Source organism: Echeneis naucrates, chromosome 17 (assembly GCF_900963305.1).
Source record: "Echeneis naucrates chromosome 17, fEcheNa1.1, whole genome shotgun sequence".
Taxonomy (NCBI): domain Eukaryota; kingdom Metazoa; phylum Chordata; class Actinopteri; order Carangiformes; family Echeneidae; genus Echeneis; species Echeneis naucrates.
This window is the reverse complement of record NC_042527.1, coordinates 10725805-10797893: the sequence shown is the minus strand read 5'-3', so window position 1 is coordinate 10797893 and position 72089 is coordinate 10725805. Positions and strand designations below refer to the sequence as shown.

The 72089-nt window shown below is 41.8% G+C and overlaps 3 protein-coding genes across 4 annotated transcripts; 2 read left to right on the top strand and 1 right to left on the bottom strand.

The window, feature by feature from the left end:
* Positions 1-15086: 15086 nt before the first annotated feature.
* LOC115057613 (uncharacterized) lies at positions 15087-27777 on the top strand. Its single transcript, XM_029524782.1, has 24 exons — positions 15087-15155; positions 15274-15373; positions 16017-16414; positions 17034-17595; positions 17687-17883; positions 17973-18362; positions 18719-19011; positions 19389-19654; positions 20042-20110; positions 20336-20473; positions 20553-20809; positions 20921-21005; positions 21414-21548; positions 21657-21913; positions 22049-22133; positions 22215-22249; positions 22347-24409; positions 24597-24739; positions 25005-25469; positions 25803-26011; positions 26126-26282; positions 26377-26717; positions 27354-27483; positions 27635-27777. Exons 1-24 carry the CDS (start codon positions 15087-15089, stop codon positions 27775-27777), a joined length of 6987 nt encoding a protein of 2328 aa, XP_029380642.1.
* An 892-nt stretch (positions 27778-28669) lies between these two features.
* On the top strand, positions 28670-31838 carry LOC115057612 (cell wall protein DAN4-like). The gene is made up of 7 exons (XM_029524781.1): positions 28670-28787; positions 29470-29496; positions 29875-30003; positions 30128-30406; positions 31320-31451; positions 31533-31621; positions 31704-31838. The coding sequence occupies exons 1-7, from the start codon at positions 28670-28672 to the stop codon at positions 31776-31778; spliced, it is 849 nt and encodes a 282-aa protein (XP_029380641.1). The 3' UTR covers positions 31779-31838.
* Positions 31839-44367: 12529 nt separating this feature from the next.
* On the bottom strand, positions 44368-61019 carry pax3a (paired box 3a). Of its 2 annotated transcripts, XM_029524140.1 has the most exons (9): positions 60935-61019; positions 60001-60236; positions 59483-59612; positions 59056-59199; positions 50078-50277; positions 49394-49559; positions 49063-49283; positions 45427-45690; positions 44368-44385 (listed from the first exon to the last, which is right to left on the bottom strand). In XM_029524140.1, the coding sequence occupies exons 1-9, from the start codon at positions 61017-61019 to the stop codon at positions 44368-44370; spliced, it is 1464 nt and encodes a 487-aa protein (XP_029380000.1). The 2 variants fall into 2 exon arrangements, with proteins under 2 accessions (XP_029380000.1, XP_029380001.1); XM_029524141.1 differs by lacking the exon at positions 45427-45690 and having other exon boundaries at positions 59050-59199.
* Between the last annotated feature and the right edge of the window lie 11070 nt (positions 61020-72089).

Here is a 72089-nt window from a genome sequence, read left to right as displayed (position 1 = left end):
TCATCCCCCATCAGCAGGCTCCCCTCTTGGACGCTGCACCTGGATTCTGCTGGATGAGGTGAGACAGATTGTGCGTGCGTGTGTGTGTGTGTGTGTGTGTGTGTGTGTGTGTGTGTGTGTGTGTGTGTGTGTGTGTGTGTGTGTGTGTGAAATCATTGCAAGCCTTTCTAAATATGTGAGCAGTAAGATTAAAGGAAAGCACATTCAAATCAACAACTTGTTAAGAAAACAGAATCAAAAAGATTACTACAACATAACTGATGGCACAATTTGAAATTTCACAGCATTTCACTGAATAAATATTCAAATGATATTTGGTAAAGCGTGGCCCCAACTAAATGCATTCAATTTGCTCAGTGCTCCACCACAGGATATGAACACCGAGCAGCCATGGACCATATTCAAAGTAATATCCATTGCAGATCATGTTTAGCATCTGCTGATTACATCTCCAAAGTTGAACACTTAGGTGGTTATTTAGCATTCTGCAACACTGGATATCAAGGTGTTAAATTATTTATTTGTGGGTAATTTATAATACAGCTGCTCTTGCTTCATTTGTTTTTGTTGATTTTTTTTTTCCCCATCTGTAATAATTAAGAAACATTAAGGACAATATGGAAGAAAGCGTGCTTCATTTTTATATTGTGATGGAATGTACAATTGATTCTCCACAGTACAACTGCCAACCTCCCCATGCTGATTCCACATATGCCATGCAGTGACATTTTCCATATTTCCATCCAGGATCATTTTGATATTTCATTTGTGTTTTATCTAATTGCATCTAATACAGGGAGCAGCCCAAAGAAAATTTCTGCCTCTGCCTACACTGCAGCAGCATCTTTTAGACTAGTCTGAAAAAGATATGGATTTAGTTTTATGTATAAATGAAAAGCTCAATCCCAGCCTTAAAAAAAAGAATAAAGGGCCCAGCTGTGCCGATGCATTTATGAGGATTTAGCTTGATAGGAAGGCTGCTCATAACATTTCCCTGGGAAAGAAGATAAAGACTGCTTTGACATTCAGCAGACTGATGCCCGACCAACTTTGATTATCATCATTTGTGGTCTCGGATAGCCAAGCACAAAAACAGGCAGAACTGATCTGCTTTCTCAGGTACATTTCAGTGTCTGCTGGCCAAAATGTAGCTCTATGAAACCAGCCAGGTAAGGTGCAGTCCCAATAAGGCGATGTGGAATACAACCACCTTTGGGAACAAAGCAAAACAAAGCAAAGCACCACATAGCACTTGGGCTACCACGATGTAGCCAAATGGCAGCTGGTTCTATTTTGAGCTATAAATCTAAGTAGTAAATAGGAAAAACATGTAATAGGGACCTACTGGAACATTAGGTAAGCATGTTACATAAGCTCTTCTTAGTCACAAGCAAAGTGCACAAAGAGCAGCTGCTGCTCAGGCTGGTAATGCTGCAGCTCAACTGTCATGTTGTCAATGTTTGCCTTAATATCTGGTTAGTATGCTTGAAGCTCCTTCCTGTTATCACAGGCTTTACCTTTTTTTATGACATTTGCTCAACGATGCACTCACTTTTCTCACATTATGATGTTTCAGGTGTAAGTGCCCTGAATTGTGTATGGGTAGCTATAATTTCAGTCACACTATGATCTCTATCCTTTTTACAGTCAAAGCCATGAGTCAAACTATCCTTGGGGATGTCACCAGGCCAGACAAGAATGGCTGTGACCTTTGTCACCATATGCCTCTCAAAAGTATTAGTGATCTGTATTCATTTAGTGTAATTTTCCATATGGCATCAACAGCAGGCAGACAGAACGTTGCAGGCCTCTGACTACCTGCTCACCTTTTCTATTTATTTTTCCTCCATGGCTTACTATGTTCTTCAGAACTAGAATTGGCTACTTGGTCCCTGACCTTGGCCTCATGCCTGTCCAAAGTGTCTAATAACGCTTGAGCCACAGATTGGCTACATTCTCTCTCTCCATTTCACCTTCGCTCCCTTGATTTTGGTCATTTTATACCTGAACACAGTCATTAATCTGATTATTACTGTGTCTGGGTCCAGTTCATTAGTCTGGCCCAGCTGTAATATGGGCAGATGCCTGCTGGGTCATAAGGATTCATCACCGAGCCATTGAGGCCTGAAGAACACACCACATAGGACAGAATGCCTCATAGACGGATAGACAAACACAGGTAGAGGTTTTCTGTTTTTTTCTCCAGACGCTGGCAATGCAAGAGAGTTACATTAACAATAGTAACTACGAGTCAAAGACTAAAGGTTTCTGCTTGAAGGTCTTTTGGTTCATACTTGCAGTTGCTCTGCACATACATAATTTCACACACACAAGTTCTTGAGTGGAGAAAAAAAGTGTTGGTATCAGTCTGCATTGGTCAGGGTCAGCAAAACGTCATTAAATTCAAAGTTTTTACTCTGAATAAAAGATATTAAGAGATATTGTTGGCTTCGGATCTCCAATTGAGTTACTGCATATCTATTAGAGGAGGTACGTGGCAGTCTCATTCTATCAAACTGGTACTGCATACACACACACACACATACACACACACGCACACACAACAGACAGAAACAAATAGATAGCAGAGAGATTTAGCCAAAAAGAATTTCAAAGAGCAGTTTGAATATATTGCCACCCAACGGCTATATATTCATTCTAAAGAGATACTGCATAAAATTTTTCAAGAGGTGAACATGTAAACCATATGATGCACTATGGGTAAAGAGTAAAATAAATAAATACCTGTACAGCGTACCAGTCCACTAAAAGCACTTCTACATAGCTGCTTTGGAGAGTTCTCTCTACTGAAGTTGAATTAGCTAAGATATAAATTTTCCTAATGACCCGTGAGTGTTACACTGTTAGATGGACCTTGCTTTCTCTGGCTTCTACTGGCAGTTCTGAGCGTTGTGATGCTTCTGAAATACACTCTCTACTGTTTATTCTTCCAGACTCTGTAACAAACAAAAATATCTTGCGCCTTAAATATTTCCGTGCCTCTGCGAGGGGAAATGGACTTACCACTAGAATATTCCATCAGTGTCCCCTTATCAGAAAGCATGTCCTCTGAGGTTAAAAGCTCTCCAGAAAGTTCCTTCCATCTTCCAACTATAGTCTCTCCGAATGGGATTTGTATTGCGAAAATGTTATTTGGTACATTTGCATGTCAGTGATCTGTCAACATCAACATGTCAAGGATCTGGACAGCATGTGTAATATGATCTACTTTACTCCTCCAATAAATTACAGGGAGGTCATATCATTCCTGCCAGGTTTTATATGTCTTGATACAAAATAGTTTGCATTACAAATTATTTTTACATTGATCTGCCTGGCACAGTTTCCCAATGATGTGACAAGAATCCTATCTGCCTGCCTCTCCTTTTGATAAGGCTGGTACAGAGAAGGAAGAACCGTTTCTAACTAACCAGGGTAAGGGGCAGTGGATATGATAAAGATGTTCCTTGAAAATAAAATAATTGTCCAATAATTTATTTTAATCTCCATTAATTTTTTTTTTTTTCCCTTGCATTCAGTGGCCAAGTTCATGGGCTGTGAATTTAATAACATGACGGCTGGAAGCTCAATGAAAACTAATGAAAGGTGGGATTGTGGATGGACTTTAAGGCTTCAAGGGGTGATATTTCATGATCTAGAGCCATCTTACTCAATGTTGGTATATCATGACGTTGATCTTTCTGCACCAATATAGTTTGTTCACTGACTGGCCTCACCCAGATATATATATATATATATATATATATATATATATATATATATATATATATATATATATATCTTACTACAAACTGTAAAAGAAAAAAACTGATCGACGTTCACTGCAGGGCGCTGCTGTGAGTTCATTGAATTCAAGCCTCCTACATCTGTGCATCATAACGTACACCACATCAGCACTCAGGAGTACTAGGCTCAACTCTGACAAACTTCCATAAGTCATAATAAATTAGACAAAAGATTTGATAAGAGGAAAGAGTAATTCGGTGGTGTGGAAGAGTTTCGGATAAACTTCAGGTTTCAGTGTGCTGCTAAATGTTCCGCAGAGGAGCTCGGCGGCAGCAGCTCAGCTCAGATCATAAGATCATATAGATGTTTGAGCCAGTCTGTCCCTAAAACAGCATCATCCCCATCTCACATGTGTTTTTATTGCTGTGCACTGTATTTTTTTGTTTTGGATTCTGCAGCAAACCTGAACACTTTTCGCGTTATTTATTATGGCAGAAGAGTTTTTGTTACAAGCTATTCACACAAGAATAAGAAAATAAGCCTGTTTTGTAGTTTAAAGATATTGACAAATCAACAGATTTTGTTTGACAGTGATGTCATCTTACTTTTTTGTATATCAAGGCTGAATACAAATAAAAAGTGGACAGTGATATAACATTGTAACATTTTTATATCTAAAATAATATATAGATTTTATTGGAGAATGTTTCATAGACTTGGCAGGCTCATGTTTTCTGAAGTTTGTAGGTACATAAATCTGTTGGGGACATTTTTGGAGGTTTTTCTGTGACTTTTATAATGTCAATATTAGTTATATTTCATCGACCAGAAGTCAATTTTGCCCATATCGTCCACCTTGTCTAGCTATCAATTCAGATAGTTAACTTACAATTTCTTATCCAAGCACTATAACATAATGCATACCTGTCAACGTCTAAGAGCTGTCCTCATCTCATTATGCTGTAGAAAGATACTATAGGGTTCAAACAATATGGGGCCAAAAAACATGGTGAGGGAACACAGGGAAAGGTTTGTGGTAAAAGACCATACTTGAAGGGTGTAAGAAGTGGGATGAGGGAAGCAGAGCAGAGTTAGAAAATGAGAGATGATCAGAGCAATGGCGGTTGAAGGAATTGAAGAAAGCTACCAAAGCAATGAAAAGGCCCGGCCTGATCAGACGGGGTGGTTTCTCTTGGCCCAGCTCCAAAGGAGGAGACATATTAAATCTGATTGAATTCACACTCATGTGGTCTTCCAAGGAAGTAGCCACTGTATCTATGATGAAAAGACACTGTTGTCCTTTTGTCTTTCAGTCTGTATTATTCGGATGTTTACGAGTTTCCATTTCTGTTCACTTTAATCTGTCCTGTCTGCATCACTTATTTACATTGCTATTTTTGACTTCTCGTGACGTCTGTCGATGGAGATTAACTCTGAGGTTTTGTGCTAAATAAGAAACTCAAGCATTTCTTCTAAGTGCCTCTCAGGCTCAATTTTCCGTTTGAAAATGTTGTTTTTCTCATTTCCCCTACTGCTTTTTACACGTCAGCAATGACTTGTTCATTTTATGTGCTTTTCTGCAATTTCCTAAATAGTTGCAGGTTGAACTCCAACGCTCTGATCCGATTTGTAGAGAGTCCATAAATTGGCTGTAGTGGTCAAATGATGAGCCCATTTCGAATCAAAAGAACGCTGCTCCCTGGCAATAGCTTTTTCATTTGACATTTTCAAAGAACGTGTTTGCTGGGTGGGCAATAGAATGGTGGCTATTGTTCCTTTGTGATGCTCAGATTGTTTATCGACTAGGTGAGTGTGCACCGTATCCTCCTGTCAGCGTCGGACCTCTCTGGAGACGACCACAAACTCCTGCTCATCAGTGCACTGGTATACAAGTTACATTAGAAGAGTGAGGGTCAAGGCAATGTTGGTTTAGTACTGCAGACACATACATGGGGCAAGCTCATCAAGTGCAAAAAAAAAAAAAAACACGCAGACACACAAATACACTTCAGCAGAAGGTATCAGACCTCCAAGGATGGAACAAGATTTCTATGCCCGTGTAACCAATCTGATGCAAGTATAGAGCAAACTACTGTAACAGCTATGAATGCTTTTCCTCAGTTATATGATTAGATTCTGTTGGTTGACTGGTCAAAGAAACATTCGTTCACTGAATTCATTGTCGTTCTCACTCAGTTTTTAATGGCAAGTCGAACTCCAAATCAGTAGTGATTGAGCCTGTGCTTGGCTTTTTTTGTGTTGTAGCATCTCATCCTATCTGTAATCTCCAGCTAGCTCATTAGCATGGGTAGCTATATACGGTTGCTGTTAGTTATACACCGAGGAGATGATTTAAAAAGACTCCAAACATGCACCCACTCAGATAATTACAAATTACCCAGTATTTGCATAAATAAAGCAGTGCATCGATTATTAAAATATACCTCCTACCATGTCTATTCTTTATGCATCTCTTATGAATTGCTTTCATTTTGCATTCAGTTCATCGTTAGGCAACTTCAAATTAATGCCATTCAGTTCCCATGTCTAATCCTCAATATCATGATTAAAATTCCCTTGGCTTTGATTCGCCTTATCACAGTTGCTCCATGTTGAGATAATGTGCATTTATACGACACTGCCAAAGTTGCTGTGCCATTTGTAGCTTCTCTGATATTTGACAGTTGACATTCAAATGCGGTCCTTTCTACCTGGTTGTGGCTGCTCACTGTTATCTTTTACAGCTAGGTTGAGCAAAAAGGGGCATAGGTTGGGTGCTGCAGGCGAAGACGGATCTTCAAAACATAATGAGGGTTTGCTAGAACGCCTCCATGCCTCGTCCCTTTACAAAAAAAGAAAAATACTTGTATTTCTCCTGTTATGGCGTACATCCTCTAGCTTGGGTTGTTGTTTGATTACATGCAGATCACTCAGTAATTAGAATACCAAACGTTTCCTTGTTCATTGTTTTGCTTATACCTCCGGTTTTAAAAATAAAAATGAAAAAAAAAAAAAAAATGAAGGCGCCTTTTCTTTTAGCCCTCCTGCTTGACCATCACAAACCACAGCCAGGTGTTTTATGTAATGAGGGAAAAAAAAAGACACAGCAAGGAACTAAGACAAAACTAAGAAGCTGTACAAAAAATGTGTTTGCGTGTACGTGTGTGTTTGAAGGCTTTGATTGTTTTTATATGCTCGACTGCACAGGATTTTGGGCAGGCAACCTTGAAGCTCCAAGACTTTTTTCCTCATCTCTCTCTCGCTTTCCCCTTTCTCTGCCTATTTGTCAGTCCTTTTTCTTTACTCATCTTTCTCTCTGTGCAATAGCTGGATGCTTCAGCGAAGGTGAAACAGCACGGACGTGGTTTCTATAGCTTTGTTGGAGACCAGCACCTCATCACAAACTGGTCTCGGCTGGTTGGGTGAGCGAATCAAATCGTGGATAGCACGACGAAAACGATTTCAGTTTAGGACTGCAGACCGTGCCTCACATCTCAGTCATCGGAGCACATTCAATTGGATGCATTCTATTCAATTCAGCTCATATATTGGCAGGAGAGAGGCGAGGTAACAAAAACAAACGTCTAAGAAACAGGCATGGAAGCACTCAGAATTTAGGCTTGGGCATCCTCGCCGTTTTTCAACGTCTACAAGTCATTGATCGCCCACACATATTCTATATGTTACCAACAACAGAGATGGATAGGCCATTAGAATGCACTGAGCATCCAGACATTAGTAGTTGGCAGAGAGCAAAATATAGCATATTTATATAACAGGCCAGTGATTATGGATTTAGATTTAGGACAAGAATGCAAAAAACACGTGTCTGCGCATGAGTAAACAGGCGACTTTTAAGTTGTGATTGCTGTTTCTTTCTGTTGCCCCCGACTTGCTATACAAACTCTATTCTAATTAACTATTTCAAAACACTTTGAAACACAACAGTTCTCAAATGAAGTATATCTACAAGCTAATTCAAGCTTCTTTTTTACTTCAGTGTTTTCCATTTAAAAAAAAAATTGGTGGTTTATTTTGATCATGTTTGCATGATGCATCTGCAGTTTGCAAATTGCATGTGACTGAACTCAACAAACCTCTTTTACTTCAAACTTTTCCAATTTATGCGTGTTTTTGTATCTCAAGAGTCCATCGGGGTATTGTTTATCAGAGAAAATGCATTGTTTCTTCAGTCTGGAGTACCTAACATTGCACAGAGCGCAATAGAAGTACTTCCAAAGTCTAGCAGAGCATGACTGATGATTTGTTGTGCTTGGAGGACAGAGAGCGGGGTCACACTGACATTGGCCTGTTAGCTCAGTATACAGCTCCTCTCTGTATGTGTCTGTGTCTATGTTGACCTTTTGCTGATTGTGAATTAAGTGTTGGTGAGTGCTTCAGCTTCCTGCCATTTGACAGCCTACCTCCCCAGCTCTGTTCACCACTGAACCAATAAAACAGCACCAGGACTGTCTCACCCTCACCACCTCCTCCCCCCGCGACCTCCTGTATCCTTCTATCTTTCCGAACATGAGATACTGTCACACCCACTCCCTAGGAGATGGAGGGAAGCTGAAAATATAAAGAAAAACAATTAGTAGCGCTGATGGGCATGCGTGAGGTAATGAAATTGCATGTCTCATTGTAGCGTGTAATGGAGAGCAGTTTGAAGTTAATTGAGGGGAGATAGGACACTGGGCCACTGTCTGCCCAAGTATTGTAGCTGAGCGAGGGGTTTATCAGTGAGAGAATCACTGAACCCAGAAAAAAAAAAAAAAAGACAATTCCTTATCAGCCTTCACAAATGAGAATTATCTTGTTTTAACAGTTGAGATAGCAAGATGAATCGTTACTGTAATTAAATTCATATTCTGTTGTTTTTTTTTTTACCTTTCTGGGTCACATTCATGTGCATGAAATATCTGGAGAAGTCCAATTCATATTTAACATTTCAGCTTATCCAAGTCCAAATAATACTTTATTATTACTTACATATGCACTTGAGCACCTTTACTGCAATGTAAAATTGATATTCAGTTCAACATTATGCATACATTTTTACCATCTGTGGAAGAAAATCTAAGGTGTGGTTTTCATAAAATGGTCTGACTAGGAAATCTTTAGAACACACAGCCTTGAACCTTGGGCAGCTTTCAGAAGGAGATAGAGTGCCACCCTCTGGCGAAGAGAATGAAAGATGTTAAAGTTTCTCTCCACTGGCTTGCAGTGGGTTCATCATGAACATGCCTCATAGACACTAAGCGTAGCATTGAAAAGTGCTTCAGGATGGATGAGATGGCTCAAAAAAAAGAAAAAAAAAGAAAAGAAAATACAAATTAGTGATTTAATTATTGATTCTAAAAGCCAGAATTGCAAAGAAAAATTTGCTGCATTAAAAAGGTAGCCTCATGCTTGATGTATAATGTCAGAGCAAACTGTGACTATATAGTACTCAATTGCCAAAATAACTGATTTCATTTCTGATGCTTTCTTCCCGTTAGCCCTTGCATACAAATTTTTGACCATTTATGTCCAATGTTGTTTTGTTTCCTCCCAATCATAAAAAAAGCATTGCATTTTCCCCGCTATCTGAGAGTTGGTTGATGAGACAAGCCACATCTATCATAACACAAGATGAAGAATTGGGCAGATATCGGGGGTGGGGAACGTTCCTCTCCCCTCCTCACAGTGTTGACAAAAGACAATTAAACGCAGCTTGCCTACAGTATTGATCATGTCTCCCTGATAGGCAGAGCAGAACGCGGCACCTGTATTCATTAAACAACCTGTTTAGCAACCATGCGGCGGAAAGAGAAGTCAGGCTCTGTTTGTGAAACGAAGTGCCACAGGCCAAGAAACACCTGCAAGATTGCACGGAAACTTTCCAATGGAGCGTGACGGAAGGAAAGACAGGAAAGGAGGGAAGGAGGGAAGGACAGCTCATGACCTTGTTTTTGGGAGGGGGGGGGGGGATAAAAAAAGAGAGAGAGCGAGGGGAACAAGGGAAAGAAAGAAAGACACAGACCGGTAAAGGGAAAGCATAGTCAAAATTCAACAAATATTAAATTGGGTGTGCTGACTGAAACAATAATTGGAATATGACAGAGGATATTTATTGCTTTATTGCTTTATAAACACTTGTTCACTGTTAAGGCTTGAGGGTGAAATGTTAAGTTTGACTTGTCCCTGTGAAATTATGAAATGCTTTGGCAAGTAAAATGATTCAATGAATATTAAGCAGAAGCCACATATTGAGTTTTAATTTGTCTTGATAGACTTGTTTTATTTCTGAAGAATTAAGAGATTGCTTTAACCTATAGCACACCTATTTTACATTCTGCAGAGCTGTTTTCCTTCACCCTTCAGTGGGAACCTCTCATTCTAAAAACCTCATTGAAAATAGGTCATTTTCCAGCAGACAGACTATAAATGACAGCTCCCGTAAAAATGTGCCCATAAATACACAAGGGATTTAAAATACAATGTTATAGACCCACTTAAGCAGTTAGGTATGTCCTCAACATTCATGTACCATAGTACTATACTGTAATTTACTGCTAAAAATGTCAATGTAGTGCACCAGCACTCAGTATTCTGCAGTATTTTGAAGGCCATACATTTTTTCCCCTTCTACAAACGTAGATAAGGAATGAGATTTTAAAAATGGCAAAATCTCTGCAAATTTCATGGCAGCCAAAAACACTATAATTCTTCCTTAGACTTTAATAGGGTATTAGAAGGAAAGCTCAAAAATTTTATTTCAAATCTGAGACATGAAAAAAAGCCTGTTATGTGGCCTGTTAACTTACTGGTCATCTCTGTTGACCTTGACCCGAGACGTAATTACCAGACAGACAGCAGCATCACTTGTCCTTGTGTAATTCACACATTTAAGGGAAGGGAGACAGTGTGTAAATGAGAGCTTAATAAAAGTTTTGGTACTTAAGCTCTGACTTTAGGGCGAGCTCAGAGCCTGCCGAGTGTCATCTGTCAACCCTGACTCTGAGCCACTGCTGCAGCTGAGAATACCTCCAGGGAGTGCCGACAGCAAAGACACAAGCAAACTGGAAAGAAGGCAGAGAAGATTTTCATAGGCCATCAAGTGACCTATTCATAGATGAAAGACTGCATTGCAGATTGATTTTCTTTTTTCAGCAGAGGTGACCTTTGAGTGCAGGCTTGGTATAAACTGAACTCTGATAAAAGGGTCAGAGGGGTGTTCAAAGTATACTTCGCAAGAGAGGGACAGTTTTCCAAGATGAAGTGCCAAAAGTTTTCAGAGGGACAAACAAATGTAGAAATAATGCTGTTCTTCTGAGGGCTGCATGTGAAAGTCCTGCTCAGAAAATGTGTGAAGACCAGATTATGCCTGAAAAAGCATGTTGACTATTTCAGAAGGCTAAGCAGCAACACAGCATCCTGGGGTACTTTGAAATAACGATGGTCTGTGTCATAAAACAATTCTGCAGCAATGCACAAATAGGTATAAACATATTTTCTTTTCATTATGCAGCTGAGTAGGACCGGTGCCAAGGTAATTAATGGAAAAGACTGAACCAAAATAAAAATTTGTCGAAAATTTTAATGCAGCAAAAAAATGGGAACGGTATAGTAGCAATGAGCTCACAATGTGATTTTTAACCACATTGCATTCACATTGCACTCTAGTGCACTCAGCACTAGAGTGGCTGCGCAGGGCTTCAGAGCAACATCTCCAAACTTTCATTTCTTGTGTGGGATTGGTGATTCATGGTTTTACAAACACCGTGGCATGCTTTCTCCTTTACTCCCACCCACGAACAATTTAGTATCCAAAATAAAAATGCCCTTAGCAAGTGGAAAAATAACTGGTGTGCTATTTCGGTCCATTTGCTCATTGAGTTCTATAACTAGACACTTGTTAGGTAATATCTGTAAGTAATATTTAATGGTACACCTGCTCTCCTAAACAGAACACTCTGTAAGGAAACATGTCATGCTGCCTACTTGAGATCTGTGAAAAGTACACTAACTTGGCACTTGGCACCCCACCAAAGGAACATTCTTTTGCTTCCGGTGTTTTATTTTTCCAATGACACAGCTGACCTAGCAAAGAGGAGATACAAATAGCAAACGTAGTCCTATTAACTGTTAGTCATGGATCAAGGCATCTGCAGCCCACAATGATTCTTGAAAAGGTCCACAGTATATTGCCTTCCACTTGGTCTTTGTCATGTTCGTTCTCCTGCTTCCTGTGGGAAAGGTTGATTATTAATGGTCATTATTTGCTGGCTGAAGACGTTCAGCAGATATGAGGACAGGTATGGGTTTATGGATTTATAGGTACGCGATGGAACAGAATTTTCTGATTGAGTATGTAATATCTTAGCATGATAACAAGTATAGCGATAGCGTTTCCACCAAAGCATTTTGCCGGGCTAAGTAGGCAGAGAGGTTGTGTTGGTGTCAGTTACCAATAAGAAGCATCATGATGGCTAACTCAGAGATGAGTTTGTACCTTATAAGGTGACTTCAATGTAACTGACCTGTGGATAAACCTTATCAAAGACAGACAGACGGGCTGTTAAAGCCTTTTATTTCCATTATTAGTCATCTGCCTATTTGGGTAACTGTACCTGTCCCCACTTAGCTAAGTGAGGGTTAGTATGTGCATAATAAAAGGAAATAAGTAACTGAGTATGACCAAATATTAACTGAATGAAGTCCACCACGTTTATTGGGAGAGCTGTGTGGGGTGGTGCGTTGGAGTAAATACAGACTTGTAACTAGACTTTGCGGAGCCTGGTGTGTCCACTTTAAAATATCAGTGGGCACTTTGTTCACGCTCGTCTACAGCTTAGTTTATAAGTAACTCTTTTGCTGCAGCATCCATCCTGACACTTGATATAAAAGCTTGATTATCTGTTATGAAAACGGGCCAACATATGTACGATAAGAATAGATTATATCTGTAGTTCAGATAGTGGTAATGTCATCTCTAGCACCAAAAAAAATTAAAGAAAATTTTCTTTTTGTACTTTGGACATACCGTCGTGTTAGATACTTTACATTCCTGGACAGCACCTTCTTTGGAGACATCTAATATTTGTTTTGGGCCACCCTCTCTGTTGACATTTACCGACAGTGCTTCAAAAATGTTACAATAGGTGGGCCACACTGCACCTCTAACACAAAGGGTCTTTCTTATCACCGCTTTAAAGTGCGTCCTGCTTTCTAGCTGACATACACTCAATATACTCCATGACACACTACCTCAACTGTTTGTTTTTTTTAAATCATGATCAGGTCACAATGCACATATGCATGGACACATATGTGTCGAGAATACTGATTGCACAAGTTAACATTTTTAATGGCCCATCTTTCAGGCTTATCTGTGCTTTGGCATGTAATGGTGTTAAAGGATGAGCACAGGATTAGCACAGACATATAAAAGAATTATCTTTTTGCCCTTTTACGGCATGTGGGATCATCAGCTTTGATATTCTGAACAGAATACAGTATCAAATGCCTTTGTATTAAAAGTCGTGTCTTTGGATAAACATTTTGGAAGCTCAGACTTGATCTGTGATTTCATTTTCTCCGAGGGTATAATGTCACTGCTGTTTCAATAAGCCTGCCACCTTCTGTTCATGAAGGTGGCTTTTGAATTTTCATCATTATATATATTCATCATTCATATTCATCAATAGCCTGGATGTGTACAGAAATTAAACACCACAAGATTGTAAGAAAGGTTAGAGGAGGGAGAGGTGAGTGTCAAGACTCCTGTTGCTTTTATGTAGGATTATATGAGTTTTAGCCAAGACTATTAGCAGCAAAATATGCTATGTTTGGGTTATGGTGCGTTTTTGTGCGCTGTCAAAGATTTAATTGTGTCATTGATCTGTCAGTGCCTCTCTCGACTAAGCAGCAATCAACCCTGACCTTGTGTATCACTGTTTACTGAGTTAGCCACTGATGTCAGTTTTGCATCCACACAACAGACTCAGTCCAACCCCTTTTATGTTTTCCTGCCCTTCGGCTTTCTCTCTCCACCCACTTCTGAGGTTACCTGGTCAGGTGTGCGTGTGTGCGTGCGTGGCCAGGGGATAAATGTTCAAAACCCTCCACTGGGCTCTGAGAGGGACACCAGAGGGCCAAGACTTCTGCGTTGGCACCTATAGGGCCATATACTGTGCACTGAGTTTGCTCAGAGGCGCTCAAACAACAGCTCCTGCTCATCTTTCATTCTTCAACACATCAAAGACTGAGAGGATTATCGACGAGAGAAACTAGTTGAGAGGCTGCCGTTAAGGGATCAGCCATGCTTGGAGGCATCCACACTGATTTGTTGGTCACAGTGACTTTGCTCTTCCTTTCTCAGACAGTGACTCAGTGCAGGTGCGTCTCAAGAACAACAGTAGTAACAGTAAAATTTTTTGCTGATATGTCATCTTGAATATTGTGACATCAGTCAATTTATGATTCATTAAAAAAAAGAAGCAATCATTGTCATCCATTTCCCTTTTCAGAGCTGAAAATGGCTTTACATTAGTTCCTCTAACAGAGTGGAGGACAAATGCAGGTATGAGGGATTATAAATTCTGGGCTTGGACTCAATAATCAGCAGAATTGTTTGATTAAAATTGTTGTGATGAAAACACTGAATGAAATGAATGGAAACACATCAAAGAAAGAAAAATCAAAACTAACACCATATTTAACACCATTTTCTTTCACAGAATATGTTACACAGTGTTTCTACAACAGACAGAACACGCTGATATGTGACTGGACCAGCAGCCAACAAAGAACAGGTACCGTAGAAACCATTTACTGCACAAAAACCTCTAGAGATGAATTCACCAATTACTCTAAGTTAATGTATAAAGCCAAATGTATTGTAAAGTGGCCACGTCACGTTTAGTACTGAGTTCACCCTGGTGCAGAGAAATTAAGTGGCTGAAGTAACCTTTAATTTTGCCCCTCCCTTATTGGAGAGGATTTGGAACATCAGTCCACAGTTCTGATTTGATCTGCAGACAGATTGTGACGGTGACTGTGCCTCGCTGCATATCGCTAATTGATCTGAAGCAGGCTAATAATCTTTTATAGCCTGGTGTTCTCCCAGGGGCAATCAAAGCAAAGAGTCTGCACCTGAGGTTAGAATTCAGTACAAAACACTCTAAACAGCTATTTTGCATTTAATGATAATTGTGCCACAACAGATGTACTTCTTGTTTTATTACAATAACAAATGCAAGAAATGGTGAGGAATTATGGCCCAGCATAAGCGCCCATTTCCAACCTGTTTGTACTTTAGACGCACAACACATCCATAACTGTGCATGGTCAATATGTATGAAGGCTCTAAGTGCATCCAGCACATACTCCTACTGTCCTTTATGCCATCATCACAGAGAATGGTATGGTGGAGATTTTAGAAAGTGGTCCACTGGGGCTGAACGGCGAGGCCTGCCTTGAATTTTGGTACCAGAACCCAGTTTCAGCTAATGTGTCTCAACTCCACGCTCTCCTGAGAAGCAGCGCTGGTCTGGCAGAAATCTGGGCTTCTCCTGCCCCTCCAAGCAATACATGGAGACAAGTGTTTGTCCCACTGACAATCAACAACTCAATGAGTCAGGTAAAATGACCAGATATTTTTTAGTTGAACTATGTTGCTAATATATACACACACACACACACACACGCACACAAACGTGTATATTTACAGCAATAGATCGATAGTAGATAATCTGCTTTTTCTTTCATTAGGTTGTACTTGAAGCAGTATCCATAGAGGGACAGATCACATTTAACCAGATAGGTGTAAGAAGAGGCTCATGTGGTAAGTTTTCTTTTACTCTCTTTTTTTCTTCTTCTTTGTCTTAAGAGCAACCGAATTTTAGTCACATCAATGAAGTTTTGGTTCTTTTTTGTTAGTTTATACAGTATATATATATATGCAGCAATAACATTTGTTTGTGAAACTTACTGTCACAGCACCTGTCTGAAAAGGTACAGGTATTTAAAATATATTTTATTTCTTAATTCAGAACTGTAGCAAGGCAGAAAGAATTAAACTACCACTTGCTTTAATAATAATAATAATAATAATAATAATAATAATAATAATAATATGCTGATAGCTAAGATGATTAGAAAAAGACATTGGAGGTTGATACAATATTAACATTTAGCATGATTATTCATTCACATCAATTATTCCAAGCCAGCTGGTGTTATATTTTCTAAGTGATTGTTTACTCAGTCATATGCCCCCACAGGAGCCCAGTGTGAATCAAACACAGAGATTTGGACAGATGAGTCCACCCGCTGTTTCTGTACTGCTGGCCAGCTCTCCTGCTCCCCCTCTCAGTGCCCTAAGGGCCAAATCTGTGGTCCTCACAGAGGGGGCTCCCATGGGTTACACACCTCTGGGATGTGCACGATACACAGTCACACAGACTGCAGCACTTTTGACGGAGTGCTGTTCCGCATCATGGGCACTTGCACCTACGTATTGGCTAAGACCTGCTCACCCGCTGAGGCCCTCCCCGTGTTCAGCGTGGAAGTAGTCAATGAGCAGAAAAGGAACTCATCTGTGCCAACTGTCCAGCAAGTCACTGTGGATACGGGGAACTTCAGAGTGTCACTACTGAAATGGAAAACACACCAGGTTGTGGTGAGTTATTTGAAAGCGAGAGAGAAATTTTGGAGAGGGGCGTTACAATGCATTCTGCATTAGAAAGCAGAGGCCAGTTTTGTCGGACTTCTATGAGACAATTTTTGAACCAAACAATCAAATCTTTCAGTTTTTTATATATTTTTTGTCATTACTTTACAGAAGACAACTACACAGACATAAAATTACTTATTGTCGTGTTTACTCAGCTAATCTCTTTAACAATGGGGCATCACACATCTGACGGACGATCTGAGTATTTCTCCTTGTTCATGACTGAAAGAAACCCTGCAAGCATTTATTTATCATTTGTATGCTAGAAGCCCTTTACCCTTAAAATTATAATGCACTCCAAATTACCATATTTCATTGAAACCTGCCTTCAGAGTACCTCAGAACTGTCTGTACAATTTGACTTTTGGGGTAAGTCCCATATCTGCAGCCCACCCCACTGATATACTGACTTTATCTTTAAGTGCAGAGTTGACTGACATTTAATGCCATTTCCCAGAATTCCCAGTGTAGGTGCCAGTCTTATCAATTCACAAAGATACATTATCTTGAGAAGACTGCTTGTGATGCACAGAATCAGATACAATCAGCTTATACTCTTCTTCAGGTTAATGGGGTCTGGAGGAAGCTCCCGCTGAGCCTTGGCAATGACACCATCAGAATCAGGAGTAACCCCGGTGCTGTGGCACTGGACACCAGTTTTGGTCTTTCTGTTTCCTTCGACAGTGCTGGGGCGGTCCATGTCATCCTACCATCCAGGTACTCTGATAAAGTCTGCGGCATCTGTGGCAACTTTAATAACTTGCGAGGAGATGACTTTTACAAGCCGGATGGTACAGTTGCCCAAGATGCTACAACTTTGACTGAGAGCTGGCGAACTGGGGAAGCCTCCTCCTGTGAGACTATTTCAATCCCTCATCAGTGTGACCCGCTGGAGGAGGCCGAATATGCCAGTGAGCTGTACTGCGGCGCACTGCTCGCTAATACTGGGCCCTTTGCTGGCTGCCAATCAGTTGTAGGAGCAGAGAGTTACTTCAGGGGCTGTGTGGTCAGTATGTGCTCTGCTCACGGTGACCCTGCCGTGCTATGTGAGGCTTTACAGATCTACACTGATATCTGCTATGAGGCTGGAGCTGATTTACCCACATGGAGGAACTCAACATTCTGCCGTATGCTTCTTTATTGCTTTGATACTCTCCGCCCTGCCCCTGTTTTTGCTCGCACAATTGCTGAAGATCATGCTCTGTCCTCTTTCCTCAGCCTTTCAGTGCGGGGAAAACAGCTACTATAACTCATGTGCTGATGGCTGTCCTGAGGTGTGCTCCAGTCAGGACTTAACCAGCTCTTGTGGAAGCTGCGTGGAAAGATGCGAGTGCGATTTTGGCTTCAAAGTTAGTGGGGGAAAGTGTGTCCCAGCGGAGGACTGCGGTTGTTGGCATAATGGGAAACACTATGAGGTAAGTGAGGTACATGACATTAAGCGCTGTGAAATACGCAACTGCAGTCTGATAATGCATTTAGTTTCACAACTCCCTTTTCCCTGCAGAAGGGAGAAACATTCCTTGAAGGACAGTGTGTGCGACGCTGCCAATGTACGGGAAACAATGATGTGCAGTGCACCGCAAAGCAATGTGCAGCCAGCGAGGTCTGTAAAGTCAAGGATGGGAACATAGACTGCTTCCCTTTCAAACCTGCCACCTGCCGCGTGTATGGTGATCCGCACTACATCACCTTTGACCGGGCGGCTTATAACTTTCAAGGCGGCTGCAGTTACACGCTGGCTACAACATGCGGAGAAGAAAGCCCAGTCCCGTTCACCGTGATTGGACACAACATGCATCCTCGCCTTCAGAACTTCACCCGCTCCAAGCTGCAAGCTGTGACTCTGCAAGTCGAAAATTTATACCTCACCCTGAATCAAAGTGGACAGGTCTATGTAAGCATGAAAACCTTCCATCGAGCAACAGGATAAGCATTCATGTCGTAGCAAATTCTATGCTACAAAAGAGATGAAAACACAGAACACTCAGGTTTATGGGAGGCAGTTATTACCCAGGCAGTTCGCTGGAGGAAGTCTGTTGTTTCTCAACTTACAGGAACACATAAACTAATAATTGACCCACTTGACTTTGACCCAAAGAGCTTTTTTTTTTTTTTTTTTTTTGAAGCTAACTGGTTATACTAACTATCCTAGTGGGAAAGAACACATTAATGGTTGTTTGGCTTTCAGAAACAAATTAAGAATCTCAATTGAATAAATTAATACCAAATTATGGATTGTCCTCTCTCTAGGTGAGGAACAGCATTGTCCGGCTCCCCTATTCCACCAATGGAACGTACGGCTCAGTTTGGGTCTACACAGAGGGCGGTGACATTATCCTGAAGACAAGCTTCGGCCTCAGAATTACGCTAGATGGGCACAACAGACTCTTTCTGCAGGTGGATGAGCAGTACAAGTATGAAATGTGCGGATTGTGCGGGACCTACTCTGGATACCAGGATGATGATTTTGTGACCCCAGACGGCCAAAACACGACAGACCCATTTGAGTTTGGTAACAGCTGGAGGGTGCCAGGCATGAATGAGTAAGCCATTTTACTACACAAGGTATTTGCATGCCAACCACAAAGGAGACTAAAATTTGGTTTTGGCTTGTTTTGTTTTGTTTTTAACAACACCAGATGCAGTCTCCAATTATATTCCCAACAGTGCTTAGCATTGAGTGCCAGTCAGCAAATATTAGCAACACATTTATTTTAAAGCTCCACCACGCCAAAATATGCATACAACAAGTAGGTTATTTTGAGAATATACGCAACTGATGGCATTTCTTTATACATTACAACAGCAATGCATGTAAAATATGAACCAATGCACACATATCTATTTTTCTTATGTAGCACAGGCACTATGCTTCCAAATGTGTTGCTGGCAACTTCATTGTCTAAATTTTCTTCTCCAGTTGTGTCCCCAATCCAAATGGCCCAGAACTCTGTGATCATGAGCAGGAGGAGGAGGCCTACGGGCAGTGCTATGCATTGCTGGGTGATCCCTTTAGGCCCTGCCACGAACTCATTCACCCTAGCATCTACATTGGCAGCTGTGTGTACGACTACTGTGCCACAAACGGCAGTCGGCACACGCTGTGTGAATCTCTGAAGTCGTACGCTGCAGCATGTCAGTTTGAAGGAGTGGAACTGCCCCCCTGGCAGACCGGAACAGCCTGTGGTGAGTTACATCATTACACAACGGACTCATCAATCTCTGAGAAGATGTGCACAAGTACAGATACTCAAATTAATCTGGATTATTTGCCTTCACAAAAATGTACTTGCTCGCTAAATGAAGTATATCTGATTCAAATCCTATTTTTCTTTTGGCTTCTGCTTTGATAAGCAATCCAAGCAACTGCCTTTGGACAAAATTATCCTGTTTTTGTCAGTTTTTTGTGATACAGGGAAATTGGGAGAAATTATCAGGTGGGTAAAGTGGGGAGGGCAAGGAAAAAGACACAATACTGACAGGGCACCAAAAAGCCAGAGCAGTGAACTAATTTCCTTATTTTGTTTGCTCATTTGGATTTTTGTTTTGTTTTTGTTCTTGTTCCTATTTCAGCTGACCTCCTAACCTCTTCAGCTGTTCCAACCATGTCAGCTCCTACCTCTCCAACATCAGCCCAGGCTTGTAAGAGCACACAGGGTTTGGGAATACTGTGACATAGTTTGATTCACTATCAGTAATTCAAATAACAAATATTACTTTTGAACTTTGCCCCCCTAGCACATAAGCCAAAGGCTGAATTATCTTGGCATAGTAATCAATAGACTGAATGAAGTAATCGTTTTGTTCTTACAGATAATTAGCTCACTATAACTTTAACTCGATTGTGTTGATGTGCTTTTTCCATAGTCTGTCCAATGAACTGTGACTTTGAAAGAAATCTGTGTGGATGGAAGCAGCTCGTACAGGATAGTTTTGATTGGTCAAGACATTCAGGGCCAACCCCCTCACACCTAACCGGGCCGAACCAGGACCACACCACTGGAGGTAAGACCCATCTTCAGGTTGGGCTACAAAGTCAGTTGTTCTTGAGTCATGCTTATTGTGCTTTTTGTAATTTCTCCAGCCGGTTTCTATATGTACATCGAGGGAGACAGCGTGACACACGGAGACTCAGCTCGCCTGATGAGCTCAGTGTGTCATTATAACGGCCCCCTCTGTCTGCACTTCTGGTACCACATGTACGGTTCAGCGACAGCGATGGCCCTCAATATCTACCTGCTCAAAGGCAATAAAGCCACCAAGCTCTGGTCCAAGACAAACAACCAAGGACCAGAATGGCATCCAGGAAACGTTGACATCGGAGTCTTGGGCCCTTTCCAAGTAAGGATGGCACAGTATAATCAGATAAAACCTGCATTTAACAAAAGAAATATATTATCCTGTTCTGTATTGTGATTTTTTTTTTTTTTTTTTTCACGTGGCCATTTTCAGATTATTGTAGAGGCTATTCGAGGCTTTAATGCTCTATCGGATGTGGCCATAGATGATGTTTCCATTCACTTTGGCTCATGCTCAGGTGAAAATTGTCTCTTACCAAAAGGACAACAAACTATTCCAATTTGATGAGTCAAATTTTGTGTCAAACCTAATTATTTTAGTGTGCAACAGTGCTAATACATTTGGGTTTCAAATTACCATCACACCTGATATCTTGGCGTTTAAATTAAGTCAATTATTACTTCCTCTAGGCAATTTCCCTGACATGGTTATTGGAACTGAGCTTCCCTCTGTAACTACAGAAGTACTCCCATCACATCCAGGTAAGTACACAGGAAGCTCTGTTTTATGCGTCACTTGTTTCTGCATCAGTGAAGTGGACGTTTGGTTACCAATTAGAATCTAGTCCAATAAATACTGAATATGCAGTTTAAAGGTCGGTTGCAAAAATGACCGTGTTGATATTTTGCTAATATTTTTCGAGCAGTCTGCAATCTTGACTGCAGCTTCGGCAGAAACCTTTGTAGCTGGAACCAGATGCTCACAGACGCCTTTGATTGGACATGGCACAGAGGCCCCACTCTCTCCCTGATGACTGGACCCTCCTCTGACCACACTGGGGGTAACACACTAATCCTCTATTGATATGATGCCGAATAACCAAATGGTGAAAAAAAACCAACATTCTCAGCAAGTGTGTCTATTCACATTTTTCTGTCCCCGTGTCCAGATGGTCACTACCTGTACATTGAGGCCAGCGGCGCATCATTCGGAGACATGGCTCGTCTCATCAGCTCTGAGTGTTCTGACCCTGGCCCTCAGTGTCTGCAGTTCTGGTACCACATGTACGGTTCAGCGGACACAATGGGCCTCCATGTTTACTTGCTCCAGAACAGAGTAGTGAATGCTGTCTGGAGGAAGCACAACGACCAAGGAAATATGTGGCACCTGGCTCAGGTGGACTTGACCACAACGGGAGTTTTCCAAGTGAGTCAGTCAATTAAGATGTTTCTTTCCTAAAGCTGTTAGTGAGGTAAGACACTAACAGCAATTTACCTGAACCAGCAGGTGATTGTGACAGGACGTTACTGATGTACAGTATTAATGTGTCTTTACCCTTAGATCATTTTTGAGGGGCGAAGAGGTTCCACCGACCAGTCTGATGTGGCTATAGATGATATTTCACTCCATCATGGACACTGTTCAGGTAAATCTGTCCTCCTGACATCCCACTGTCTTGACACAATGTCCCAGAAAACTATCTGACGTCTTGTTGTTGTTGCTGCAGAGTTGGCTACACCAACAAGCACTGCTACAGAATCTGTGAGAGCAACAACTGAACCTCTGCTCACTTCAACTGTCCCCAAAGCCCCTAAGACCACAAGACCAATTATTACGACGACAAGTGTTCCCCAAACAGCAAGACAAGAACCCAAAACCACAGCTCAACCAGAACTTCCAACCACAGACAGACCAGAACCCCAAACCACAGCTAAACCACAACTTCCAACCACAACCAGACCAGAACCACAAACCACAGCTCAACCACAACTTCCAACCACAACCAGACCAGAACCACAAACCACAGCTCAACCACAACCTCCAACCACAACCAGACCAGAACCCCAAACCACAGCTCAACCACAACCTCCAACCACAACCAGACCAGAACCAAAAACCACAGCTCAACCACAACCTCCAACCACAACCAGACCAGAACCCCAAACCACAGCTAAACCAGAACTTCCAACCACAACCAGACCAGAACCCCAAACCACAGCTAAACAAGAACTTCCAACTACAACCAGATCAGAACCAAAAACCACAGCTCAACCACAACCTCCAACCACAACCAGACCAGAACCCCAAACCACAGCTAAACCAGAACTTCCAACCACAACCAGACCAGAACCCCAAACCACAGCTAAACCAGAACTTCCAACCACAACCAGACCAGAACCACAAACCACAGCTCAACCAGAACTTCCAACCACAACTAGACCAGAACCCCAAACCACAGCTCAACCAGAACTTCCAAACACAACCAGACCAGAACCAGGAACCACAGCTAAACCAGAACTTCCAACCACAACCAGACCAGAACCAGGAACCACAGCTCAACCAGAACTTCCAACCACAACCAGACCGGAACCCCAAACCACAGCTCAACCAGAACTTCCAACCACAGACAGACCAGAACCCCAAACCACAGCTAAACCAGAACTTCCAACCACAAACAGACCGGAACCACAAACCACAGCTAAACCAGAACTTCCAACCACAAACAGACCAGAACCACAAACCACAGCTCAACCAGAACTTCCAACCACAACTAGACTGGAACCCCAAACCACAGCTCAACCACAACCACCAACCAGACCAGAACCAGGAACCACAGCTCAACCAGAACTTCCAACTACAACCAGACCAGAACCACAAACCACAGCTCAACCACAACCTCCAACCACAACCAGATCAGAACCAAAAACCACAGCTCAACCACAACCTCCAACCACAACCAGACCAGAACCCCAAACCACAGCTCAACCACAACCACCAACCAGACCGGAACCAGGAACCACAGCTAAACCAGAACTTCCAACCACAACCAGACCGGAACCCCAAACCACAGCTAAACCAGAACTTCCAACCACAACCAGACCAGAACCCCAAACCACAGCTAAACCAGAACTTCCAACCACAACCAGACCAGAACCACAAACCACAGCTCAACCAGAACTTCCAACCACAACCAGACCAGAACCCCAAACCACAGCTAAACCAGAACTTCCAAACACAACCAGACCAGAACCAGGAACCACAGCTAAACCAGAACTTCCAACCACAACCAGACCAGAACCAGGAACCACAGCTCAACCAGAACTTCCAACTACAACCAGACCGGAACCCCAAACCACAGCTCAACCAGAACTTCCAACCACAACCAGACCAGAACCCCAAACCACAGCTAAACCAGAACTTCCAACCACAAACAGACCGGAACCACAAACCACAGCTAAACCAGAACTTCCAACCACAAACAGACCAGAACCACAAACCACAGCTCAACCAGAACTTCCAACCACAACTAGACTGGAACCCCAAACCACAGCTCAACCACAACCACCAACCAGACCAGAACCAGGAACCACAGCTCAACCAGAACTTCCAACCACAACCAGACCAGAACCAAGAACCACAGCTCAACCAGAACTGCCAAACACAACCAGACCAGAACCAGGAACTACACCTCCACCACAACCTCCAACCACAACTAGACTGGAACCCCAAACCACAGCTCAACCACAACCACCAACCAGACCAGAACCAGGAACCACAGCTCAACCAGAACTTCCAACCACAACCAGACCAGAACCAAGAACCACAGCTCAACCAGAACTTCCAAACACAACCAGACCAAAACCAGGAACTACACCTCCACCACAACCTCCAACCACAACTAGACTGGAACCCCAAACCACAGCTCAACCACAACCACCAACCAGACCAGAACCACAAACGACTACAAGACCAAAACCTCTGACCACTACTCAACCACAGCCACAAACTACAGCTAAACCTAAACCTCCAACCACAACTACACCACAACCACAAACCACAGCTAGACCACAACCTCCAACCACAACTAGATCACAACCAGCATCCACAGCTACAGAAGGATCCCAAACCACGGCGAGACCTCGGCCCCCTACCACGGCGAGACCACGGCCACCTACCACGGCGAGACCACGGCCACCTACCACGGCGCGACCTCGGCCCCCTACCACAGCACGACCTCGGCCCCCTACCACAGCACGACCTCGGCCCCCTACCACAGCGCCACCTCGGCCTCCTACCACAGATAGACCAAAATCTCCAATCACAACTACACCTCAACCACAAACAACAGCTAGACCAAAACCTTCTACCACAGCACGACCTCGGCCCCCTACCACAGCGCCACCTCGGCCTCCTACCACAGATAGACCAAAATCTCCAATCACAACTACACCTGAACCACAAACAACAGCTAGACCAAAACCTTCTACCACAGCACCACCTCGGCCCCCTACCACAGCGCAACCTCGGCCCCCTACCACGGACAGACCTCGGCCCCCTACCACGGACAGACCTCGGCCCCCTACCACGGACAGACCTCGGCCCCCTACCACAGATAGGCCTCGGCCCCCTACCACAGATAGACCACAATCTCCAATCACAACTACACCTCAACCACAAACAACAGCTAGACCAAAACCTCCAACCACAGTGCAACCTCAACCTTCTACCACAGATAGGCCTCGGCCCCCTACCACAGATAGACCACAATCTCCAATCACAACTACACCTCAACCACAAACAACAGCTAGACCAAAACCTCCTACCACAGCGCAACCTCGGCCCCCTACCACAGATAGACCTCAGCCTCCTACCACGGCGCAACCTCTGCCCCCTACCACAGACAGACCACAGCCTTCAGTCACAACTACACCTCAACCACAAACAACAGCTAGACCAAAACCGCCAACTACACCTGTACCAAGTAAGTTTGGACTATCCTATTCAAAAGATATAAAATATGCTAATTTGCGATGGGGTTTTGGAACCAGTTGTAAACACCGTGGTGGTTGTACAGTAAAGCAGGGAAACACACAAATCACAACTTATCTGGAACAGAAACCAGATTATAGTTAAGATTGTGGATTGTGATCTTCAACCAGATCTCCCATGCATACTTTTTGCCTGGTTACGAGTAAAGTGTGTTGTAAAAAGGAAGAATGTTTTTTAAATTTAAATTATTAATTGTATAGATCTTTTTGTCTGTGCTATTGTGCATACGTCTATGTGTACACTATCTCAATCTCTCTCTCTCTAGCACCCTCTTGCCCTGAAAACACTCATTACACAAGTTGTGTGCCAGCCTGTAGTCCAACCTGCGCAAATGTGAATGGCCCACCAGGGTGCATCGACAGTGACAACTGTGTGTCAGGATGCGTATGTGATGATGGCTTTGTGCAGAAGTCGCAGCATTGTGTGCCTCTCAGAGAGTGCGGATGCGTCGACACAAATGGCACCAAACATCAGGTAAGACAGCCGATTGACTCTTAATCAGCCCAACGGGTCAGATACGGTATTGGTTAAATACAGTAGCCGGCGCATTGCATGTGGACCCAAAAGTTATGTGCTCTTTCTTGACAGTTCAATGATGTGTGGTACACCAATCACTGCAGTGAGAAGTGTGAATGTAAGAAAGACGATGGCGTGGGGAATATTGATTGTGATGACGAAGATGAATGTGATGGAAATGCCATCTGCCTTCAAAATGACAGGGGCGAATACTACTGTCAGTCTACAGGTGCTGTAGATTCCAACTGTAACTCTGACAAATCTAAACTACGTTTCACCTCCCTCACTAATTCATGAACTGCTCTAAACTTGTTGCTCCACAGGATTCAATGAGTGCACTATAAAGGGAGATCCTGAGTACAAAACCTTTGATAAGGCGAAGCACGACTTTGAAGGGGAATATTCATATGTGCTGGTCCGGACCAAAAACCTGCCAAATAACCTCCCAGACATCTACATCGAGTGCAGCAATAGACGAACGGAAGAGGACGAAGATGGAAATCATCGTAGCAGTGAAGAAAGCCACAATCGCACAGTCGAAGATGAGGACAGCAGTGATGACGAAGATGATAGCGAAGAGAATGAGGAGCAGCACACATTACAAGAGCTTAAAATCAAAGTGTACAATCACACTGTGGAGTTCAAGAAAAATCGGAGGCTCTTAGTAAGTATGCCGTGACGACAATGTTGAGCAGGCTTTTTGGTCTTCTATCTGAGCTGACTGTTAGCATGCTAGCTACACCGGAGGCTGACAGAGGTGTATTTGGTCATAAATCAAATAGTATACAAAGAAAAATCTGTATACAGTAATTGATCAGGTGCTTGTGGTTCATTTTTTTAGTACATGAACTCAGCATGATTGCTTCATTATTCATCATCTGTAATTGAGTTTCCTATAAATCATGTCATGTCATTAACCACCCAACAGCATTGCTCTACCTAAAAACTGACTAACTACTAAAAATGTTTTCAGTTTGAATTAAATATGACATTCCCGCACAGTCCGAGAAAGCAAAACTTGGCATCTTGTCCATTGCTCAGTTATTAAATTCCACCACACAGCAGAATGTCTCTCCTGCTGGGGATGCTGGCAGTACTGTCAGCTGGACACCAGAGCTTTGAGCATCAGAGAGTATCAGTCGACTCACGAATGCAAGCTGACAGCCCGAGTAAATATGTATGTTCTGTGTTTCCCGGTACACAACATGCATAATTACACAAGACGGAACACTAGTTCACATGAGTTCACGAGTCAACTTGCATAACCCACCGACGCATCCCTCTCGCTATCTCCCTACAGGTGAATGGAAGGAGAGCTCGTACTCCTGCCTCTCCGACTGCTGGTCTAAAGATCAAGCAACATTCCTCACGCATCTACCTGAAGACAGACTTTGGCCTCTCAGTGGAGTTTGATGGACGCAGCGAAGCGGGTAACTAAGTTTTTGCCTTACTAGACATGTCCAACAGAATTAGCAGTCGTCATGGAGTAGGAATTATCACTATTCATTAAATTACAATTTATTACCAAATTAATGTCACGTTGAATTAAATAACACTGTATTCTTCGTGTTTTTCCTGCAGAGATCATTCTCCCACAGAAATATAAAAGGAAAGTGCAGGGGCTTTGTGGGAACTTTGATGGTCAAAAGGAGAATGACTGGGTGAAGCCGGATGGTTCGATGGCCGAAGGTGTTCAAGAGTTCGGCGAAAGTTGGAGAGTGTAAATATAAGATGAATGGAAGACTGAAGCACAACACTTCAAGATCCCCCCACCCCGACCATGAGTAGGAACACTGCTGTCATCTTGCAAGAAAACGCCAAGAACAAACTGAATTCAGCATTTTTACCTTAGACTGTAAAGCGGAGATAGCATTGATGTCCAGTTGCCTTTACCTTCAGCTTTACAAGACTATAAACAGACTGCAACACAGCAGAAGACCTTCACCACTGCACCCCATCTGCTTCAAGAAACAGTTTTCAGTCTATTTTCAGTAGAAATTTTTACCTTTATGAAGAAATCACTGGATTGTGACAGTGCATCAGCCTTTACTGTCATGTGCAGCATTAAATTTTGTCATTTCCATGCACACTATTTATTCAAAAGCTCCTAAAGCTGCGAACATGTGTTCCGCACAGTAACGAGAGAAAAATGCTGAGTACAGCAGGTTTGAACAATGACAATGCATGACTACACGCGGATTATTTAACTCTATTTGATATTGCCGAAAACAGATTAAATGTGCAATAAATGATTCAGGATGTTTCTTGTATTTGTGCCTTGTCCTAATGTGTATTCCAATGGCAACACAGTGGTAGGTTTTCTTTTGAGTCTTCACTGTTTTAATAGATATGTATTGAGGGTAAGTGTGTGTCATGTTGCTCAAGTGCAAAAAAAAAAAAAAAAAAAAAAAAAAACAGCATTCCTAACACACAGCAACAACAGTCAGATAGTCTAGGACAGCAAAACCCGGAAACTCATGACGACACGAAGAACAAAAAAAAAAAAAAAAAGGATACAGTTACTTCTGTAATATGATATCTAAATGAAAAGACTAAAGGTTTTTTGTTTTCTTTAAAACAGGTTAAAGAGGGTCATTGTTTTATGAACAATAGTGCATGCCTGTGAATGTGTCTGCCACGCTCATAAGCCCAGATCAAGTTCAGCTACACAAAGTTATGGACTGCTTTTCACTGAGCTTCCTTCTCCTGTTGGTGTTGCCACTTCTCAATGATGGTGAGTAAAACTTTAGCAAATTTAACATTGATTATTTAATAAAACAAAGTCATGCTATTATGTGCCTGATCTTTCACAAGGATGAAAAAAGGGTATAAATTAAGATACATAAAACGCAAGTGTGTGTTTGATAAATAATGATTTGTCTATTGCTCTATGATGTGTTGTAAAAAGCACAAATTATTATTATTTTTTTAAATGGACTCAGTTGACTAGATCATTCTGAAGTACAGTGGGACTATAAATTCAATAATAATTCCATGCTGGACCAGGTCATTACACTCAAGTTTTATTTATCTCATTGACTATTTGAGCCGCCATCCAAAATCCTTATTTATTTTGGTGAAAAGTACTAACTGTGCCAATCCTCAGTGAGAAGACCACTGTGCATCATGTTCATACAAAAGAATTCATTCCTTAACCAAATATTAAATGTCTTATTAATCTTAAACTGCCTGTTGTAGTGTAATGGAGAAAAATTTAACTCTGTTATTGCCCATTTTTGTACAAGACAACTCATCCATGTTAACGTGTCCGTACCACAGCTCCAGTAGGGCCAAATGTTTTGTCTTTTCAAATTTACTGTTTCTCTCTTTGCGTAAAAATTCATAGTAAAATGTCTTTTTTTTTCTTTCCTGAACTCTAATGAAATGATATGTTGTGGTTACTTTTAATTTTTTAGCTCAAAACACCATCACCCAACCAGCAGGTAAGTTCCATGATCCAACTCTTTCTGTTCCCTCAGTCCAACTTTTTCTGTCTGCATCTGACCTCTTAGAATCATCAGAAACATCACACAACGAATATTTCTACCACTCATCCTATTTTCGAAATAATGCTTTCCAACCTGTAGCCGGACCCTGAAAGCTCTGCTGGGCAACCACAAAATACATCTCAGACATCTGGGCACATTTAAATACAACCACAATTTAATATCTACACTCCCTGGTGCAGAATAACAGGGGTTATTTGCTGTATACTTCATGGTTGTTAGCTAACTAATTATTTTTCAAAGAGGACAGAGTGATATTAAAACAATGCTCCACTGTGCGGAGTATTGATTGTGTAGTTTCACTGTGTGCTCCAGGCTGCGCTGGTCCACCAGTGCTGTGCTGTCCTGGCAAAAACAACAGCTGCTCCAGAAACGGATGTTTCTGTGATCAGTTCTGCCTCAACAATACAGACTGCTGTCCTGATTACATTTCGACCTGTATATGTAAGTGAACGTTAAAATTGAAAAAATAAATAAATAAAAAATTCATATATCTATATCCTTAAGGGGTTGGAAATAAAGATAGGTGTTAAAAGTTTTACACTGCAGCTTTTTTCATTTTCCTCAGCTTCAACACCTGAAAACAGCACAGCAAGTTCAGGACCAGCAGATAGCCGCCCTTCTGCATCCGTCTCTGTACCGACGGCCTCCAGCACGACAGACGGCAGCGCCATCTCTACTGTAGCAAACGTGACGACAAGTTCAGCAGCCACGGTCTCCAACACTGCAACACCAAACACAACAAACAGCAGTACATCTGCACTGCCGGACGTGAACACCACCCCAGCTTCCACAGCTGTTAGTGCCACAGTGACGGTCTCAACAAGAAGTACAACTTCATCAACGGGTAACGGCACTATTTCAGCAGTCTCTGTTCCGACAGACAACAGCAATGCTAGAGTCCCAACACAACTACTGTACCTACTAGGGGTGTGCTAAAAAATCCATTCCTATAAGAATCGCGAGTCAGAATCTATTTAAAATGTCCTAAAATCGATTTTAAAAATATAAAACAAATCCGCAGATGGTCTAGGGTAGATGGTCATGGGTAGATGGGCATTCTTTTTATTCCGGAAAAAAACAAACAAAAAAAAAGGTTAATGTAAAACGTCAGCCAGTTCCGTGTTATTCCGTGTTTATAATGAATTATAATGAATGAGTTTTTTCGTGATCACAGATTTTATAGGGCCCTATTTACCGAATGCCCGGGAAGACCGAGCTTAACATGAGCTTCACAGTGTGCAAGGAGGAACTTTCATTTTTGTTACTTAAGCAGTATGTGATATTGCTTTTATGCAACAATTCCATCGAAGCATGGATAAATGTTTCAAACTTAATAAATGTGAAAAAGACATTTTAATGTCTCCATTATTAGCGCCCTCTGCCAACACAGCATACCACACAACAAACAGCAGGTCTACCTTTGCATCCGCAGATAGTAGCCCAAATTCAGAACAGCCAGTGTCTCTTATTACAGACACCAGTACAAAAAACATCAGTGCACCGACAGAGACGGATGTCACCACCTCAAGGCCCTCTATCTCTTCAACAACAGCACCCGGTACAACCACCCTCAGTACTACATCTGCAGTAGAGGAGGTCCCCCCAGTGTGACTCATATCACAAAGTCTACCAAGATCATTGCAATATGATTCTTATAGAAATAATATCTATAAATTGGGTCTGACAGGGGTTCTCTGTTAGCCACATTTTGGCGTAAATGCCTCAAGCCTTTAACAGTTGCCTTGTGCTCTCAGCAGGAACAACACCGACAGGCACCAGCACAACTCTGGACACTCATAGTGGCGTCACATCTTCACCAGCAGATGGAAGCACCCCTGGAGTTACCAACACCATGACACATCCACAGACCACTGCGCACACGGGTGAAGGTACCATCAGCAGCATGGACTCACTTCATACTTCAGTAACGTGGCGTTTATATTAAAACATGTTCTCACTTACTTTTTTAGATTACCAAGTCGTGAGTATTCACCTAAAAGTCACTGTGCTATCCAGTAATGAAGAAAATAAAGATGTGATTTCAAACGCTGTGTCTAATGTAAGTCTAAACAACCTTTGGGTTACAGTAAATACAGGATATGCAACTTTGTCATTAATCAGTGAGTGTCTTCTTTCAACAGTTTCTATCCCAGGCCTTTCTTAAGAAGAACTGCAATGGCTGCACTTTCACCATCAAACGCATTAAATCCATTTGAGAAATGTCTTGTGCTTATTGTTCACTGCATTCAACCACTCCTGCTCAGGATTTCTTTATCATCAAAGATTCAGGTGGTTTCAAAAGAATTATTCAGCTGTTTACATCTCTGGAAGTAATGAATAAAACCATAATAATAAATTCTAAAAACAATAAAACAGAAAAAAGAAAAGAAAAAAAAAATTTTATCTTTAGTTTGGCTGGTCTGAGTCCTCAGGAGGGGCTGAGAGACAAGCTGCAAATTTCTCAGCTTGTTTCTCTGACAATTTAAGCTCCACATGTCCAAAGAGGAAAGTCTTTCATCCAGTTAAAACATTAAGTTTAGTTATAATGTAAATATGTGGCTGACTAAATAAAATAAATTTTTTTGTGTTTCTGGTTGACAACCACAACGCTGATGTGTATGAAGAAGCCGTGAAGCCACTGACAGCTCAGCAAATTAAAAAAACTATTCTGACTGTGAACCTTGATTAAAAGACTTGGATTTAGAATTAATTAAAGACTTTTAGGACAATATGAATAAACAGCACTATATATTATATTTTATATATATAAATAACAGGAGGAACATGTGGAGCATTCAAAATTACATTGCATGTCGACTTGTGACAAGTATTAACTAACCTTCGTGTCCATGAACTGCATGCCTTCAAAAACATACAACTCTGAGCATGAATCAAATTCTAATATGAAGGAGATTAACTCCAGATGCTAATTATTTCTGCTGTAAAGTTGGCTATTTCAACATGAGCTTCAGTGTGGGTCGGTTTCATAGTACTCGTTTGGATGGCTCAGTATGGGAGTCCCCTCACACATCACGTAGTAGGATAACGAAACCACATGTGACCGTCTTCAGTGGCTAGTTAAGAATTGCAGTTTTTGGCCCTTTCGGATTATTGAAAACATCATTGCGAGTTTTTGCCGCCATCTTCACATTTTTCATGGTTATCTACACGTTTCTACCGTGCGATTGGAGTTGATGCTACACTCTGAATGTATGTTGCATGATTGAGATGCTGAATTTGCCCTGTGGCTGAGTGTAAACTCTTAAATGCTCTGATATTAATGAAATTTTAATATTATAATAATTTGAATCATTGTATTGTTGTGAGTGAATTTTCTCTTGTCCACCTAATGAGTGATTGACTGATGGTCAGAGGTCACCAGGAGGTCAGGGGTCCCAGTGACACCGCAAGTGGACCAAAACTTACGGGCCTTGACACACTCAGTCGGCTCCTCCAGATGCTATTGGTGCCAAAGTTGATCACAGTAGACCTTGGATGGTCAGTAACAACTGGCCGTGCGTGCTAAGAATCTGTATTTGGGCAGATATAGTTTCCTTTTTTTTTTGGCTTTCAGTTAGTGAACCAATAGTGTGGTCACATATCCTTCGCCCAGCTCTTTCCCTCTTTTTGGATGTTTGACCAACCACATGGGTTGCTGCTTGAGAATTGAGGTGACACTGTGCACAGAACACTGAGTCTTTTCTCCTTGATTAATCAAGCTTCAATAAACATCCTGAGCATACGACATCCTGGACTCCGTCAGTTTCTTCACCAATGTTAAGAATTTTAACTAACAACCATCGAGGAAATACAAACTGTTGGAATGACGGGTGCTATTGGATTTATTTTAGCAATGGGATCATATATTCACAAAGGTCAGCTACTGTTATCCTCAATAATATAAAGTCATAGATTGCTTTCATTGTAATCTATTTGGTTTGCTTTGGTGGTGAGTTAAATATCACTTGAGTCAAATGTGTTATGAAAAGGCTACGTAGAATTTATTAACCCTTGGCAATGGGGGGGTGGGAGGGGGCATCAATGACAATTTGTCTGGGATATATTTATAGAAAAATTGCTGTGCTTTGTCTGGGTGGAATTTAGACTCAAAAAGCTCAAAACAAAAGGTTGTATTAATGCAATATTTGTATAATTTTGTTATTTTATTATCTGTAACAAATTTATTCTTCTGTGAACCGTTTGTTTGGTGGATTTTTCCCAAATCTATGCTTGAAAATGTCATCCATTGTCAGGCTTTGAAAAAGCATTTCTCAGATTCCAGGTTTGTCAGCCACTTCACAACATAAACCTACAAAGAAGCTATTTAACTGTGTTTGGTCTTGGTTGAAGCACATCTCTTTGTCCGACGCCAATCTGTTTTCATGTCACAGCTCCACTTAACTTGATGATTTATGCCTCTTTAGATGCAGTTAACAAAGCCTTTGTAAACAAACCTAGTGCTGTCCTTTCCTGTTACCCTGCGGCTGATTCACTGCATCAAAACATGCAAAAATACTACATTTTTTTTTATTCCTGCACTTGAATATAAAATGAGGAAACAACAATGATTCACGTTGTTGCATGCGATTGTTGCACCGGCAACATATTTACTATTTCTACATATACACCCCCCCCCGCCAGTACCGGGTTTCAAAAGTAGGTCTAACATGCAGTAATGACTAAAAAAGCTATGCAGTTTACAAGATTTCCTGCGACATCAAAGCATTATGCAACTACACAAAGAAGAGAGGATCATAAAGCAATGGCAAAACGCCACTGTGGACACTTAAGTGCATTAACTTAACCAATGACAGTCTTTGTTCTATACTGTAGGGCACAGTGGGTTACTAGATAACGAAAAGGAAAAAAAAAAAAAACAGTGGGGTGAAAAAGTCAGTAGATGTGCCGCTGCTGCCACGTTATAATGTGGTGTTTTGACGACCTAGGCAGCGGATACAAGGAAATTCTAAATAGGGCCGCACTGAGTAATTACGTTATCAATCATTTAAAGCTGGATGACAGAAAAAAAAGTATTGCATGGGTTTTTTTGCAGCAGCAGACAACAAGAAATACAGAGTTGCAGTGTCTGTGTTACCATTTGATTGAGTAAACTTTGCTCCTCCAGGTGATTGAAAGGCTGAAAGCATTTTTTAGAGCCGACAGATTTCCTCCACAATGACTGTGTCTAGCTGATTTAGTGTACAGAACATCTGCCTTAAATCATTAATTTGGCAGGGAGTACCTCTTCTACATTGCGGGTGGAGATAGTGGTCAGACTGACACCGGAGGATGTACTCATGTCCTCCACTTGCGCGGCAAAAATTCCTCCACCTGGCTCACTGTGAAGTCCAAAACCGGCATTGGGCATAGTGTGATCGATAAGGAACAGCTGACAGCATAAAAATTGTTCTTAATCATCCTTAGCTGTTCCTAATAATATTATTTACAGTGTTATTATTGTTATGTTAATAACACACTGACACTTGTTTTTAATTGTGTCAATATGATTATCATTGATATGTTATTATTCTAATGCTGCTATTTACACTATTGATATTGGGGTTTTTGATGTTTAAAATCAATTCTTAGAATTTTCAATAATGATATTTAAAAAAAAAACAAAACAAAACACAATAGTATACTAGAAAAGATACTATTCTCTACCATATCAACCGCCACAATGTGCAAACACCCTTGAGATTCAGCACGCGTTCTTTTGATGAAAGCATTTCAGATTACTTGTCTTGCGTTTTGTGATGAACCAAGCTGGTAGGAATTTCATCCATCTCATTCTTACAAGATTTATGTATTAACTACTGATGCGCAAATATAGTTAAGAGCATGTTTTGTGTTATTGAATAAACGGATCCTAGCTAAATCTGTCACATGCTGTGCTGTAGTGCAATATTTTCAAAATCAGTCCCTTAGTCATCCAGAAGCTGTCAGCAGAGTTGAGAAAATGCAGCAGTGCCCCCCAGTGGTGACATGAGAAAATACTGACAATGAATCAGTAAACCAGAACAAATAAGAAACGTGAAAAAGGATCCAAAGAAAATAGACAAATATATTAAGAGGAAAGAGGTTAAAACTAAATATGTGGTACATATTACAAATGGGGATTGCTTCACTAGTCTTCTAAAAAATTGGAAATGAAATTACTCACTGTATTTATCATGAATATCTTGAAGATAAATGGAAAAGCTTTGTATTTATGCCAGGTTAAAATACTGCAGGTCTCACAACTGGTAATGTATTAAATCTTCTTTGAATGTCAACTTGCTTATGGACATTAAGAAGGTTGCTGATGTTGCAATCGCATAATGAGACATTTCAGACACCCACTCACAGTATATCATCAATAGTGTTTCTTATGATAATAGGTCAGTGAATTAATAACTAGTGACTACTTGAAACTGATACTAGATTAAAACATTTTGTTTTCATATCCAAAAAAACTGCAACTAGTAGGGTTATATAACAAAGTATTTTTATAAAAGTCTCATAAAATTGTTTAACAGCAAAGCACCTGTTTCTACAGTCTCTGCTACCACAACCCCAAAAACAAGTGGCAGAACGTTTTTTGATATTCATGGCTCTGAGTATCACTTCAGCAGGCTCATCGCTCCCACTACAGCACCCAACACCACAAGCTGCAATCAGCAGAGTGAATGAGAGCACAGCTTTAGTGACCCCAGTCCCTTCAACACCACCACTAGTACTGCACCCACACTAGTCCATGACAGCCCAGCTTTATCATCAGCAGTTACTGCTACAGGACGAGCCAGCATAACAAACTAGAAGTACTACACCTCCGCCAGTAAATGGAAACACAATTTCATCATCCGCAGCCTTTGTTGAAGGAGCCGCGTCCAAAACCCGCCCATACCTTTACAAAAGCTGCATCTGTTCGTCTTGTCACTTCTGAAATGTGATTCAGCAAATACCCACTTGTTTCTTTTTCTATGATCTCACTGCCACCACTCCTTTGGACCGTACAATACCGCAAAAAGTTTAGCCCATACTTCCTTGTTCTCAGAGTTGGGGAGTGACACTGACGAATCAGTTGACAGAAGTGTTGCATTTATAGCAGCAGATGGCAGCATATACGCATGGCCACCATCTTTTAGGATGACTGTATAGTCCACAGTCCTACCTATCCGGCCGTCCTGTGCCATCCATCAAGATGAAGCCGCCATGAAAATGCTTCAGCTCCCAACAGCTCATTATGAGTGTCTATGTGAAAATCAACATCTATAAAAAAAAAAAAAAAAAAACTATGTTTAGTGTAGTTTAGTGGCAACCAGACAGCCGCCTCCGAAGCTTCAACGTGGTCATCCATATATATTTTTTCTTTTTTGTTTGTTTATTTGCAGCACTGTCCACTCAAACAATGATCTCCTTTTAAAAACACCAACACCTCCAGCTTTTGCAATTTTTCCAGTACTCTCAAAAGGGGATCAACACTGAAGAAACAAAGACCGGAGTTGTTCGCTACAAAACACAGCAACTATAACCACAGCCGCAGTTTTCATTACACAGACTTATGTCATCACTCCGCCACAATCAGCACATCAACCTAACCCAACAAAGAGCTTATTTCAGGTAAAGAAAGCACGAATGTGGAACGCGGTGTAACAGAACAACTATTTGTTGAATGTAAACAAACTGTTTCTGATGAGGGCTTTCCTGAGCAATAAAACGGCATGACCACTTTTCTACCCTCCACCATTATCTGCTCAAAACACACGAGAAATAGACCAAGACAGCTGAAGACGGCCTTCAAGTGGTATTCCCACACTTAAAACAAATGCAATAAGTCTGAGGTTTAGTCACGGTGGAAGTGGTAGTTCTGGCCCTTTTAAATCTATTTTCATAGAAGACAATGGAAATTTGAAACTATTTGCACCTAATGGTACAAAACTCAGCTTTTCTCACCGACTATCTACTTCAGCTCAACAAGAAACATATCACATCTTTAGCAAACTTAAACTAAAATACTTTTAACGTACCACGATGCTCAATTTGTTACAAAGCTTATACAGTGTATATCACCTCTGAATACTAAATAAACTGAACTTTAAACATTCACACATTCAACTGTTTGTGTCCACATTCAGCATATGTGCTTTGGGATATAAACACAAAGCATATAAGCACAAACAGTTTGGTAAAACAGCATAAAACCCACATACGTAAGTAATTCTCACAAGCATGACAGAGCTTCAGGCACTGACCACTTTAGCAGTAAATAAAAATAAACAGCAAATAATGCTTTGGTAAGCTTCATCTGTGCAAACAGCAACAACACAACAGCTTTATCAGCATGAAAAAATAACAACAATAACGTACAACATCAGTGGCAGTCCAAACGTAACAAAAACACATTCAGCAACAACACGCACAGATTGGAAACCAGCAGCAGAGAGAAGCGTTAATGTGGGCTGACTTACGGTGCAGGAGGTTCAGGTCGACTCTCCAGTCCTGCAGTCCTGCTGCTTCGGTCAGGGTCACTGCGGAGGGCGTTCATTAGTTCCTCTCTAACTTGGTCTCACAGCCAGAATGTGGTGGGTTCGATTCCCCGGCCCTGAGGCCTTTCTGCGTGGATCCCGGATTCCTCGTACGTCTACACACCTGTCTCCGTGTTGGCTATCTGTCCCGGCTGACCCCGCCCTCACCCGGAAACTGTTCACTTCGGTCATCGCCATTGGGCACTTTTGATTGCTGGAGGCTTCCCATTGGTCAGTTAAGCGGCGACGTTAATTGGTCGAGTCAGGATTTCCTTCCACAACAAGGTGAAACTACTTCTCCACCCAGCCTGTGCCCGCGTCACGTGATCAGCAGGTATATCATGTAACCGTAAGTGGGATCTCAGCCGAGCCCCCGGTGGACGTTTAATCAGAGTCTGTGTACGTTGTTTCAGACGGGCACACGTTTCACAACACACACTGATGATGGGTTCACATGTCCTGAGTGAGCTTCTCAGGTCAGCTCCTTTATTACTGTGGGCCAAAAGACCTAAAGTTGGTAAATCAAATCTTTTATGGGACTCAATACTTTCCCTGCAATTATATGATTTTTTTTTTTTTTTACCTCCGAACCAATACTTTGTGTGGCGCAGGCTGTGCGAATGCTTTAGTGGTGTTGCTCTTGGGCAAGAGGGCAGCTGTCATGGGGTGTTTCCGTCATGAGGTCGGGGACTTCTGTCCCGAATGCAACTCCAAATGATGTGCACAGGGTCATTGATGAAGAACACAAAAAAATCAAAGGTGCGTAGCTTCAGTTCAAGCTGTGTGAAATTGCTGCGTCACACTAACTTTTATTCTTGACTGTAACCTTTGCTTGTGATCTGACAATTGTTGTTTCCATTGTCGGACAGCGATGGCCAAATAACAAATATACAGCACACTGTGCACAGGGCATAGAAGCATGACCACTAATGAATCAGTCAGTTGAAAAGAAATTTAATGTGGGAAAAAAAGTTAATCATCAAAATGTTGCTGAAACAAAAGCAAGAACAATATTCTGCACCACAGCATCCGCAGCATATGCTAGAACAGCATAAGCAGCAAAAAGCACAAGAAGATGACTGCATGATTTCTGAATTCAGTCTCCACAGCTTCAGTTGGTCATAAGAATTTTTAAGCTTTGCTTCTATCAAAAGTGCACATTTCTCAAAAGACCTGAGAATGTATTGTAGAGTTTGTCGGTTGTATGTATTAATCTCTTGCTTGGTAATAACCCTCAACTGTGATGTCACTCTCGTCTTTTATTTGTTGCAGGAAGCACTCAGAAAGAGTTTGACGCGTATCCACCAGCAGGTGGCGGTGTCTGCACAGTTTCAGAGCAAAGGGCAGCCACCGGGCACACTAAGAGCAGAGAAGAACAGTCAGTGGCACTCTAATTCGGTGGTGTAGTTAACAGTGCGTTCAAATGAATGTGGTTGTAGAGTTTTAATCAGCCACATCATTTACAGCATGACGACACATCAATAATGAATATATGGCAGACATTATATAACTCCCTTCTGTCTCCAGCGGATGTGGTTTCTCACAATTTGCATGCCAACGAAGTGGATCCATCAAACGCACCTAAAAAAGTCTAACAGTGGAAGCATTGGTGTGTTTACAGCTGTAGTTTAAAAAGAAAAGTAAAAAGCAACGTCAAGTCTTGGCTTTAGACAAAAAATAGGAGGGGGGGGGGTTTAATCAGGACTGTCTGGTGAGTGTTTCTAGGGCAGGCTGCTCCAAACGGCATGAATGGGGAGTTGTTAGGTGGGATCTCTGACCCCAGCACTTCAAGGGAGGAGGATGAGACAAAAATTTAATTATGAGGGAAGAAGAGGAAACAGGTCCACATGGCCTGAGGGACCAGCATAACCTCCAGGAGCGGATAGTTCAAATTAGAGCGGCGTTGTCAGCCCACACCCAGATCTGACCCTGGAGACTCCAAAACTTTATTCTCCCCCCAAAAAAAGGTGTTTTTCAACGTTTTTTTCTTTTCTCTCTCTTCTCCCTGATCCGAGACGTGGATCAAACTGAACTACCTGTTCAGCTGCCAGTCTGCTAATCTGAAACGTCCTCCCCGGTTTCTAACTTCAGCGATGTGTGGCGCAAATCAGAAGCGTGTGTTCTCTGAAAAAAAAAAAAAAAAGCGCTGCGCAATTCGACTTAATTCTGCGGAGTGAGTCTCGGGTTCACGTTTCGCCACAGCCCTGTAAACGCTGATCATACCGGGGTCAGTCAGAGGTTGGAGCTGTGCATCCATTCTCCGAAGATCAGTTACAAAGTAATGGCAAAGGAATGTCGCTATTGCAAAGCAGCTTTGGATCTAATTAGAGCCAATTGGAGAGGCGGACTGAGTCATTTGATCTGATTCAGAAACATTGTTTGTGTGCATTGTACACTTTCGCCTGTTGCTACCGTTGAAAGTGCTGGTCGATGCTGCAAATGTGAATTGATATTATTATATGTCTAACTGGACTTAGACAGTTTCCTATATCCACAACAGGTTATTCAAAGTCTATTATGAAATTTCATTTTAAATTCTGCAGAAAAATCACAATCAATTTTTTTTCAGTGTTATTATTATTGTTTTTAGAATTGGAAACTCACTCTGGTCAACAGTTTCTCTCTCTCTCTCTCTCACACACACACACACACACACACACACAGTGTCCATATTGTCCACACCATCAGTCTGTTGAGGTATCCCTGGCTCCCTGTGGTGTGTGCATGTCGAAGGCCCTGGTGTTATTGATCCTGATTGGGCCTCACAGGAGGAGATTCCGGCCTGCCATTGACCCACAGTCCTCAGCGTTTCCACCCTTCCTTCAGATCATCAGCGGCAGCTGTCTCCTCCTGCCGGCCGACCGGGCCTGCTCGCGTGAGATTTCTGATTGTCAGATGGAAAAGTGGGGGAGGGGGGGGGTAAAAATGAACTTACTACAGGTTTTTCGAAATCACTAACAGGTCTTGCCTGAGTAGGCTGCACTGACGTTTTTCTGGCTTGGTGACTGTCAAAACATCCCCCCATGCGTTCATACCCCTCCCTCCTTTCTCCCCCAAAGAAAGCCTGTGGCTCACAGGCAGCTCTCCTCTTCAAAGTCAAACTTCTCCACCATGCAGCCTGTGTTGAATTTTTCTGTTGATGACTGCCTAGTACTCATAAACATCTCGTAGGGGTCCTTTTTCTCCTCGTCGCTGTCAATGAAGCATTTAAAAAGTGTCATGGCGAGGAAGGAGTAGAAGCACATGACAAACAGGATGTAAAAGTAAGCATTGTCGTAAGTCTCCCTGGAGCTGGAGATGGTGGATGCTGGGCTTGAAGGTGAGAGGGGGTTTCCTGTGCTGCTGGAAACAGTCGTGTTCATTCGGAGCCGGTCGATGTCGACAGCAGTGTCCTCCAGAATCTGCTGGCATCTGGAGAGTAGAGAGAGCAGGAGGGTCCGATTCATGCACTCATGCGTCATATCGAAATGTATAGAAGAGAGATAGAGCAAAAAATTGGGAGAGTCAAAGTAATACCAAGCAAAAATAGATAATGAAACCAGAGCAACTGACAAGACTGCTCATGGAAAGTGTGAGAGGCAGGCATTCACTGCTTTAGGAAAGGCACGCTGTGAGTCATCCACCCACTCTTCAAAAGACTTGATAAGGTGGTATTTCAGAGATAAATCCAGCTCCCTTTCAGCCCTATTGGATGCAGCCAAAATATCATGAAAGCACAATTATCAATTCCTTTGGAGAATTATTTCGCAAACATGTTTATTATTTCGATCCAAAATGAATCAGAATCAGTCACATTCTCTGAGATTACAATTCTTTCAGGATACTCTGCCTCAAAGTATTCCCAAACATCCCTTTTAACTCTTTTCATTCTCTGTGAAACCTTTTTCACTCTGTCTTCTTTGTGCTCTCTTCCTTCACTTTCAATTTGCCGGCTGGGAAGAGGCAGAGAAGCTGGGGTTGTTGTCAGCTCTGGTCAAGTAGTCTACTCATTTCAAAGAGTGTTGGGGTCAGAGGTTAAGTTGTCTCCAGTGTGTTGCTGCTTGACTGACACTCTGCTCCAAAGCAACCTCTTTGGTTATTTCACTCATTGTGTCTTACAAGTTGAGCATGTGTAAAAAAAAAAAAAAAATGTTTGTTGAAAGCAAAGGAAATAGTGAAACACGATCTTGCCTTGATTTCATCATGTTGAACACATAAACTGAGCATTGACAAGGAAAACAAACGTGCAAACACAGAGATGTGTAAATATCGAACAGCAAAAACAATACAATGTGTTTGTGTTCATGTACTCACTTTAGACTTGATAGCATGAATGACACGGACAGCTGCATACCTGATCCCTAAACCTCCAAGAGAGAGGAAAAATGAGTTGAAGTGATAAAAATGCACTGGCAAGAACTGTAACCTTTTGAGGAGTCTGCCAACTGGGTGAACAGCATTTTCATTTCTGTTTGTCTGTGAGGGCCAAAGCCCCTCTGAACCCTTCACAGCGAGTGACTGATGTCCCAGTGTGTCTGCGGGCCACTGTGCTTATATGATTTACAGCAGCTCTGCTTTAGCCATCAAGGGGTGTGAAGGAGCCCCCGGGGAGCAGGAATTTGTCCAAAAGGAGTGTTTATGAAAGGGGATATATTTATGATTTAATGCTCCACTAGTGTGCATGAGGTACACAGCTGAAAGACCGAGATTGTCACAGTGTTAATGTCTGAAATAGAAAAAAGAAAGTCCAGAGTTGCAACAACTCTGTTCCGACTATTCTTCGAGAATCTTGCCAGAAATAAAAAGACCTTGCAAGTGTCATTTCTTTTCATTTTAGTCTAATTCAATTTCAGTCTATTCAGTCTTATTCGCTATTTTAAATTGTCCATTTGTCCTCACAATGAAACAAATTCTGAAGGATGAAAGGTTGAAGGCTTTGTTATTTTATTATTTTATTACTTTAAATGCTTCTAAGTTGATATTAAACCTCCCATGTGTAGATGTTTAAATGTGTAAGCATAACTTCAGTTACTGAAAGCTGGTATCCCATAAATGACAATCATTCCATGTCACAACTTTGTGCATTTTTTCATAGTTTATTATAAATAGTAAATAGTGCTGTACTGTACACAAAACTTGTTACAACAAAATTATTTTATGCTGATGTAAATGAAAATACAAAAGAATAAAACATGAATAATGAACATTGGGTAAGCACTTAAGAGCACTTATACAAGATGTAAAAATAAGGTAAAAAGTTGAACAACACTAAATAAATAAGAAATGGAACTAAAGTTTGCAAGTTCCAGATGAAAACTAACTGAACACATGCAAAAAAAAATAAAAATAAAAATAAAAAATAAAAAATAAACTGTCCAACCAAAAGATGTATTCACTGGCAGGGATTTTTTTTTTTTTTTTTTTTTTTGGCTTAATGATATCACGACTATATTTCACCACTCCCCTGATTGATTAATGCACCCAACCCAGAATTAATAAAACTGAAAACTGAAAAGAGAGCACATGTTTCTGAGTGTAAAATCAGGGACATTGGATCCGCGTTCTTTACATCGCATGAGGTATGAATGTATTGCACTTCCTTTGGGTTGCAGTGGTTTCGCAGTGACTCCGTGCAGCCTTGATTCATGCCGTTCCCGGCATAATCACGTTTTTATCTCCAACGTCTTTGATAAGAATCGCATCAATGTACAGTTAACATCATTAGTCTAGGACATTGAGATGAAGAGATCCTCAGGAGAACGTTGCAGCTGAGCACAACACGTTATCACTATCCGGCCTTTTGATAATATCAGTCATGAGAATCCACCCCTCCCCTGTCAAGTTGGCCCCAGAAGCACAGGGGGGTTAAAAACATCCTCCTCGACTTGCATCTCTGCCACTTATTATAATAATCAAATACAGAGTCTTGAATGTATTTACTCCCCTCTCATTTTCTCTTTATGGACAACAAACCGTCCTTAGTCCTTGGAACATGGCGTGACACACAAGCAAAGGGAGTGCCAGGTAACAGGAGAGGCTACTCCTTTGGTCCTAATTATTCCAGCCGACCCCCTCCATCGCCATCACTACACCTCCATCTCAACCATTTCCTTTCCTTGTTGAAGGACAACAAACACCTCAAGCCCTTCACCCACTCAGCCTCATTTTATTCACCATCCTCAGGGCCCAGAAGGTTGTTCAGAGGCTGTAGATGGGGAAGCCTGGTGTGTGTGTGTGTTGGGGGGGGGGGGGGCTGTTCTCTGGCGGTGACTGTCAGACTGGCCGGGGGAAGCCTCCTGCTCAGGCCATGTTGGGGGCTTCATATAATGAAAGGCACCTGAGGGAAAAAGGGAAAAAACAGGGGGTGGGTTAAACCGATTTCTTTTGCATTCAGTGCACTTATAATCTGATGGTTAGCACAGAAAAGGGATGAGGTGAAGCAGGTGAGAATGGAAACTGGGGTCTGAGGTTAAATAATAAAACTCCAGGTGAAGAGGTAGAGTAATTCTTTGAATTTAATGTGGTCGGCAGAACTAGCCCGAGTCTGAGTCTGGATCTCTGCTCGGCTTTGCTTCACTGATCAATAACAACGCTAAATCTGACCTCCAGTGGGACACATGGTTCTAATCCAGGCCTGCCAAGGGCCATAATCGCCCCACGTTAGAGAGCCCCTTACCCTGCATTTATATACACACACACCAATATGTCTACACTCACAAATACGCCTCGACACACACATTTCACCAAACCCCCAAAAGCTGCATATGGGTTTCTCTCAGGACCAGCTAAATTAATGACATCAAGATGTTGCCACTGATGGGCAAGTCAACATGTGGTAGTGTACCTCAGATCAGCCCCAAGAGCGCACCGTCCTGAGCAGTACAGCCCCCCCCCTCCTGTCAAACATGCTTTGGGAAGTGGCTCCTTTCATTTGGCCGACTATCTTTGTTTCTTGGGTCATTACATGGCTAAGTGAGGGTACGATGGGCAAGCTCATCATACAGGGTCATGAAAGGACAGTGAGTGAGAATGTGTGTGTTGGGATAAGACCCAGACATGCCTCTGCATTAGTCCACGTGGATAAGGCAGTGATGGTAATGTAAACTGAGGTAACCAGGCCACTAGCGCTCTTTAACATACATGTAATTTCAGCGCAGTGCTGGGTGATTTGAGAAGCTCACTCATCAGAGAGGTCTTTGCAATTAACATTGGTTGTGAGTCAGAAAATCTAAACTAAATAGCTCAACCAGAGCAGGGGTCACAAAAGGACACAACTGCTAATCAATTATATATAATTTCAAATCCAAAAATTAAAATCCTTCAACGTCTCTAAATCTTTGACAGATCAACATGGAAATAAGCCGTATTTGAAATGTACCTTGCTCTGACTGTACTGTCCATACTGGTAGGATGGATGGTGGTCCACAGCATACGCTGGGGAAGTGTATGAAGACGGGCAGTAAGACTGGGTGCTGGGCAGAGTGGGCATGCTGGGAAGGCCTGGTAGAGCCTCCAGGCGCTGGGAACCATGACAGCTGGCAGCCATGCCTCCGTTCGGCTCCAGGCCACCAGTCAGCGGGGAGAGCGCAAAGTCACTCTGGGACTGATGTGGCACTCCACCTGGGTTCAAAAGTCCCATAACCTGAGGGGGAGAAATTGGAGAAAAGTGGGTTAACAGAGCTGAATTGCACTGAAATTAATGAAAATGTTTATCAAAATGAAAAATACATCTCAGTGTAGATTTTAAAATGAATACTATAAAAGCCATTTTTCTTCTTCCACACAGGTGGGCTGAAGTGGAGGCTCTCTCCTTGTCCATTGTCAGAAATACATTACTACAGGCTTCCTTCGCACATGTGGTTTCTCTTTACTGAGCTTGAGTGACTGGTGAGCTGATGGTGGCTAAAAAGATGAATCCTTTGCCCTCCTAGTGGTTTCTATTAGCGTTATCCTGTCATATTTTTGGAAGAAGATTAGAGGGGAAATTTTTTCTTCGACTTTTCCCTGTGATGACATTTCTAGCATTTTGTTACAACTGGAATAGATACAAAAGAAACAAATAATCTAAGCCTGACTTTGGCTGCAGTTGATATAGGAAAAAAATCTTTCTTTCTTTTTTTTAAATGAAAAGAGTGTAATGAGACTGAAGGAGAACTTCACCAGATTTGTATCTGTCCACTATTGATCTTTTCAGAGCAATGCGCTTTCTTTCATTGTCTCTCTCTCTCTCTTACTTTTTATTGTTGCTCTAAAATCACTAATCACCGTGTCCTTGTGAAGTCAAGGTAAAGAGGCCAAAGGGTACATGGGAATGAAGAGTAGGGTGTTTTCCTTTTTGGTTTTCTTTTGAGCTACCTCTTCCATGTGTGAAATTGTGTATATAACAGTAGGGTGTGTGTGTGTGTGTGCAGTAAGCATTTTTTGCTCCTATGTCAGGGGGTGTAGGGGTATCGGTGATACATCATGAACAGCTGCACCATAGGTTTGCGTGAGAAGCAAAGTCATGAAAATGTCTAAAAAAATGAAGCTTTGGAGAGTTACAGGCCACATAGTTGAATGTAGAGCTAAAGCCAAGCACCAAACCAAAAAGCCTCAAAATAACACCAATAACAACAACAACAACAAAAAAAAAAGAATAGTAATACTGAGGTGATTAAAGAATGCAGTGATCTAAAAACAAGAGTGTGCTAACTGACATCCAGCTGGCAAACACATTCTGATGTGTCTTTAATGTGTGTAATTTATAGGTGGTGTGTCAGAGTGATCTGACCCCACATGTCTGACAAACACAGGGATGTAGTCTACCACTAAATCATTGTTTCTCTTACTGTAGGGAATGTGTACACATGCTTGTGCACACAGTCAATTACTGAAGTACTCACAAATAAATCTACACTGGGCATCAGAAGAAATGGCTGAATTTAAATTAATTAAATCCTACCGTTATTGGATCAGGGAAGTTATTGCTCATTGTTTGTTTTCTAGTGGCTTCATACAAACATTTTTGCAGTTCACTTTACTGTTCATATATCCGAATCAAAACAAATATATATATATATGCATGTGTGTCTAAGGGTTTGTGTCTGAGCTATATGCTTGTGCCTTCGTGCACTTTCTTTATGCAACTGAAACAGCAGCAGCTTCCGATCGCAAGTCTGTTTTGAGGTTGTTCCGGGGATTAGGTCTCAGGGGGGTGCAAATCCCGGCCGCTCGCTTCCTTGGTGAGAAAGGATTCTTTTGGTATGCACCAGATCAGCAGAGAGACGCCAGGGACCCTGCACCGCAGGGAAACCGCTGGCCTGACCACTACTTTAAGAAGCAGAGCTAACTGCTCAGACGAGAATATCACCTATCTAAAATAAAGCTTTTCCATATCAGAGCTCCGTGCGACTATATCTAGAGTTAAACAAATCACTGGATCTCCTGGATACAGACTTGTAGGTGCAGTAGAGAAGCTTTTATGGACAGATTTTGAGTCCGATAAGGAGATGATGCTCTGCAGGATTAAAACAAGATGGACCAAAATGTTTCTACTCAATAAAATTGAGTCTGTTAAGTTTTCTAAGAGCAGAAAAGTTTTCACGTATTAACTATCAATGTCATCGTATTTAATCAACTCTCATTTCCACTCCCTTATTAAGTGAAAGTCAGGAAATTAATTTTACCCTCATGTGATATAGAGAAAAGTGTATTGCAACATACATTCAAACAGCTGCAATGAATATGTGAATTAAAACAAATTATCCAACAAAGTGAGTCATTTGCATAAATTATACACTTTGTTACAAGAGGATAGATTACCTCATTCCAATCAATTAAGATACTGGAACGTTTTCTGATTGCAATTCCAGACTGAGAAAACATTCCAGGCGTGCCATCCCTACGCAAGACGAGATGCTCATTCTGTGTGGAGCTGCCCAGTGAAGGTTAATGCTGAAACCATCCATGAGGCCACAGCACCTTTGGCCTGTTTATTGGAGTTAAAGTCACACAGCGACCCTGCGGGTGTGTGAACCGCAGCCATGTGCTCACTCACAGGATGGCAACTAGCAGCAGGTTCGCATCCACTTCTGCTTCAGAGTGATTAGCTGAAGCGCAATTTACAAGTGAGCTCAGTCCGTTCACATTATAGCCATCAAACACTGATGGTTGTAGCTCAGCCGTCATCTTCACTCTATCCTGGCTCTATTTTCTTTTATCAGTTCAAAGACTATATAAAATCCCCAAACAAAGTTTTAAATTTCAATATGGCGAGGTGTTGAGGAGCATAAAAACAAATTCTAGTCAGTATCTAGAGCTCATATATCAAAGCAGTCAATTATACCTTCAGCGGCAATCATGCCACCTTCTACTCTCTGACCATGCACCCGGCAGCCACAACAAAGCTCCTCTCTTCTTTTCAATATATATACATCCTTAGGCATTCAAAAGTAACAAACCTGCCTGAGGCCGTTTTTTATCTGTGCCTGACAGGAGTCTGAGATTCTCTCTCATGGGAATTAGTACCCAGCATGCATTGCATGTGGGCTGGCCACCCTTTGTGGCGGTTAAAAGCTCGTTTTACGCCTGTTAGCCCATCTTCTGGGCTGGTAGAGAGCCACTGATGGACACTGATGACTGTGTAATCGACCATAATTGTCTTTTCAGTTTTGATTTGTGTCATCATCCGACATCCATACATTCCTCCTCATGTTTGGTCCATTCTGCCTCCCCAAAGACAGACATTTAGCACATTTCAAATTCATCAAACAGCCCATCAAAATAAACCAAAATGAAAAGCTACCGTGTTTTTAGCTTAACAAGATTTCATCAATGTCACTGCAATGACACTTCCGAGGTCACACAGAGGAGTGCATGTGTTGGTGTTTGTCCACATGGTGCATTTTAAAAACAGAAAAGCCAACCACAGGCCACCTACTTCCAGGTAGGATGACATATAAGGGTCTCGTGATGTGTCTGTGAGGCAGATTTTCACCTTTGTAGATGTATTTCTGTGACAGACGTATAAACACACCTGTGGTGAGAGGCTGTTGCTGATGGCAGGATTGACAGTGTTGGTGTGCGCCGTCGGGGCGACGAAGCTGTCGGCGTATCCCGAGAAACCGTGACGTCCAGATGACAGGCAGTACGCGGAGCTTGCATCCTGGGAGCCCGCTGACGAGCTGAGCCCGCTCTGGTGCACGGAGGTGGGGGGCAGCGGCTGCGGTCGGTGGACTGTACTGGGCTGCTCGGATGCTGTTGAGAATCAGATATTTCCACTGAAAATCCCATGTTGCCAACATCGTGTGTTGTCACACAATTTTCAGCCTCTCTATTATGGAACTGCAAAGGCATTATGAACAGACCTTGGGCTATGGAAGTAGGTGGATAGGGGCTGTCAGACAGCTGGTACGGCTGCAGGCCTGACATAGCTGATGGAGGGAAACCGCCCGGGATGAGGTGGTTAAAAGCCATCAGCTGATTTGCTCCAGCTTGCTTCCTCCACCGAGCTCTTCTGTTGCTGAACCACACCTTGAAGAAGAGCAGAGACAAGTGTGTTAATTAATTTATTAATTTATTTATTTTATTAACTGCTAACCCAGCAGAGAAACATTACTTGTGAAGTACTGTGTGTGTGAGGCCCCTCTGACCTATTACAGGGAGCCGTACTGATAGAGATCTTAACATCTGGAGTGTGCAGCAAAACCACAGACATTACATCTTTGTTTGCTACTGCAAGTCACTGGTTTCAGATAATGCCAGAGGGCTGTTACAGCTGTTAAAGTCTTGCACCCTATCTAAGTCAGTCATCTATTTTAAGCTCCAACCATTGCAGAGTCTGACAAAAATAAAAAGCTGCCTTCATACACAGTGGGTGCAGTGTGTCTGCGTCTGACTGAGTATATGTGTGGACAAGGGAGGCAAGGGGGGCGGCACCATGTATTATGGCTGTAAGAGCTGTATGGCAACATCCCCAGGCTATTTAATGCTCACATGATACATATCCATGACAGCATGACAAACTGCTCTGATGTCTCTGTGTGTCTAACCTGAACTCGAGCTTCTGTCAGTTTTGCCCGCTGAGCCAGCTCCTCCCTTGTGTAGATGTCGGGGTAGTGTGTGCGTTCGAAGGCCCGCTCCAGCTCCTCCAGCTGCTCCGCTGTGAAGGTGGTCCGACTGCGGCGCTGCTTCCTTTTCAGCGGCAGACCTGGCTCAGAGTCCACATCTGAACCCTCGTCTGAGTGACTGGCTGAGATGGCAAAAGGAGACATTTGAAATTCAGAGCAGGTATGTTGACAAAAATAAAATAAGTTGCACTACAAGCCATGAGAGAGACAATAAATGATGCTCAGTACGGGACTTGGTACCAGTCCACCTTAGCCTGTGTCCTCCTGCTCCCTTAACCTCCTCAGTGGTTCCTAAGGGGATCAAAAGCCAGAAGCTGCTTGAACATGGATTAAAGGGGGCTAGATCCCTCTGGGGCATCCATTTCCCCGGGACACTCTGTCTCTCCCAGTCTTAGCCATGCTGTGCACTATGCCAATAGGGTCCCATAGTGAAGAGTAGGCAGCCTTTTGCAGGTGCTTTTTAATCTGTTTGTTCAGTTGAGGGTAGAACAGACTGACTGGGTAACTGGGAGACAGCTATTGGGATCTAATTCAGCAGAAGAAGAAAATCAATGAGGGCTTGAGACTCGAAACAGAGGACTATTGCTGCATTTCAGGGGGAGGTTACCCATCTATTAAATAATGATTAGGCTCCACAAACTAGCGTGACAGCCTGCTATTGTCTGCCATTACGTGTCTGCAATTCCCCCCCCTCATCTCTTTCTCAGTCATACACACACATTCACAAACATGCATCTGGGCTGTGAGCTTTCACTCAATAAAAGTAGTCTATGACAATGTGTCAAACACAGATGGACACAAGACAGAAAGAGTTGGAATCCACTCCCAAATCCACCCCAGAGGGACCTCGCAGACCTCATGAGGAAGGTTCACTGCACCTTTTCGACACCATCGACTATGGCGGCAAACACCTAAGCTAAAAGAGAATAAATGACGGAGTCAAAAGCAGAGAGACAGGTGTAAGCAGCAGAAAAAGCTTCAGCAGAAGACAGAAGCCTGTCTGTTTCCCCAGACTGCTCATTCTCCCTTTGCCCTCCAGATTTAAAGCTTTAATTAAAAAGTGCCAAGTCAGACATGGAGGGGGGTAGCAAGGATCTCCCCTTGCCTCTGGAGCCTCTGGAGCCAAGCAGGAAATGTTTGTGCCGGTTGCCAGTGTGTGTTTGACCAGGCATTACATGCGGATTTGGTTCCTGGGAATGCTGCTGTGCTCCGGACCGCCAGCACACAAGATTCTGATGCTGAGAAGACCTCTTTATTACAGTTAGACTAAGGGTGCCACGCTGGCATAAAGGCTCAAAGGGGATTGGCTGGATGCTTAGATACTCCTGGAACGTGCACTATGAGTTTGGGATGTGGTTTGTTGAATTAAGGATGTGGCCTGCGACCAGTTGGAACAAATTTTGTAATACAACAGACGTAAAGAGAGGGCCACACAGCATGGAAATAAGGCTGGATATTTTTCCTATAAACACATTTTAAATGTTGTTTGGATTATCGAGAGCAACTTGTATTAATCAGCACATATGCAGCGCTGAGGGACAAGTTTTGAGGAAAGCGCAAGCTAAGTCATGCAGTGTCATTACCATTTTAATGATGGAAGAATAGAGTAAGAAAGAAAAAGACAGAACCAATGACGACGCAGAAACGAAAAAAGATTCTTGAGGGAGGGAAGGAGCGCTCATAAAAGTGCTCAAAGCAGAAGGCTCCTCATTGGCACTGTAGCTCATGTTAACAGCAGCGTGGGGGTGAATCTCTCCTTCTTTGCCCCCTTTATTTCTGCCTTCCCTCCCTTTCTCCACTGTGTTTTTATTATTAGTAACTACAGAGAAAACACTCCATCACTTCGTCACAGACTCTCCCTTAATGGCAAATGACAGTGTTGCTTTTGTCATCCTCTGGCTTGCGTTTTCTCCTAGCACTCTTCCTCTCTCCTTCTCTGTTGTTGTTTTTTTTTTTTTTTTTTGAAATGATGTGGCCAAGCCTTTGTATCTTTGCAGGGAAAAGCCTGTGGCAGGGCTCTATTGGGCCGATTACCACGCTCCATCTGTAGGAGCCATCAGGGACACCCGGGCCCGCATTCAGGGGCCTGTCACCTGCCCAGCAGGGGAGTGGGGAGGGGGCTGTAGGGTGAGATGGGGGGCTGTACAGCCAGGGTAAGAGTGGGGGAATGAAGGGTCGGGGGAAGGAGGGGGTGGGAGGTGGGAGGGGGGCACAAAGGGGTCCAGAGAAGGGCTACTGAGGGCTGTAGAGGAGCACAGCAGGGGAGCACCCCCTTATCCCCTCCCTCCATGGCCTGAGGGGCATAAAGTTGGGGGATGGGGGAGGCTGGAGGGGTTGACATGGAGAGGAGTTGGGAAGCTGAAGCCACCTGAAGAAGATGCAGGGGAAGGGGTGTGGGTTGCCAAGCTAAGGCAAAAAGGGGGCGCTGGTCATTCTGAAAAGTGGGACCTGTCCTTCCCATCTCATGCATTCACTTCTCCTGTCTGTCTCTCTGCGCTCACCCGTCGCTGCGACCATGTCTTTGACATTTTCAAACGAGGCTCCAACGCTGTTGCGGATCAGTTTTAAGGTGCAGAAGCAGGCTTGTTCCCACACATTCCCCACAACAAATGGCAGAAAAGGATACTAAACACACAAAGGGAGGCCTCGACCTCCTTACTTAAACACCCAAATCAAATTTTACGCTGCAGCTAAAGCACTGGGGAGCTAAAACTAGTCCATAGCTGCTCACAGTTTGGCTGTGGCTCTGACAAGAATTTTAATAGAAAGATAGATGATTATCCCTAGGGCGGAAATTGGGGCTGCTGCAGAATTATCCACTAAACAAAGTAAGCTGCAGGTTAATAAACTAATAGCAAGCTACTTTTGCTAGAAAAGATAATAGATAATTTCTTTATCGCAGCTTAGCAGATTCAACAAGTAAACTCCCCGGGTTCCTCTCACAGCACAAGTCTCGCAGTTCTTATATATATTCATCAAGTGTATCCACAGGTGTGTAAATGCAAACAGTGCACACACTTATGAAGATATAGACACGCCACTAAAGGTAAACAGAACCATTTATCGATCAAGAGATGAGACTGACAGACAGGGAGGATAAAACTCCTGAGGGTCACAGATGTGAACTTGGGGAACGTCCAGTTCCATTAGCTTCACCTGCAGCAGCAGAGCCTCACACGGGCCAGAAAAACCAAGTGAGGATTCCAACCGCATGAATAAAGACTGCTCTTGTTTACTGGATAGACTACATTGGCCAGGAGCTGCCTTGCCAAGCATTCACCACCCCCCCACCCCTTCAACCCGCTCAAGAGATGTTGATATGAAGAGACATGCAGCGGTGCACACATCAGTGTACGTGTCCACGTGTGCACAGAAATTCAGCTCAAAATAGCACAAAAGAAAATGAAATGAGGCGGGAAAAGTGGCAAAATGTTAGCTTATAATTGAAATACATTTTAAAGGAAGCAAGAAAAGGAGGTGAACGGGATGACGAGCTGTGGTGAGAAAGAGAAAGAGAAGTGCAGCATATGGGGCAGTTTATAGTCTTGCCCTGATAGGGGCTGGCTAGCCCTTCCTCCAGGGCTGTTAATAGAGAAGGTAATTGAGCTGGTGACATGTGTTCGCAACACAAAACAAAGGGCAGAAGAGACAAATGAACTAGTTATTTGCCCAGGGAAGTAGATCTGGCCTTTTCAGACCGCAGCACATAGTGCGAGTGGGCCACTGAATAAAACAGTGGCATGCCACATAGAGCCAGAGCGAGCAGATGCACTGGAGGAAAAGAATAGTTAACTGACAGCTTATGGGCTCAGCTGGGGTTAACAGTTAAGGGAAAAATGGGAGTGAGTGGGCTGCTCACTTGACTTGCTAAAAAGCCCCCAGGAACCCGCAGCTGCCTGGGAAAGAAGGGGGGGGGGGCATAGAGAAAAAGAGAGGAGAGAGGGAGATGATGATGTGCTGGACAGAAAAAAAACAGTGAATAAGCGCAGGAGGTTGGCATTTAACGGACAAAAAAACTAGCTGGCGATATGACGCTGAAAGATGTATCTCTGTCTAATATTGGTGGAGTGACAAAAAGTCACAAATGGCCCTGCACCGGCTATTATGTGTGCCCAGTGTGTGGTGGTTATTATTTAGTTCCACTGTGGTGCAGTTAGGTGACAGTTTCACGGTGGCATTTCCACCCTCGGGGAAGGGACAAAGCCACTGCACGCGGGGCTGCAGCAACAGGCCAGTCTGTCGCATGTTCCAGCTGAACAGAGCCTAACCAGCACAGACGGACGACCGAGCCAATCACCTTATTCAGAATAACAAGTAAACTCTTTTAAAATTGGAGCCTCTGGAAGCCTGTGCACTGCAGAAATTTGCGTCCGTTCATCACTGGCTCCTCTTTGAGACGTCCTGTCGTTAAGGGGTCTGCCAATTCTCGTCTTTTCTCAAACATTATCGTAACCTCCTTCTCCTGGGGGCCTGATAGTTTTAACAGTCAAGTGACCCTAGGTTAGCCCCTGACCTTTTCACAGCTACCGCACAGCGCAGTTGCGGTGAGGACGGCCTCAACGCTGACACTTCCCCACCCCAACCCAACAAAACTTCACAGACGCTCACCAGAGAGGGAAACCATCATCACATTCCTTGCTCTTTTTTGTTTTTACCCTGGAAATATTCAGCATTGTCTACACAATTTTAACTACTTTTGCAGTTGTACAAATATAATTAGTCAAATTTTGCACATAGCTAAAATCCTAAAAGTCCAATCTTTTTTTTTTCTTTCTTCGAGGATTTCTTTAGTCAGAGAGGAAAAAAGACATTAATCAAAACAGCGACAGTGTTGTGATGGCGTGTCCATAATGTGCAATGTGCTGGATGAAACAGCTCCACAAAAACTGAGGCTAAACAAAGTTAAGTGATTGACAACGCTGTCTGGCTTTACTCAATTAACTATCCCATTGTGCTCCTCTTTGCAGAGTCCCCTCGCCCCCGACCCTTTTCTCTTCTCACTCCTTTATCCTCCTCATCACAGAGTTTTGCTTGGCTAATACTTCCAAGGAAATAGAGAGCTCTTTTTCTACTGGGGCTCCTCTCCTTGACCTTCCATTGCTCACCACTTCTCTTTCAGTCACTTCACAGTGTCTCTGGGGTTAGTGGGGAGAATGTGGAGAGTACATCAGCGCCGAGGGGCCGGCTCAGGGCAGGACCTCAGCCCATTACTTCAAAGTTGGCCTGCATTCATTAATTGTCCTTTGAATTAATATTGGAGGATCACAATGTGGGTGCCAACACAGAAAGAGGCTTTAATGAAGCATAGAGTTTGCATTCAGTTGCAGATCAGCTAGTGTGGATTTTTTCTTTCTTTTTGGAGAAAGAGGGAGCCTCGAGAGTCATGCCAACACAGAACGTAAAAGTAGTTGAAAATCCATCTATCCATCTATCTTGATGGTAGAGCTATACTGTGAATTCTGATTTATTTTCCTGAGCAGTCCGCTGGTCTAAACCAGCATTATAAACACTATTAAGACAGAAAAACACAGCATGAGGCCCAAATATAAATTTCCTTCATTATCCAGCCCTGAGAGGAAAATGGAAATGTGGCTGTAACAGACATTCCTCTGGTTGCATTGAGGCCTTCTGTCTCCTTCCACTAGCACAGAGACAGTCTCCTCTAACCCTCCAATCTTTAACTCATTCACCATGGAAATGCAGAGACCCCTAACAAACACACAGGTAAAAAAAAAAAAAATCAGTGTCCATTTCTCTGTTTACAGTCGTGGTTCACCGCCACGCTGCTCAGCTGCTTTTTCTCCGTGTGAGAGACAAAGGCATCTGTTTATATTGGTAGGAAGCCTCATGAGAGTAAAGGTTATGAATCTTTCGAACTGGATTAGATGGCACAGACTTGGCTGGTGAGCGTATATTACGCACGCGTTTGGACTGCTTTAAAATGTGATACAGTGCAAAAAATAAATAAATAAAACAGATATGATTCTCTGATTTCCTAACACTCTAAATATTCCTCTCTCTAAATCCATGCCAAAGTCACAGGGAGCCACTAACCCAGTTTATTTACACAAACAAAGTCCTACTCAGCTCCTTTGACAAAAGCAGCTAAATCTTTCATGTTTTGTCAGCACTTGATTCCTCCTGTCCCTCTGGCTATTTGCCTGCCCGTGGACAATAGAAGCAGGAGAATGGCAGCAGATTGTTGGAATGCACCTCAATGAAACCAATTATTACATGTTGACTGCGTTCACCATGGCAGATTTGAAAGAACTGGGCTCATTCAATTTGGCACCACAGGATTCCCTTTAAAGAAAAGTTATCCCTTTGACTGTTTGTATTTCTGAGCTTTGCTTTTTCTTCTTCTCTCTCCCTTTCACCCCCACTGCCATAAATTGATCCTGCAAGAGTGGCTACTCCTCTTTCATGACTTTGGTTACTTTAATTAGTTAAATGAGGCTAAAGTGCTAACAGTAATAAATAGAGGAAATGGTGCTATCAATTAATTCAGTCTCACTCATGGCAAAAACAAATTCTTGGCACCGATGGCTTATTTTCTCTTCTGTTTAAAATTATATACTATTGCATGCACTTCCGCCTTATGTGGAAATTAGTTGAAGGGCACAAGCATTTCCTTCAAACATATCTCAGACTGCAGCACAAACACACACGTTGTGTAAATTCAGTCTCCATGTCAGAACAGTTAAAGGAGATGTAAACAATTTGGCAACAGATTCATCCACACAAACACAAAGTCTCAGCCGATTGTTAATGCCATGCAGACCTGGAGCTGCCCAGTATACTTTATCCCACAAACCTTAGCAGTCCTTTTCCCAGACAAATAAATCTAAATGAGTCAGCTTTGATCTTAGCACTTAAGGAAAGCCAACAATAGTGCTGGAGAAGAAAGGGGCAGAGAGCAACAGGCCTCTCACCACCACAACAATAGCCTCTGCAAACACCTACTTAATCAATATTTGGCCAGAAGACACTCTCCCAGTCCCCAAACCACCCTTTTCACATTCTAATGAAGTGCTATAAAAGAGAAAAACAACAACTACTTCCACAAAAAGACACAATAATGAAATAGTGCTCTTCTGTATATCAATAGAGGAAAGTGTCATGTATGTAGGATGTTACCTATTTGATGTAAAAGAGCAAATGTTATTTGCTTTCTTAAAAAAAAAAAAAAAAAAAAAAAAAAAAATCATACAAACTTGAAAATATTAATTAATGGTCCACAAAAAATTACCCTCTACTCTCAAAATTTATTCTGAATTATATCAAAAATGCACCTTAAAATTAATATAAAATGTCTGAAGAGGAAAATCTGAAAATGTGCAAATTAATCTAATAAAATGCATCCTGATTTATCAATCAGCCACTTTATTTTAAATTTCAATGGTCTGTTTTCTGTCATATGTTCTAGTATAATAATAATAATAATTATTATTATTATTGTTATTATTATGATTACATATTTGTGCACAGAAAGGAGTTTTATAAGTTAGAGAAGTCACCACAATGTGATCAGGATTGGGGATGTGTCTGGCCTGGAAGAAGGAGAGGGAAGTGCCCACAGATATTGCATGAATGTGTGTGCCCTAGGCGGAAAGGAAAGGGGCGGACTTTGTCTGAGATGAAAGTGGAGAGAAATAAAAGCTTTGGGTTTAATCTAGTGGAGAGAAGGCTTTCCCTGCGCTCACTGGCTGAAGGCGCCATGCTCGCTGCGCAAAGACTGTGACAAAAGCTCCGTGCGCAAAACTAACGGCACCGTTCAATTTGATTACGCAAAAGGCCTGATTTGAATTTAACACATTTCAGACAAAAATCGCGAGCCTTCTCGCAGATCCCAGACGTGTTCACTTGATGTTTATTTTATTTCCACGTAGGCCTAAAGTTATCATTTCTTAAAACCTAACAAGAGACTGAAATCCGACCAAAACCACAACAATGGAAATAACAAAGTAAACCTGTGCGTCATTACGCCACATCGCCAAAACACCACCAGTGTTTTCATCAATAATTAACTATAGACTGCATTGTGTCTCCAACAGCAACCTCCCTTCAGTAGCGGATAGGTCGTAAATCAACAGGTGTTTGCCTCCAGTCTGAGCAGTTTTTTTTTTTCCTCTATTTTTTCCTGAATGCAAACTGTAAACAGACGGGAAAGCCCCCAGATTGGCACTTTTTTGAGCATTCTATAAACCAGGTCGCGCTGAGCCTATTGCTGTCCCTGAATAATTCATCGCTCATTGCGGGTTCATAATGTCTTCTCCAGAGCTTTTGTCAGGGCACTTTTTTCTCCCTTTCTTTCCCTATTTTGAAAGGCCCTGGCGTCTTTTTGTACACCACTGAGCCGCTCACTGGACTCTGGCTTTTGTGCGCGTCAAACTGAGGTGTGAGTCTCAATGGACTCTCCCAGCTTTGTCCCCTGAAGTTCATCCTCAAGTGTCCGATTAAGTGTAAAAAAAAAAAAAAGGTTCTCAGGCTTGGAAGTTAGACAAATGTTTGACTATCCACTTAATTTTTTTTCAGTACATTTGTTAAATCTCTGAAACCATAGATCACCAGATACTTTAATATATATTTAATTATGTGCAAGTTAACCTGACCACCGATCTGTTGTTTATTTAATATTGATATATTATATATTGAAAATATATTGAAAATTGATATAGCTTAAGAGCAAATTATTATCATTATTATTATCATTATTATTATTATTATTATTATTATTATTATTATTATTATTATTATTATTATTACTACTACTACTACACTTTTTGACCTGGCAACTGCAGAGAAGTAAAACTAAAAACCTTCATCCACAATGAACCTAAATGTAACACAGCTTATAGGAAACAGGCCCAACACAGAGTGGGGTCAAATGCAGCACTTACATCTGTCTCCCAGAATGCCATCGATGCTGTGTTTAGTCCGTGGCTCGTTTTCCTCCATCTCCCTCTTGACCACTTCATCATCATCCTCTTCATCCTCGCCAGCTCCGCCGAACTTGGAGCGCATGATGCGACTGATGGCGCTCACTGAGAAAAGTTTGGACAGAAAGCAGTTTAACACTTAAAAAATGTAAATAAATAAATAATAAATATATAAATTAAACCCACTCAAAAATACAAGACCTGAATTTATATCATACCCAAATCAACGATTGGCGTGTCCACATGTAGAGACATGTCCTTTTTTATTTTTCTTACAAATTGAGGATATTAATCTGGCATGAATCTTTTTTTTTTTTCCAATGTGGGCAAACATTTTCATATAATTCCGGCTGATGACACATTCCAACATATTCCTTTTTGTACCAACCTGATGGGATGTTGTTCCTGTCGCAGATCCCATCTTTCAGTAACTTGTCCCGGATTTCCCAGCTGAACATGCTCGGGTTTTCTGTCTTGTACTCCTCGATTTTCTTGTCCACCTCCGGAGTTGCGGTTTGCTTTGGTGGGAGGGAAGAGAGAGAAGGAGTTGTTTTTTTTTTTTGTTTGTTTGTTTTGTTTTATTAAATGGTAAATGAGACAGAGAGGATTTAGAGTGGTCATCCAAATGCAACACAAGCATTGAAAAAGTTATTGGGCTACAGAGAGTCAATAAAGTCCAGCCCCATCAACTTTTATTAACGTTTACTTTTTATTATGTCCTTAACCGTTGAACTAAATGACTGCTAATCGGCTCTGGTTCGTTTTTATTAACGATCACGGGCACAGAAATGATTATTTAATGTTTTCGAATATTCTTTTGGAGACTCTAAAATAGTCTCCCGTTTTAAACTGTAATAATATCCAAGAACGGGTGAAGATGCTCTGGTTAATCTCAGTCTGTCTCACCTTTGGCTTGCTGCCTCCGATGGCCCCCGGCCTGATGGAGCCTGTCTCCTGGTACCGGCACAGGATTTTGGAGACGCAGCCGTGGGACACACGCAGCTGACGGGAGATGACGCAGGGCCGGATGCCGTGATGGGCCATCTCCACGATTTTATGGCGAATGTGGTTGGGGAGAGGTCTGCCGTTTATGAAGACACCGCCGAGCTGGTTGACCCGACCCTGTCCTAACGGAGTGGACACTGAACAGCAGTGCGGGACATTTAGTTAGTTCTAAATAATATATGGACCAAACCAAACCTTCGTATTATAGTCTATATTGTAGCGTTATTCTTCTAAGAGGACAAAAGGAAAAAACAAGCTGTTTGGGACTGTTGAACTTTTAAATTGCAATCAAATATTAAAATTTTCCCACTCCAAATAAACATGTCCCAAATGTAACAGCCACTAAGAGTAAAACTTAAGTTAGTTTTTTTTTTCCAAACATCTGAACTGCCCCGAGTGAATTAAACATTAACATTGTTTAAAAAGCCTAAATGATTTTGGAGAGGAGGCAAAAACTGAAAATTAAAAAAAAAAAAAAAATTAAGAACTTTGAACGAGGCCGATCCAAACGACCAAGACGTGACACACACAGGCACATGTAATTATATACGAATAAAAATACATATAAATTATAGAAACCTCGCAGTGATGTCACTTGTAATGTAGTCTCAATCTGGCAGTTTTTGTGAATCTCTAAAACTACATTTTAAAACTCCGATGAATATAAATATTTTCAGGTCTTGTGCGGCATGTATTAATTATTCAGTCTATTTATTTCCTTGTCTTTGCAGGCTCAAATCGAGTTTGACAACTTCGCCGAAGTTTTCTAAAATAAATAAATACATAAAGTTGAATTTGCTTGGAAGTGTGGAAGCAACTGGTGTTGGAGTCTTACCTTCCAGAGAGTATCCGCCCCGCGGGTAGTTCTGGTGGGGAGTCGGTCTCATCATCCTCGGTAAACCTCCAGCCAGAGCCGTCATGATTCCTGACTTTCTGTCAGGTTACACTTTAGACCAGTTGTTGCTGCTCGTCGCTTTTAATCCGACAACAACAACAACAGCAACAACTAAATGAAGAAGCTTTTTGTTGTGAGTTGCGATCTCTGGAGCCGCAGCCTCCCTTTCCCTTCGTGTAACAGGTTGAGAAGCAGAGTGAATCCCTCAGAGATCAGACATGAAGCCGGATCCTTTATCCGCTGAGGGGAGAGGGGGGGCCGGACTGCAGGTTGCTCTCAGTCCTGGGACTGCTGGGAGGATGGTTTGAGAGGATGGATGCCGGTCAAACATTTTATCTGTGCTCCCTGTCCCCTCTGACTCCGCGCTGCGCCCCCTGATTGGTCAGAGACCCGGACGTTAGGAGACCGGAGGGACTCTGTGATTGGACGGGAGCTCCCCTCCTGTCTGAATTGACCTCACGAGGTCAGCTCGTCGTGTCACAAGCTCCAGACTTTTGACAAACTGCACAAGTTTAGATAAGACATATTCAATAAACACCTGAGCGGGCACAGAACCGAGTCCATGCCTGGGACCTGTGAGACCTGCTGAGCCCTGATCCGGGTCAGGAATCACTGCGGGAAACCTCAAAGCGTGTTTGAAACTGAACCAGCAAAAAGAAAGGAACAGGTTCATTTTTAGAAAATAGGCGCCAATGTATGAAAACCACCGACACCCTGTAGTTTGTTATTAATAAATACGCTGTTTCAAAGTAAAAGTTTCCATTACCAGACATTACAACATATAAAGTTGCTGCTCAGGTATAAAGTAGCGCACTTGCTCTCTCTCTCTCTGTCTCTCTGTCTCACACACACACACACACACACACACACTTCATTTCTTCATCATTCTTGTTGAATCATTGGTGTCCATAATAATTGAAATAATTAGTACCTTTATTAGCTTATGTCTTGATAGCTATCTACCACAAGAACATTATTTTTATTATTATTATTATTATTATTATTGAATGGCATTGCTAACATATATTCAATTTGTTTTCGAGACAGCAGCAACGTTCTTGTCCAATAGATCTAAGATTTATTCATGTATGTTTTTCACCCAGGTGCTCGCTGATCGCAATCTATTTAGCATGTGAAGGAATATTTGACGTTGGTTTGTTGGATGAAACGCCCCAAAGACAAAACACTGTAACTGGTGAGACTATTAAAAAGATCATATTTTGTTAAGGTCCAAATTCACCGTATCATGTGAAGTTCATGAATTTAAGCTATCATCGTTGTTGTTGTTGTTGTTGTTGTTGTTGCTGTTGTTATAGCCTATAATCTTGCGCATTTGTTGATATTACAGCAGTTGTACAGTTATACAGTATGAACTGTCAATGTGCGCTGGGTTACGGTAAGTGTGTAGGTCTATGAGCTAATTGTATTATTCTGTCCTGGTGTTTTTTTCCATCACAATTTTGTTCGATTTTAGACTGAAAAGTAAAATTGGGAAGCAAAAAAAACGTTACGCAGCGGCGGCAACTCCCCATGAACAGCAAAATCTAACAATTTAGATGAGATGTGGTGATAAAACGTTTAAAGAAAGACTGTTGTCCCATCAGTCGTTGGAGGCCAGGAGGGGAATGTGATGGAGAAGAGGATCTTAAAAAAAAAAAAAAAAAAAAAAAAAAAACAACACACACACACACACACACACACACACACACAAAACCCACCAAATGATCTGCATGCTCATCTGAAATAATAGATGCACTAATTGAACAATAGGTGCTGCGCGGACGCGTGGTCGAGCCACACAGCAGTGTAACACATCCGTGCAAATGGTCGATTATAGACCCGTAGAACCACATGAGGGATCATTTGACTTTTCTGAAGCTTGTCGAGTTTTGATAATTATGGTAATTAGGCGTGTTTAATAGACCGATACATTTTTCCCCTATTCCCTTAGGAACAACACCAGCCTGCATATACATGCATCGTAGCTGATTTAGTTCAGAGGCCTCTTCAACCTGCATTCCTCAAATGACTGCTTGGTCATGACCTTTAAAAGACAAACCGAGGCATCATCGGAGCTGACCCTCTCCAACATAACCATTAGATTTGTCAATACTATATTATTGGCATTATTATCTAAAGATATCAGTGATCCAGAAAAGATTGTCACCTGGATGAAGGAAACCCTTGATGTTAAAGCACGAATAAGCCAGGCCTGTTTCTCTGGTGCTCCTGATCTGACAAATTTGTGTCTAAAAAAAAGATGACAAAAATCATTGTATGCAATGTGACTTTTTTAATCTTGATTTTACTAGAATGCATTTAAATTTTATAGCTGCAGAGTTTCTGTCATTTTTCTAATAGTATCCCACAGCGTGTGGGCTATAGTACAGTCTTTATTCCCTGTATAAGACTGAGCAGTGGACAAAGCACATGTGGAAACATTATATGTCCATAAAAGAAGGAGTGGGGGGAATGTGGCTGGGGGGTTATCACACTCAACTTTGACTATCATGAAAAGGATATTGGATCTACCATGTCAAATCAATTAGAGAGGTAAGCTGAGTCAGAAATGTGCTGCACTGGTGGACAAACTGCATCAAAAATAAGTTACAAAATGGCCCCAAAGCAAAAGCGCAAGTTGCTGATTTATCAGGCATCCACACAGAATAATCCAGGGGCTTTCAGGACTATCGTTCTGAAACCGTACACATTAAATAAACACAATGATTTGCTCTGCCTCTGCTCGAGATAAAGTTAGTGTAATAGCGTAATCACCCACGGGTAATTTGGACCTTGGCTGCGGCCTTATAGCAACATGCTGCATCCGACTGAGGTTTAAAAACCTCCACTATCTCCAGAGTATTCTCTAATATTGCTCAGTATTCACGATAAACACAACACCACAAGATCAAATGTAGATAGATATTTAAAGGTAATCAAATCATCACAGTCATTATCTGACCATAAGATATGGGGAGTCAAACAAACAAACAAACAAACAAACAAGCCTCAATTCATTCTCAAAATGAAAATACTCAGTCATACATTTCATACACAGTGAAATAGATACTGTAAGTGTTGCAAACAGGCCTAGCCTTACAGCTACTCTAAATTGATAGCCCTAATTTGCATTACTCATTGGGTCTTTGTAGAGATTTTACTGTGTTAAAATAACAGCTGTGCAAAACAGCATGTGCTCAACTTTTATTGTTCTTCAGGGAGCCATGTCACTGCTGTAAGGGAATTTCCAATAAAATGCCATCATTTTGGCTGCAGAGGGCTCATCGTAGTCAAATCCAGTTTTTCTCTTTGCATTACTTTAAATGTATATTTGGAAATAACTAACTTTATTGATTATTTTTTTATTAGCCATGTCTTCCACTAATTACTTCTTTTAATGATTGGGAATTTAGTTTTGGCTACAGTCAACACTAAATTCCAAATGAAATAAAACTAAGTGCAAATCCACAAAGTTTCACGTTGGCACTGTAGATGTCATAAATGACCAGGAAAGGTTATAAAGCCCCTAAAAATCTGGTATATCACCATTTATTTTTATGTTGTGTCATTATTCACCTGCAGTGGGTCAACAACAATTAAAAGAGCTCTGCATCACAAAGACTACAGAGTGGACATTGTTTGAAATAGGAGTAACAGATTAGAGGAACGGCCAGTTGACATTTAGATAGATATCTGAGTGATGTTCAGAATAAGGAAATCCTCTGTGATTAGTAGCCTTGGGATGTTTGTGTTACAAGGTGCCTCCAAAAGATGTAGTGTTTTTCTGATGTTTGATCTCAGCAAATGCATGTGACCCACAACATTCGAGTGGGGACTCAAACTGATTGCAGTTATCATAACAAAGAATCCAGGTGAGTGGGAGAAAAATACATGTGCCTGTGGGCATGCAGGGTTATTTCAACAATTCACCACATGAGGAGAGAAAACAGTAAACTAATGCTTTTTGGTCCTGTGATGAACATTGTAACGTCACCTTGAGTAAGATTGTTATCTTGCAATACGTAATGACTCATGTTTGAAAGACAGACAGAGATACAAGTGAGCTGGTGATGTGGCAACACGCTGAAATGGATTTTCCACTCTGACCCCCAAAGACTGGATATATCTTGATTAAAAAAAAAAAAAAAAAAAAAAAAAAAAAGCAATGATACAAGTGAAACTTGTGAAAAATGTTCAATACAACATATTATAAAGTTAAAAAGGGGTGATTTTTAAGTGTGCATAAATAAATATTTGTTTACTTGTCAATTGTTTTTTTAAATACTACTTTAATTTGTTTAATTCATCCTCCCAGCATGGTTGATCAGTAGGCCTATTCCAACAAAGACTTTCTAAATCATCTTTCGTGGATCCACTCTCTTTCATTGATCACTTGTTACAATAAAATCGGTTTGTAGGTTATTGCAAGTCGGGTTAAACACAATCCATCACCCGAGTCCACATACAGTCAGGGTACAAAGATGCAAGCACATGAATGGCCACAAGAGGGCAGCTGTCAGCTCAATGTAGGACGATTGATCTTACAGGTAAAGTCAGGTCACAGGTTAGTCTGAAACCAAGAAAGCCTTGATGAGCTTTTTAAGAAAAAAAAAACAACAACAACATCTGATTGTGTGTGAAAAAGTTAGCTGTTACAGCACTTTTCTCTACACAGAATTTCTGTCCTCACTGCAGAAAGGTCCTCAACCACTATTATATTTAATTTCCATCTGGGGAATCCATTATATCTATATCTTCTTCTCTAACAAGATCATGGATCGGCACAAATTTTAAAGCCCACTATGCCACTCTCAACTGTAACATGACGTTGTTTTGTTTTGTTGTTGGAAAAAAAAAAAAAAAAAAAAGAAAAGACAGACACTGCAGATGCACGTGTACAGTAAGACAGTGCTTTCCTCAACAAAAGAGGAGGATCACATGGAAATCTCCATCCAAGACACTGAGCTTTTTGAGAATTTTAACTTAGCTACAGGTGATGGCTGTTTTAGGGTCTTAAAAAATTAAAGATCGTTAGCATGTGGCCATCATGAATCAGGGTCAAACCCACACTAAGTCTGTAACTGTAGCTGTAGGTGTAGCTGTAGATATAGGTGTAGATATAGGTGTAGATGTAGCTGTAGATATAGCTGTAGGTGTAGCTGTAGATATAGGTTTAGATATAGGTGTAGATGTAGGTGTAGCTGTAGCTGTAGCTGTAGGTGTAGCTGTAGGTGTAGCTGTAGGTGTAGCTGTAGATATAGGTGTAGATATAGGTATAGCTGTAGATATAGGTGTAGCTGTAGGTGTAGGTGTAGCTGTAGCTGTAGATATAGGTTTAGATATAGGTGTAGCTGTAGCTGTAGATATAGGTGTAGATATCGGTGTAGCTGTAGCTGTAGATATAGGTGTAGCTGTAGATATAGCTGTAGCTGTAGATATAGGTGTAGATATAGGTGTAGCTGTAGCTGTAGATATAGGTGTAGATATAGGTGTAGCTGTAGCTGTAGATATAGGTGTAGCTGTAGCTGTAGATATAGGTGTAGATATAGCTGTAGCTGTAGATATAGGTGTAGCTGTAGGTGTAGCTGTAGATATAGCTGTAGCTGTAGATATAGGTGTAGATATAGGTGTAGCTGTAGCTGTAGATATAGGTGTAGATATAGCTGTAGCTGTAGATATAGGTGTAGCTGTAGGTGTAGGTGTAGCTGTAGGTGTAGCTGTAGATATAGGTGTAGCTGTAGGTGTAGGTGTAGATATAGGTGTAGCTGTAGATATAGGTGTAGTTGTAGCTGTAGATATAGCTGTAGATATAGGTGTAGCTGTAGATATAGCTGTAGATATAGGTGTAGATATAGCTGTAGATATAGGTGTAGCTGTAGCTGTAGATATAGCTGTAGATATAGGTGTAGCTGTAGCTGTAGATATAGGTGTAGATATAGCTGTAGCTGTAGATATAGGTGTAGTTGTAGCTGTAGATATAGCTGTAGATATAGGTGTAGCTGTAGATATAGGTGTAGCTGTAGATATAGCTGTAGCTGTAGATATAGCTGTAGATATAGGTGTAGCTGTAGCTGTAGATATAGCTGTAGATATAGGTGTAGCTGTAGCTGTAGATATAGGTGTAGATATAGCTGTAGCTGTAGATATAGGTGTAGCTGTAGGTGTAGCTGTTCATGGCACCGCCCGCTCTCTGCTCTCCGGCTCCTAAAGGTGTCTCCGCCGGCCCCGCTGCTCGGAGCTGTCCACTGTCGGCGGTGCTGAACCGCCCTCGTCAGTAAACACGGCGCTCCGCGGCGGCGCTGCGGGCGCTAAATTGTAATTATACGGTTAAATGGGCCGATTAAATCCGCCGTATACACATGACCCACACTTGTGACAAATCAACCACTTGACAGACATCAAACTGGGAAATCAATTTGAACAAGTCTATCGATTTTATATATATATACAGTATATGTTCTGTTAATTTGATGCGATGAGCAACAGTCTGTCACCGGATCTGTAACACAAGTCTGTAATCGCATGAGTGGATGGAAACAGGACGGATACCGCCGAGAAATAGTGAATGCTTTTTCACTTTTAGTCAACAAATGCTCCATAATCTGTGAAGATTTTTGGCATCAGTGCAAAGGGACGGCAGATAAGTAAAGCAGTTTTTGTAGACGGGACGTGGCGGAGGTGACCAAAGCTCCGGTTTCCGGGAGAGGAATACGAGTGTTAATATGCTACAACTACTTCGATTGGGACCGACACGTCTCCAAACTGCCTGTCTGCTCCCGGCAGCAGGAGCATCTCGAAGCTCCGGATCGCCGGACTGTCGGAACTCTGTACCGGCATATCGGGTTCACAACCTCCCAGACGACACCAAGGCGGGAACTCAGCAAACACATATGGGCACACGGGTCCGTCTGTGTGTTGGGCATACTCCCAGTAAAGCAGCTGTCAGACTTGCAAGCAAGTCGCGTTTAATATGAAGATGAATCTCTTACCACAGCTGAGTTGCATCAATAGAAGCCCTGGCAAGTGTTATTGTACAAGAATGAAATGCTCAAAGCAATAATAACCTAAATGACCTCTGTCTATAGGTGTAATCATCACTGAAGCGGAAACTATAGGTGGGCGACAGAAATGAAAGACAAAAACTGAAAAATAAGTGTAGAAACACTCCACATGGCAGTGAATGGTGTGAATATGTGTTTTGGTCATCACAGTTGCCAGATCCCATCTTAGTTGGACACCTATGGGAGATTTTAGGATGGTGTGTAAAACGCAACCTCCACCCAAATCAAAACAACAAATGAAGGAATATCTTTCCCTTAAATAGAGTTCAGACTTGTAGCAGACTTGTAGCATGCTCATCTTACAGCCAAAAAGTGCTATAAGCCTCTTTATACAGGTTATATATATATATATATATATATATATATATATATATATGTTAGTATGAGTGCCAATATGTGGCCTTGCACTTTTATTGCCAATAGCCATCACACACCAAAGTTATCAGTGTAAATCCTAGTCTTGAGGTCAGTTGGCCTTCCCTGTCAGCAAGGCTCTCTGATATAATTCTGACATTACACGGTATGAATCTCATGGGTGTAAAAAAACAAAATGACTCATGACTACATTCTGTTTAGCGGCTTCACTTTCAGGGTTTCAGTATTGTGCGTGCTGGCTAATTTTCATGACTTATGGCGACTGGAATAGAAGAGCGTCATTGTCAATGTTATTAGCAACGGCTGCCAAAATATCTGCTGAGAAAAAAGTTGTTACTGGCTGTAGTTTACGACTGTATGAAGATCACAGCTCAAGCAAAACTAATATTGCATTAGCTAAATGTAGTCCATGAAACATTGCAACTAAAGGCATATGTATTACTACAGCTTACTTCAGTTACTTACTATACCATAGCTGATACGGTATATGTGATATCCTCCCATACTCCTTAATTTTCTCAAAGTATAGATATTTGAGACACAACTAATATTTTTTTTACATTTAACCCCTTGGAAGAGGACATTGACCTTGTCTGACCTAATTATTGTTTGAATAAAGTACCCACAATACTGTGTGTCCTGTTGGATAAATGCTTACACAACAGGCCTGAACTGTCAAATATGTTAGGTTACAAGGAGACATGGAATTATATAATTTTTGTGGTTTTGTTTCATATAAATTAGCCATATATCTCATGCTTACCCTTTCTAATGTTATTAGATGAATTATATTTCACATAGATGCCTCGATTGCGGTATCTGCTGAATCCTAATAACTTAGCAAGCACTTATCTCCATACAGTGTTGTTTTAAGAGGCGACACTGGTCTCAGGAGTTAAAGCCAACTTTTTCAGGTTAGTCAAAGGGACTCCTTCATTGGGTCATCCAGTTTGTAAGTAATGCCACTTAAATGCCACCGTGACAAAGGCTTGGGAAAGAAAAAAAAAAAAAAAAAAGAAAAAGAGGGAGGGGTGGCAGGCTTCCTCTGGGACCCATAGGCAGCTCTGTGTCTGGGGCATAGGGCTTCATTTCACAGGGACTGCAGGGCTTAAAGTTAAGGATTTCTTTGAAATCTGCATCCCCTACCATCAAACTCTCTCACTATATCCCACCCTCCCTCCAGCCGTCATTCCCGAAAAATAAAAAGCTGTCGCCACAGAGCTGGGGATGAGTTGGGAGCAGATCCTCTTTGATGACAGAGAAGGATCCTTTTGTTCCCTAATCCCCACACAGCCCCTCCCCCCCTTCTTCCCTACAAGTCCAACTGGACGTCAAGGAGCTTCATAATCACCCAGAGGTTCCACAGTTATTAGTCAACCTGTTCACTCCTAAAAGACTTGACAGTGATATCTTAGAAAAACAGCTTCTAACATTCACGGACATTTCATTTAAAGTTACTAATTTTTTTGGTTTTGTCAGCCTTGTTAGACCGCCAACATTAACGGGACATTATTGTTAAGTCACATGACACTGGTCAGCGGTTGCCGTAAGTTGATCCCAAGAGAATAGCCATTAGCCATTGTGCATGCTATCAGCAAAGCTGGGGTCACCCAGAAACAGACAGTTCCAGGATATATCTCTTCTCTTCCTGTGTCTTGCCGTTAAATGTGTGCAAAGTGTGTCTCATTGCCATTATCAGATTGGACACACATATTTCACAGAGGAGAAGAAAGTGTTCTTTTTGCTCATAACATCTGTTCTCTGATGGTTAGTGTCCCATCAGGATGACCTCAAAGACATAGCCTGAGGAGAGCAATTATCATCAGTCTGTACACACTCTGGCTTCGTCATGTGATCACACCCTCGTGTGTTTGTGTGCATGTGCATTTGTCTGAGTACATCTGTACAGACCTGCAGCCTAACAAGCGTGCAAACACCCCAAAGACAAGTGAGAGGGGATCAGTGTCCCGGGACAAAGTGTCAAACACAGCTTACCTTGCCATTTCACTTTCATCATGTAGCTCAAAGAAGACTCTCTTAGCCAACACTTGTATGGGATCTTCTCTGAATTATGAAAGAGTGCATTGCAATGTCTCCGTGAAATGAACAATGTCTCCCTCTGGTGTATAAATGTGAGAATGCAGAAAAGATAGAGACAAGCTGTTACAAATGTATGCAGTTGTAATTAATGAAAAACACAATAACAATCAATCCTTATTTTAAAGGTTTGTTGCCACTATTTTACTAATGCTTTCACTTCACTCTAAGAATCCTTCAACAGTGACAGTCACTCTACTTATTGTTGCATGTGGGTTGGGAAGGCTGGACATGGATGGACGCCTCTACCAATAAGACATGACAAGAATTGGTGTCTAACTTTGTGAAACTGATCCAACTGATCCATGTTTTACATATTTTTAACATTTGGCCAATTTAAAAAGAGAATCACAAACTATTCCTGTGATATTTGTTTCTCACTTAAAATTGTGTGTGCATGTATTTATGTTATAGAAGTATAGAACATCAATAAAAATATGTACATGCCCACAATGAGACTACAAGATCCAAATACAGGCTTTATGAACAGATGCCCAATCACAAAAAAAACAATGTAGACTAAGAGGTAGTGTGGGTTCAGTATCCTGGTCAATGTATCTGGAAACTAATTGTGGATAAGGTAGTTTTAACACCAATTGCCATCTGCAGTTATCAGCAAATTTGGTAGCCATTCTTTTGTGCTGTTAATCAACAGTAATAACATTATCAACAAACTATGGAGTCAGCGTGCCATTCTGATTGCTGACATCTTGTTCTCAAAGCTACTATTCTGGGACCAGGCCACATTGATTTTTAACATTGTTCAGGGACTAATTCACTCATACCTGGCAAATGATTAGACTGTAAGGGGACTGTTTTTGCCAATATATGTAATAGATTTTTATTTAGGGTAGATTCAATTAGGTTATCAGCATATGCTGACACTTAAAAAGGAGAGGGTACAACTGGGGAGGAAAAGAGAAAGCAGTACAAAGGGCTAAAGACCAAGGCTAAATAGCAAATAGAGGTGGAAAGTATACTGAAAATTTGTACTCAAGAACAAGTACTGTTACATTTGTTAAAAATTGTACTCAATTCCTGGTGTTAAAAAAAAATAACTGGTGTTTAAAAAAAAAAAAAAAAAAAAAACTTAAGTACAAGTAGAAAGTACTCTTCTCAAAAACTACTCAGTAATAGTTACTTTTTAACCGATGGATGTTTTATTGCGTTGTCAGTAGAGTTGAACAACAGGCAGGTGTCTTAAACTTTTTGACGATAGCATTTCTATCACACTCCACTTTCTGATCCTTTTGATCAGTTTCAGTAGGAGCTGGTTTTCCAAGTTAACAGTCTATCCGGCTTCATTTGATATGACTATTATGAGGAGAGTGAAGAGTGTAAACACATGGCGCACACTGACACACGCGAATAGCTCACTGACTCTGCAAGCCACACCATTCCAGTCTGCCTCAAATTATCCAACTGTACTACTGTTGAAGGACCCCAATAAGCAGGATTAATAAAATAGAATATGCAAATTACATTAATACCGCACGCAAAATAACCATGTGGGTTTTGCACAAAACTGCAAGAGATTAGAGTGAAGTGGATGTGTCTGTAAA

Bases quoted from the DNA above. Each gene is read 5' to 3' on its own strand.
- LOC115057613 (XM_029524782.1), top strand. From the start codon at position 15,087: ATGTATGAAGGCTCTAAGTGCATCCAGCACATACTCCTACTGTCCTTT. The intron at 20,474-20,552 runs GTAAGACCCATC...TAATTTCTCCAG, and splicing joins CCAGGACCACACCACTGGAG to CCGGTTTCTATATGTACATC. The intron at 25,470-25,802 runs GTAAGTTTGGAC...CTCTCTCTCTAG, and splicing joins GCCAACTACACCTGTACCAA to CACCCTCTTGCCCTGAAAAC.
- pax3a (XM_029524140.1), bottom strand. From the start codon at position 61,019: ATGACGGCTCTGGCTGGAGGTTTACCGAGGATGATGAGACCGACTCCC. The intron at 50,278-59,055 runs GTAAGTGCTGCA...TTGCCATCTCAG, and splicing joins TGGCATTCTGGGAGACAGAT to CCAGTCACTCAGACGAGGGT. The intron at 49,284-49,393 runs GTCTGTTCATAA...GATTCTCAACAG, and splicing joins ACCTACTTCCATAGCCCAAG to CATCCGAGCAGCCCAGTACA.
- LOC115057612 (XM_029524781.1), top strand. From the start codon at position 28,670: ATGCCTGTGAATGTGTCTGCCACGCTCATAAGCCCAGATCAAGTTCAG. The intron at 29,497-29,874 runs GTAAGTTCCATG...TGTGTGCTCCAG, and splicing joins CACCATCACCCAACCAGCAG to GCTGCGCTGGTCCACCAGTG. The intron at 31,452-31,532 runs GTACCATCAGCA...TTACTTTTTTAG, and splicing joins CACTGCGCACACGGGTGAAG to ATTACCAAGTCGTGAGTATT.